The sequence below is a fragment of the Aethalodelphis obliquidens genome, unplaced genomic scaffold (genome assembly GCF_003676395.1).
Source record: "Aethalodelphis obliquidens isolate GAN/ISIS:26980383/991018 unplaced genomic scaffold, ASM367639v1 scaffold136, whole genome shotgun sequence".
Lineage (NCBI taxonomy): Eukaryota > Metazoa > Chordata > Mammalia > Artiodactyla > Delphinidae > Aethalodelphis > Aethalodelphis obliquidens.
Genome location: NW_020838080.1, coordinates 458,649 through 530,505, shown reverse-complemented (window position 1 = coordinate 530,505; position 71,857 = coordinate 458,649). Strand labels below are relative to the sequence as shown.

The 71,857-nt window shown below is 39.9% G+C and overlaps 4 protein-coding genes across 5 annotated transcripts; 3 read left to right on the top strand and 1 right to left on the bottom strand.

Moving 5' to 3' along the window:
* Positions 1 to 9,964: 9,964 nt before the first annotated feature.
* Positions 9,965 to 10,433, bottom strand: LOC113616401 (histone H2A-Bbd type 2/3-like). Its single transcript, XM_027099674.1, has 2 exons — positions 10,123 to 10,433; positions 9,965 to 10,019 (listed from the first exon to the last, which is right to left on the bottom strand). The coding sequence occupies exons 1-2, from the start codon at positions 10,431 to 10,433 to the stop codon at positions 9,965 to 9,967; spliced, it is 366 nt and encodes a 121-aa protein (XP_026955475.1).
* Positions 10,434 to 13,158: 2,725 nt separating this feature from the next.
* On the top strand, positions 13,159 to 36,283 carry CLIC2 (CLIC family member 2). Of its 2 annotated transcripts, none has more exons than XM_027099667.1 (6): positions 13,159 to 13,493; positions 19,801 to 19,910; positions 20,036 to 20,161; positions 34,035 to 34,141; positions 34,866 to 34,981; positions 35,739 to 36,283. In XM_027099667.1, exons 1-6 carry the CDS (start codon positions 13,437 to 13,439, stop codon positions 35,898 to 35,900), a joined length of 678 nt encoding a protein of 225 aa, XP_026955468.1. In that variant the 5' UTR covers positions 13,159 to 13,436; the 3' UTR covers positions 35,901 to 36,283. The 2 variants fall into 2 exon arrangements, with proteins under 2 accessions (XP_026955468.1, XP_026955466.1); XM_027099665.1 differs by having other exon boundaries at positions 13,162 to 13,493; positions 34,800 to 34,981.
* A 7,041-nt stretch (positions 36,284 to 43,324) lies between these two features.
* On the top strand, positions 43,325 to 44,641 carry LOC113616397 (factor VIII intron 22 protein). The gene has a single exon (XM_027099670.1). It carries the CDS (start codon positions 43,412 to 43,414, stop codon positions 44,552 to 44,554), a length of 1,143 nt encoding a protein of 380 aa, XP_026955471.1. The 5' UTR covers positions 43,325 to 43,411; the 3' UTR covers positions 44,555 to 44,641.
* Positions 44,642 to 56,296: 11,655 nt separating this feature from the next.
* RAB39B (RAB39B, member RAS oncogene family) lies at positions 56,297 to 61,336 on the top strand. Its single transcript, XM_027099669.1, has 2 exons — positions 56,297 to 57,045; positions 59,860 to 61,336. Exons 1-2 carry the CDS (start codon positions 56,831 to 56,833, stop codon positions 60,284 to 60,286), a joined length of 642 nt encoding a protein of 213 aa, XP_026955470.1. The 5' UTR covers positions 56,297 to 56,830; the 3' UTR covers positions 60,287 to 61,336.
* Positions 61,337 to 71,857: the final 10,521 nt, after the last annotated feature.

Below are 71,857 nucleotides of genomic sequence, written 5' to 3'. Positions count from 1 at the left end.
TCCCTCCCACCCTCCCTATCCCACCCTTCTAGCTGGTCACAAAGCACCGAGCTGATCTCCCTATGCTATGCGGCTGCTTCCCACTAGCTATCTACCTTATGTTTGGTAATGTATATATGTCCATGCCACTCTCTCACTTTGTCACAGCTCACCCTTCCCCCTCCCCATATCCTCAAGTCCATTCTCTAGTAGGTCTGTGTCTTTATTCCTGTCTTACCCCTAGGTTCTTCATGACACTTTTTCCCTTAAATTCCATATATATGTGTTAGCATACGGTATTTGTCTTTCTCTTTCTGACTTACTTCACTCTGTATGACAGACTCTAGGTCCATTAACCTCATTACAAATAGCTCAATTTCGGTTTTTTTATGGCTGAGTAATATTCCATTGTATATATGTGTCACATCTTCTTTATCCATTCATCCGATGATGGACACTTAGGTTGTTTCCATCTCCGGGCTATTGTAAATAGAGCTTCAATGAACATTGTGGTACATGACTCTTTTTCAATTATGGTTTTCTCAGGGTATATGCCCAGTAGTGGGATTGCTGGGTCATATGGTAGTTCTATTTGTAGTTTTTTAAGGAACCTCCATACTGTTCTCCATAGTGGCCGTACCAATTCACATTCCCACCAGCAGTGCAAGAGGGTTCCCTTTTCTCCACACCCTCTGCAGCATTTATTGTTTCTAGATTTTTTGATGATGGCCATTCTGACTGGTGTGAGATGATACCTCATTGTAGTTTTGATTTGCATTTCTCTAATGATTAATGATGTCGAGCATTCTTTCATGTGTTTGTTGGCAATCTGTATATCTTCTTTGGAGAAATGTCTATTTAGGTCTTCTACCCATTTTTGAATTGCGCTGTTTGTTTTTTTTTTGTTGTTATTGAGCTGCATGAGCTGCTTGTAAATTTTGTAGATTAATCCTTTGTCAGTTGCTTCATTTGAAAACATTTTCTCCAATTCTGAGGGTTGTCTTTTGGTCTTGTTTATGGTTTCCTTTGCTGTGCAAAAGCTTGAAGTTTCATTAGGTCCCATTTGTTTATTTTTGTTTTTATTTCCAATTCTCTGGGGGGTGGGTCAAAAAGGATCTTGCTGATTTATATCATAGAGTGTTCTGCCTATGTTTTACTCTAAGAGTTTGATCGTTTCTGGCCTTACATTTAGATCTTTAATCCATTTTGAGCTTATTTTTATGTGTGGTGTTAGGGAGTGATCTAATCTCATACTTTTACATGTACCTGTCCAGTTTTCCCAGCACCACTTATTGAAGAGGCTGTCCTTTCTCCAGTGTACATTCCTGCCTCCTTTATCAAAGATAAGGTGACCATATGTGCATGGATTTATCTCTGGGCTTTCTATCCTCTTCCATTGATCTATATTTCTGTTTTTGTGCCAGTACCATACTGTCTTGATTACTGTATCTTTGTAGTATAGTCTGAAGTCAGGGAGCCTGATTCCTCCAGCTTCATTTTTCGTTCTCAAGATTGCTTTGGCTATTCGGGGTCTTTTGTGTTTCCATACAAATTGTGAAATTTTTTGTTCTAGTTCTATGAAAAATGCCATTGGTAGTTTGATAGGGATTGCATTGAATCTGTAGATTGCTTTGGGGAGTAGAGTCATTTTCACAATGTTGATTCTTCCAATTCAAGAACATGGTATTTCCCTCCATCTATTTGTATCATCTTTAATTTCTTTCATCAGTGTGATAATTTTCTGCATACAGGTCTTTTGTCTCCTTAGGTAGGTTTATTCCTAGATATTTTATTCTTTTTGTTGCAGTGGTAAATGAGAGTGTTTTCTTGATTTCAATTTCAGATTTTTCATCATTAGTGTATAGGAATGCCAGAGATTTCTGTGCATTAATTTTGTATCCTGCTACTTTACCAAATTCATTGATTAGCTCTAGTGGTTTTCTGGTAGCATCTTTAGGATTCTCTATGTATAGTGTCATGTCATCTGCAAACAGTGACAGCTTTACTTCTTCTTTTCTGATTTAGATTCCTTTTATTTCCTTTTCTTCTCTGATTGCTGTGGCTAAAACTTCCAAAACTATGTTGGATAAGAGTGGTGAGAGTGGGCAACCTTGTCTTGTTCCTTATCTTAGTGGAAATGCTTTCAGTTTTTCAGTATTGAGGACGATGTTGGCTGTGGGTTTGTCATATATGGCCTTTATTGTGTTGAGGAAAGTTCCCTCTATGCCTACTTTCTGGAGGGTTTTTATCATAAATGGGTGTTGAATTTTGTTGAAAGCTTTCTCTGCATCTATTGAGATGATCATATGGTTTTCCTCCTTCAGTTTGTTAATATGGTGTATCACATTGATTGATTTGCATATATTGAAGAATCCTTGCATTCCTGGAATAAACCCCACTTGATCATGGTGTATGATCCTTTTAATGTGCTGTTGGATTCTGTTTGCTAGTATTTTATTGAGGATTTTTGCATCTATGTTCATCAGTGATATTGGCCTGTTGTTTTCTTTCTTTGTGACATCTTTGTCTAGTTTTGGTATCAGAGTGGTTGTGGCCTCGTAGAAGGAGTTTGGAAGTGTTCCTCCCTCTGCTATATTTTGGAAGAGTTTGAGAAGTATAGGTGTTAGCTCTTCTCTAAACGTTTGATAGAATTCGCCTGTGAAGCCATCTGGTCCTGGGCTTTTGTTTGTTTGAAGATTTTTAATCACAGTTTCAATTTCAGTGCTTGTGATTGGTCTGTTTATATTTTCTATTTCTTCCTGATTCAGTCTTGGCAGGCTGTGCATTTCTAAGAATTTGTCCATTTCTTCCAGGTTGTCCATTTTATTGTCATAGAGTTGCTTGTAGTAATTTCTCATGATCTTTTGTATTTCTGCAGTGTCAGTTGTTACTTCTCCTTTTTCATTTCTAGTTCTATTGATTTGAGTCTTCTCCCTTTTTTTCTTGATGAATCTGACTAATGGTTTATCAATTTTGTTTATCTTCTCAAAGAACCAGCTTTTAGTTTTATTGATCTTTGCTATCGTTTCCTTCATTTCTTTTTCATTTATTTCTGATCTGATTTTTATGATTTCTTTCCTTCTGCTAACTTTGGGGTTTTTTGTTCTTCTTTCTCTAATTGCTTTAGGTGCAAGGTTAGGTTGTTTATTCGAGATGTTTCCTGTTTCTTAAGGTAGGATTGTATTGCTATAAACTTCCCTCTTAGAACTGCTTTTGCTGCATCCCATAGGTTTTGGGTTGTCGTGTGTCCATTGTCATTTGTTTCTAGGTATTTTTTGATTTCCTCTTTGATTTCTTCAGTGATCACTTCGTTATTAAGTAGTGTATTGTTTAGTCTCCATGTGTTTGTAATTTTTACAGATCTTTTCCTGTAATTGATATCTAGTCTCATAGCGTTGTGGTCGGAAAAGATACTTGAAACAATTTCAATTTTCTTAAATTTACCAAGGCTTGATTTTCGACCCAAGATATGATCTATCCTAGAGAATGTTCCACGAGCACTTGAGAAAAATGTCTATTCTGTTGTTTTCAGATGGAATGTCCTATAAATATCAATTAAGTCTATTTTGTTTAATGTATCATTTAAAGCTTGTTTTTCCTTATTTATTTTCATTTTGGATGATCTGTCCATTGGTGAAAGTGGGGTGTTAAATTCCCCTACTATGAATGTGTTACTGTCGATTTCCCGTTTTATGGCTGTTAGTATTTGCCTTATGTATTGAAGTGCTCCTATGTTGGGTGCATAAATATTTACAATTGTTATATCCTCTTCTTGGATCAATCCCTTGATCATTATGTAGTGTCCTTCTTTGTCTCTTCTAATAGTCTTTATTTTAAAGTCTATTTTGTCTGATATGAGAATTGCTACTCCAGCTTTCTTTTGGTTTCCAGTTGCATGGAATATCTTTTCCCATCCCCTTACTTTCAGTCTGTATGTGTCTCTAGGTCTGAAGTGGGTCTCTTGTAGACAGCAAATATATGGGTCTTGTTTTTGTATCCATTCAGCCAATCTGCGTCTTTTGGTGGGAGCATTTAGTCCATTTACATTTAAGGTAATTATCGATATGTATGTTCCTATTCCCATTTTCTTAATTGTTTTGGGTTTGTTATTATAGGTCTTTTCCTTCTCTTGTGTTTCTTGCCTAGAGAAGTTCCTTTAGCATTTGTTGTATTGGTGGTTTGGTGTTGCTGAACTCTCTCAGCTTTTGCTTGTCTGTAAAGGTTTTAATTTCTCCATCAAATCTGAATGAGATCCTTGCTGGGTAGAGTAATCTTGGTTGCAGGTTTTTCTCCTTCATCACTTTAAATATGTCCTGCCACTCCCTTCTGGTTTGCAGAGTTTCTGCTGAAAGATCAGCTGTTAACCTTATGGGGATTCCCTTGTGTGTTATTTGTTGGTTTTCCCTTGCTGCTTTTAATATGTTTTCTTTGTATTTAATTTTGACAGTTTGATTAATATATGTCTTGGCATATTTCTCCTAGGACTTATCCTGTATGGGACTCTCTGTGCTTCCTGGACTTGATTAACTATTTCCTTTCCCATATTAGGGAAGTTTTCAACTATAATCTCTTCAAATATTTTCTCAGCCCCTTTCTTTTTCTCTTCTTCTTCTGGAACCCCTATAATTCGAATGTTGGTGTGTTTAATGTTGTCCCAGAGGTCTCTGAGACTGTTCTCAGTTCTTTTCATTCTTTTTTCTGTATTCTGCTCTGCAGTAGTTATTCCCACTATTTTATCTTCCAGGTCACTTATCTGTTCTTCTGCCTCAGTTATTCTGCTATTGATCCCATCTAGAGTATTTTTAATTTCATTTATTGTGTTGTTCATCGTTGCTTGTTTCATCTTTAGTTCTTCTAGGTCCTTGTTAAACGTTTCTTGCATTTTGTCTATTCTACTTCCAAGATTTTGGATCATCTTTACTATCATTATTCTGAATTCTTTTTCAGGTAGACTGCCTATTTCCTCTTCATTTGTTAGGTCTGGTGGGTTTTTATCTTGCTCCTTCATCTGCTGTGTGTTTTTCTGTCTTCTCATTTTGCTTATCTTACTGTGTTTGGGGTCTCCTTTTTGCAGGCTGCAGGTTTGTAGTTCCCGTTGTTTTTGGTGTCTGTCCCCAGTGGCTAAAGTTGGTTCAGTGGGCTGTGTAGGCTTCCTGGTGGAGGGGACTAGTGCCTGTGTGCTGGTGGATGAGGCTGGATCTTGTCTTTCTGGTGGGCAGGTCCACGTCTGGTGGTGTGTTTTGGCGTGTCTGTGGCCTTATTATGATTTTAGGCAGCCCCTCTGCTAATGGGTGGGGTTGTGTTCCTGTCTTGCTAGTTGTTTGGCATAGTGTGTCCAGCACTGTAGCTTGCTGGTCGTTGAGTGAAGCTGTTTGCTGGTGTTGAGATGGAGATCTCTGGGAGATTTTCGCCATTTGATATTATGTGGAGCTGGGAGGTCTCTTGTGGACCAGTGTCCTGAAGTTGGCTCTCCCACCTCAGAGGCAGAGCACTGACTCCTGGCTGCAGCACCAAGAGCCTTTCATCCACACGGCTCAGAATAAAAGGGAGAAAAAGCAGAAAGAAAGAAAGAAAGAAAGGACGGAAGGAAGGAAGGAAAAAGAAGGAAAAAAAGGAAGGAAGGAAGGAAGAAAGAAAGAAAGAAAGAAAGAAAGAAAAAGAAAGAAAGGAAAAAGAAAGAAAGAAAGGAAGGAAGGAAGAAAGGAAAGAAAGAAAGAAGGGAGGGAGGGAGGGGTAGGGTGGAGGAAGGAAGTAAGGAAGGAGGGTAGGAAGGAAAGAAAGAAAGAAAGAAGGAAAGAAAGAAGATAAAATAAAATAAAGTAAGATAAAATAAATTAAAGTTATTAAAATAAAAAATGATTATTAAGAAAAAAAATTTTTTTAAAGAAAAGCAAAAACAGAAAACGGATGGATAGAACCCTAGGACAAATGGGGAAAGCAAAGCTATACAGACAAAATCTCACGCAGAAGCATACACATACACACTCACAAAAAGAGGAAAAGGGGAAAAAATCATAAATCTTGCTCTCAAAGTCCACCTCCTCAATTTGGGATGATTCGTTGTCTATTCAGGTATTCCACAGATGCAGGTACATCAAGTTGATTGTGGAGCTTTAATCTGCTGCTCCTGAGGCTGCTGGGAGAGATTTCCCTTTCTCTTCTTTGTTCGCACAGCTCCCGGGGCTCAGCTTTGGATATGGCCCCGCCTCTGCATGTAGGTCGCTGGAGGGCGTCTGTTCTTTGCTCAGACAGGACGGGGTTAAGGGAGCCGCTGCTTCGGGGGCTCTGGCTCACTCAGGCCGGGGCGGGGAGGGCGGGGCACGGAGTGCGGGGCGAGCCTGCGGCGGCGGAGGCCGGTGTGACGTTGCACCAGCCTGAGGCGCGCCGTGCGTTCTCCCGGGTAAGTTGTCCCTGGATCCCAGGACCCTGGCAGTGGCGGGCTGCACAGGCTACCTGGAATGGGGGTGCGGATAGTGACCCGTGCTCGCACACAGGCTTCTTGGTGGCTGCAGCAGCAGCCTTGGCGTCTCATGCCTGTCTCTGGGGTCCGCGCTTTTAGCCGCGGCTTGGTCCCGTCTCTGGAGCTCCTTAAAGCAGCGCTCTTAATCCCCTCTCCTCGCGCACCAGGAAACAGAGAGGTAAGAAAAAGTCTCTTGCCTCTTCGGCAGGTCCAGACTTTTCCCTGGACTCCCTCCCGGCTAGCCGTGGCGCGCTAACCCCCTGCAGGCTGTGTTCACGCCGCCAACCCCAGTCCTCTGCCTGTGCTCCGACCGAAGCCCGAGCCTCAGCTCGCAGCCCCGCCCGCCCCGGCGGGTGAGCAGACAAGCCTCTCGGGCTGGTGAGTGCCGGTCAGCACCGATCCTCTGTGCGGGAATCTCTCCGCTTTGCCCTCCGCACCCCTGTGGCTGCGCTCACCTCCGCGGCTCTGAAGCTTCCCTCCCCGCCACCCGCAGCCTCTGCCCGCGAAGGGGCTTCTAGGAAACCTTTCCTCCACGGCTCCCTCCCAGTGGTGCAGGTGCCGTCCCTATTCTTTTGTCTCTGTTTATTCTTTTTTATTTTGCCCTACCCAGGTACGTGGGGGGTTTCTTGCCTTTTGGGAGGTCTGAGGTCTTCTGCCAGCCTTCAGTAAGTGTTCTGTCGGAGCTGTTCCACGTGTAGATGTATTTCTGGTGTATCTGTGGGGAGGAAGGTGATCTCCGTGTCTTACTCTTCCGCCATCTTCCCCTCTAGTATCTTTATCAGTTTTTCATAAAGCTAGATATACACCTAACCTATTACACAAACACTTTCACTTTTAGGAATTACCCAAGGAAAATGAAAAGATAAGTGTACACAGTAACATGAACACAGATGCTTATAGCAGCTTCTTTCATAATAATAAAGAACTGAAAACAGGCCAGATGTCCATCAACTGTTGAACGTATAAATCATGTGTAGTTTACCAATATAGCTAAATAAGACTAGGTGATAAAAAGGAATGAATCATTGATGCGCACGCCCAACATAGTGGATCTCAAAAGAGGCTTCATTGAAAGTATTTACATGTATGATTCCATTATTTGAAGTTCTAAAACAGACAAAAGTAATATGTGGTGGAAAAAATAAGAACAGTGGTTGCCCCTAGGGGATGAGGATGAGGCTAATTGGGAAGAGACCTGAGGAACCTTTTCATATGACCCAGCAGTCCAGCTCCTGGGTATTTACCTAAGAGAAATGAAAATTTAAGTTCATACAAAAACTTATCCATGAGTGTTCATATCAGCTTTATTAAAAATTTGCAAAACCTGGAAACAACCAAAATGTCCTACAATAGGCCAACGGGTAAACAAACTGTGGTACATGCACACAATGGAATACTACTCAACAATAGAACATAACTACTGATACACATAACAATCTAGATGAACCTCAAAAGCAGTATGTTTAGTGATAGGAGCCAACCTCAATAGCTGACACACTTTATGAATCCACTTGCAAGACATATGGGAAAGGCAGTTCTTAGAGATGGAGAACAGAGCAGTGGTTGTCAAGGGTTAGGTCTGAAGAAAGAGTTTGACAACTGTTGAGAGTTTAGTTAAACTACTCCATAATATTGCAGCCTCTGCATTCTTTTTGTATGGCTAAGGGGCCTGCAGGGGCCTTGGGTGGACTGAAACCTAACCTCAAGGGCATGCCCTGGATGGCAGCCAGCTAAGTCACAAGAAAGTGTAACTGATATGAGTTCCCCAAAGCCCCTGGTGATAAAACAGTCTCTTCCGCCTCCCAGCTCCTTCCCCTTGTGGGTCCCTTAGATAGGACTCCAACAGAGCTTATGAAAACCCTGCTCTTTTTATGGTTTTGAATTGCCAGTCTGGCCTTATCCAGGGAACCTCAGAAACACATCACCTATGGACCCTAATAAAGGCATAAGCTGCAGGTCCTGCTGCTTGCCCTCTGCCTGTACCCTGCCTTGACCTCCTGTGTGGCCCTCCAGGTGTGCTGTGTACCTCATCCAGGACCTGTGAGTACAGTAATAAACTTCTCTACTTCACTTTCCCTTGTGGTCTTTGTTGAATCTTGGCTCACCATCCAACTCCCCACACAGGACTCTACGTAACAAACGTTATTTTAGCAAAAATCAAGCACTTAAACGGGGCCAGCAGACCAGGGACTTTCCTGGGTTGCTGGAGCTGTTCCATATCCTGAATGTGGTGGTGGATACACACATATGTACATGTGCTAAATTCGTAGAACTGGGCTCCAAAAGAGGGTGATTTTATTGCATAATATTAAAAAAAAAGAAATAACAGAGTGCCATGGACTGCATGCAGTACTATCCCCACTACTTGGTAAATTCTTCTTTTAGCACAACTATATTTTTATATATTTTAAAAATATATTTTATGTTATATATTATATATCAGGTTTATATATCGAATATATGTAATTTCTCTCTAACTCTTCTAACCACTATTCTGAAATGGTGCGCAGGTATTACACTCTCATTATTAAAAATGAAGAAATTAAATTTCATTAAAAGGCTAGTACCCTATCAGGGAAGCAGTAGGCATAAAGTTTCTCACTAATCAAAAATACGTAAGGCATAAACATATAGAATTAATTTTAAAACGTGTGTCTCACACGTGGTTACTACTCTAGCTTTCTATGCTAAACCGCCATTTCCACGGTGACATGCAAATTGAGTGATCGGAGGCAGAGCCCGGTCCAGCGAAAGTCACATATGCAAATTGAGGGTTTGGGAGAAAAGCCTTTCCAGTGTCAAGATTCATATGCAGGAATCTTGAGGGTAGGGGCTGTGCCTGGTGCAAGCTTCGTATGCAAACCAGGGGTGCTGGGGTGGGGCCTGGCCGGGCGCCCGCCCACTGTTGCTAGGTTACAGCTTGTTCACGCAGGTTGCCAAGCAGGGCATCTCTTGGCATCTCTAGGGGAACACAACCAAAAACTCTTGACCCCGCGTGACCCTAATTCTGACTTTGCCTATGTGTTGATTGTGTCCCGCCCACCCCAATCCCGATCACGCCTCAATCTTCCCGTCAAAGCCCCTGCCCCATGGGAGTCCATGCCAAGCGCTCTGTCCGCCCACCCCTGCCTCCCGCACCCAGGGCGGTCAGTCGCCTTGGCACCCTCACCCTATCACGACGCCGCCCTCGCGGTGTCGAGCGCCACCGCAAGGAACCCCGTCCCTCTGGGGACTTTGGCCTGGCTCCGACTTGCTCAGAGCCAACGGGGCAGCCTTCTGTTGTCCGGCCTCACCCCAGGCCCCAGTCCGCCCCCAGCCCCGCCGCAGCCAGCCTCTCCCACCCAGGGCCACCCCATGCACTGTCACCGTGGGAGACCGCTCCTCTCTGTGACCCCCGACTCCACGCCCCCCACCCCCCAACTCCGGCCAGACCCCCGCCCCCATCCCTCCGACGAGGGGTGTCCCACCACCACCACCTCCCACTCCAAGTGAGTGAAGCATGCGCAGGGGGTCTCTTGAAACACTTTATCGACTCGCAGTGACTGTGCCCAAGGCGGCGGGCAGGCCGGGGCCGCCCGGGCTGTGCGGTCGGTCGGTGAGCGGGCCTGGCGCCTGACGGCCGCGCCCCCCCGGGGGCCGGGAACCCAGGTGTCGTTGGGCAGCTAGGGCTGGGCCAGGGCCACCTGGGAGATGGTGCTATAGTCCTGAACAAGTCGCTGAGCAGCACGTTGCTGCGGGCCGCCACGTCCACCGGCTCCGGAGTGAGGTGCCTCCTGCTGCTGTTCTGGGCCTCATGGCGCGCCAGCTCCAGGACCCTGGCCGCCAGGTACTGGGTGATGGCCACTAGGTAGACGGGTGCGGACGAGCTCAGGCGCTGGGCGTAGTGGCCCTCCCGCAGGAGGCGCTCCATGTGGCTCACGGAGAAGGACAGCTCGGCTCCGGCGGTGTGGGAGCGGCGACCGGGTGACTCTCGATGGCCCCTCTTCCCCAGCATTCTGGCCGTTGGGCGCGCTTTCTGCGACGGCCTCGCTCTGCGGTGCACTGGGATGAGGTGCGGCGGAATGAGGGTCGGTCGGGTTGTGCCTGCTGGTCCCAACATCTCAAGACAACCGGTGTTCTCAGGCCCCTCCTCCGTATCCTAGCGACCATAGGCCGGGCCCTCATTGGTCGGGGAGCACCCTGTGAGGTCACTGCTTTCCCATAACCCCTCCCCCACCCCACCTCACCCCACCCCCACCCCCTCCGCCGGGGTCCTGGGCCTGCAAAGAAATAGCGCTGGCAGGATCCTGCTCGCTGTGCTCGCTGGACCCTCTCTTTGGTGGAACTCTCACTGTCCACCAGACGGGAACTTTGTACAGAGAAGGCAGCTAATGGCGGACCATCCAGGGGCACCAAGTATACACTGGCGGTGCTGGGCCACCATCACGACTATATATCTGCTTCCAAATGAATAATATTCCTGGCTGAATAATATTCAGCAGGCTGAATAACATTGCAATGCATGGCTAGACCACACATGTTGTGTATCCGCTCAGCAGCTGATGTACATTTGGGTGACTTCCGCCTTGTGCCTGTCGGGCATAGTGCTCTGGTGAACATTCCTGTGCAGGGTTCTGTTTGAACACCTGTTTTCAACTCATTTGGGTTTACAACCCATGGGATAGATCTATGGGTTTATTTCTGGACTCCACTGATCTATGTGTCTATCCTTATGCTAGTACCACATAGTTTTGATAACTGTAGCTTTGGACTAAGTTTTGAAATAGGGAAGTGTGAGTCCTCCAACTTTTTTCTTCTTTTCCAAGATTATTTTGGCTATTCAAGGTCACTTGAAATTCCGTATGCATTTAGGATTGGCTTTTACATTTCTGTAAAACAGAGCATTGTGATTTCCATAGGGATTTCATTAAATCTCTAGACAACTTTGGGTGGGATTGCCATCTTAAAAGTATTAAGTCTTCCCGTCCACAAAATCTGCTGTCTTTCCCCTTTTCTTTTTAAGGTCATCATTCATTTCTTTCAGCAGTGCTTTGTAGTTTTCAGTGCACAAGCCTTGCACCTCCTTGGCTAAATTTATCTCTGTGTGTTTTATTCCTTTTGATGTTGTGTGAAATAGAACTGTTGTCAATTTCATTTTGGATTATTTTTTCATTGCTAGGATATGGAAACACAACAGATTTTTGTGTGTTGATCTTGTATACTGCAACTTGGTTGAATTCGTTTGTTAACTCTAATAGTGTTTTGTGGATTCTTTAGGGTTTCCTGTACAGAAGAGCATGTCATCTGAGAATAGAAGTAGTTTAACTTCCTTTCCAACTTCGATGCTTTTCATTTCTTTTTCTTGCCTCATTGCTCTGACTAGGACTTCCGTTACAGTCTTGAGTAGAAGCACTGAAAGCAAGGATTCTTCTCTTGTTCCTGATGTTAGGGAAAATGCTTCCAGTCTTCCACCATTGAGTATGACATTAGCTAGGGTATTTCATAAAAGCCTTTTATTTTGTTGAGGAATTTCCCTTCTACTCTTAGTTTGCTGGGTGTTTTTTGTTTGTTTTTTAATCATGAAAGTTGTTAGATTTTGTTGAATGCTTTTTCTGCATCAACTAAGATGATCATGAGGGTGTTTTCCCCCTTCATTTTATCAATGTGGTTTTGATTAATCAGTTTTCTTATGTTGAGCCATCCTTGCATTCCTGGGATAATTCCTATTTGGACATGGAATTTAATATTTATAATATGCTGCTGGATTCAACTTGCTAGAATTCTTCCGAGGATTTTTGCATCGATATTCATAAAAGCTATTGGTCTGTAATTTTTCGTATATCTAAGAGTGGAATTGCAGTGTCATATGGTAATTCTATGTTTAACTTATTGAGGAACCACCACCCTACTGATTTCCACAGCAGCTCTACCATTTTTTCATTCCCAACAAGCAGTGTATGTGTGTCCCAATTTCTCCACATCTTCTCCAAAACTTGTTATTTTCTGGGGTTTTTTTTGCTTCGTTTTGCTTGTATTAGCTATCCTAGTGGGTGTGAAGTGGTATCTCATGGTGATTTTGATTTGCATTTCTCTAATGACTAAATACGTTGAGCATCCTTTCCTGTGCCTCTTCGGCATTTGTACATCTGCTTTGGAGGAATGCCTATTCAAGTCCTTTGCCCATTGTTTAACTGGGTTGCTTATCTTTTTGTTGTTGACTTGTAAGGTTTCTTTATGCATTCTGGAAAATAGACCTTTCTCAGATATATGATTTGCAAATGTTTCTGCCATCCTATGGGTTGGGCTTCAAAGTGGCTCAGTAGTTGTGGTGCACGGGCTTAGTTGCTCCGTGGCATGTGGGATCTTCCCGGACCCGGACCAGGGCTTGAACCCGTGTCTCCTCTGCATTTGCAGGCGGATTCTTAACCACTGTGCCACCAGGGAAGCCCACTTCTTTTTAAACCAACGTTTAGACAGTGTCATTAAATAAACATCCTTTTCAATGCTAAAACCCGAGTCACTTGTGGCCTTTTCCTGGAAGAGATTTTTGCTGCTGTCAGGTTACAAGAACAGCATAAGAGGCCATTTTCTGGGCATGGAGCCCAGGTTTCAAAGGGAAGCTCTAGAGAACATCTGGTCTGCTTGATATATCGAAACTGCATGTGTGTGTTTGTGTGTATGTGTTTCTCTCTGCTGACTCATAGCATTGAAGCGTCTTTGGAAACTCCCCCACCCTTCTAGCCAGCCAGTTTATACACACGCCATCGGCTCCTCCTTGATTCAAATGTTAGGTCAAGAGGAAGAAAGAGAACAAATTCAAGAGTTACTCTCAAGCATCTAGAATTTTCTGCACCTCTTGAAGAGAGACTAGCCCAGCTCTGACTATTACAAGCTGGACTTTCCTCTTAAAGCACAACCTTCATTTAAGCCTTTGGATAAAACTGGAAGAAAAGAATCTGTGAGTACTGTGGACTGCACAGAAGGCAGGGGGCTGAAAACTGGCAATAAAAACAGAAAGATGGCAGACCCGAGGCCCAGCAGTGAAACAGACCCTGAAATTGAGCTTTTTGTGAAGGTAAGTTTTCTAGCTATAATGAGAGCATACAGAATGTATTATTCCTTGACACTGGACCTCAGCTTTTTTTTTTAAGTCAACATTTCAGCTAGAGATAGGAAATAATTTTGTAATTTTATACCTACTCTGAGTCCTAGAAGAATACCTGGGTGTTTGGCTGCTCTTATATAACAATAGAAAAACACCCCATCTGGAAAAAGCAAGAAGATATGGTAGAAAGACAACTAGACTGGCTGGTAGTTAGAACAAGTTAATTGTATTATTAGTGACTTCCTATGTAACCTTGGACAAATCCCTCCCTCCCTCTTTGTTTTTCCATCTGTACAATAAAGGAGCCTGACAAAATGATCCTTAAGGGCTTTCCAGTTCTCATAATCTGTGTTTTATGAGATATGTTTTGGAAGGCCTGAATGTGGGGAGGAGAGGGCCAAGAATGGCCTGAGAGCCTCATTGCCACACATGGTCCAAATAGAGCTTTCAAAAATTCTCCCACAATGGATGAACATCACAGCAGGGTCAAACGGACACTAGAGGAGAAAAAAGCCAGGAGTCTGTGTGCCTGTTATATGAGTAGGAGTTTTTTTGCCTTGGCTTTTTTTTTTTTTAATGTCTTAACATTTCAGAAAAGCCCTTTGGAAAACCCCTAAAGCAGGAGAAAGGAACATGTGTTTCTAAATTAGCTCATCAAGAAAAAGAAAAATTTTGCACGGGTTATTCCAAGTAGAAATTACATAGTTTCCTAAATCCTTGCTTATATTAACTATTTTTCTCTATATTTTCATTGACTATTGGAAGTATTGAGGATGGTAATAATAAAAACAAACTCTTATATCATGCTTAACCCTTTTGTAACACTTTATGTATATTATCTCATTTAGTCCTAACATCTTAGAAGATAGGTTAATAGTAGTAAAGTAGTATCATCAGTAGCAGTGGTGGTAATAGTACTCAAAACTTTAGTAATATTGTCCTCATGATTTCTAGGTAAGTAAGCTAAGGAAATAAGGTTTAAGTAACTTGCCTCTAAAAACTACATCGCCTCTTGATGGCCTACAAAGGCATAAAATAAGGTGTGCTTACCAAATTTTAGGTTAAACATCTGTTGGCCAAAGTAATACTTTTACAATAATTTTAAAATATTTGACAACTGGTCACATATATACATCAAGGACATAATTAACCAGCCTTTACAAAATTATAGGAGACTCTTGAATTCCTGCATAGCAAAACAATCCAAGTAAGTGTTTGCTTGACTGTGGGGCATAAGAGCTACTTCTCCTATCTCTGGATTCTAGCAAAACATGTCACTGCTCAGACGCAACGTAAGTAAGCCTTAACTTCCTAACTGACTTCTTATAACTACCAATTCCAAACCAGAGGTAATAAGTCTCTTCATAGGGTAACTAGTTTCTTTTGTCTAAACTTGTTTATTCAATCCAATCAAACTCCTCTAACCAGTTGTTGGCATTGATCTGTGTGTTTATCTTCATAGACTTCCCGTAATTTGGATGGTAATCGAGACAGGGGAAGTTAGGAAATCACACGTTGGATGAGCAAATGTTAAATTAAATAATAACTTTCAGGTTAAAAACCTAATCATTTATTGAGTACTTATGGCAGGGGCTGTGCTAAGTGGTTTATTATTAACTCTATTTTATGGTTACAGAAACTAAAGCAAAAAGTAGCTAAGTAGCTTTGCATAAGGTCACATAGCTAGTAAATGGCAGGGTCAAGATTCCAGTCCCTTAAAATAGCTGTGCATAATTTTAATTCATTGTTTTCAACTTGGCACACTTTTTAGTAACATTTCCCAGGATTTCATTAGATGAAATCCTCTAGATGTTAGCTTATCTAATGACATTGATACAAGCCACAGATTTTCTGGAAGAACCTTTAGTATCATCTGATCTGGGTTTTTGTTTTGCTTTGCTTTGAGATGGATTCCAAAGATCTCTAGAAGTTTCATAGAAGAGGGGGAATAGGGGCTGAGAGGGGTGAAAATGTTAATGAGAAAATTTAAAAAGCACTACTGTTTACCAGTTGTATCTCCCTTATAATGTGGTATCTTTCTAAAGATTAAATGAGTCTGTAATTTCCCCAGCTATGTCTGGGGACCCTACCACAATTTCCCAATGCCACTGATGGGATCCCTACAAGAAAGTAAGTCCTTTCCTGACACAATTAAGAATTTATATCACACCCCCCATGTGTTCCATGGAGTGAGTGAAAACATTGCCTTTCAACTCTGAATGATTTCGGCAAGATTTATATCCAGGAACTAAGAACAAAGGATTTTCTAAAAGAACACATTTTGTTTTCTCTAAATGCAGAGTTTACCTTATTGGTTTGTTGTTCATTGATAGATGGAGTTTTTGTGTTCTCTACCAGTCTAAAATTAAGTTTTCATAGATTTGTACATAACATTATAGACTCTAACATTTGGGCCAAAATCCTGAATGTAATATTTTTGTCTTTATTGATAAATGTAAAATAGAAAAAGAGATGATACTCTTCTCTGAATGTTCAGACTATTTTCAAATTATCTTAGAACTATCATAAAGACTATTATAAAGACTGATTAATAAAAAATCCAATAAAACTATTAGATGGGATAAAGCAGTGTTTAAGGAGTGTGGATTGTGGAGTAGACAGTCCTGGATTAGCTACATGAGAAGAGTGTATGGGTCATCAACTCTTGTCTAGCTGAGTGTACTTGAGCAAGTCAGCTTCTCTGAACTTCAATTTCCTCATCTGTAAAACAAGAGTAATGACAGAACCTACCTCACAGGATCATCTTCATTATAAGCATTAAATAAAATAAATTTTTAAGACACAGTAGTTGTTAACATAGCAAACATTCAATAAATGTCAGATGTTCCAGCCATTACTATTTTTCATGTTTAGAAACATAGATCACAAACGCAAAGAGAAAAAGTTGTTTCGGTGAATGACCACATCGTGGTAGTTTTCACATCCATTTCTCCAGGAGGTGGGTCAAAAAGATCTTGCTGTGATTTTTGTCATAGAGTGTTCTGCCTATGTTTTCCTCTAAGAGTTTTATAGTGTCTGGCCTTACATTTAGGTCTTTAATCCATTTTGAGTTTATTTTTGTGTATGGTGTTAGGGAGTGTTCTAATTTCATTCTTTTACGTGTAGCTGTCCAGTTTTCCCAGCACCACTTATGGAAGAGCCTGTCTTTTTTCCATTGTATATTCATACATTTTGTGTAGTTGCACTTTAAATCAGCATTATTATAAACAGAAAAAAATTCAGTTTTCCTGTAAAATTGTGCTACATTTCCCCCACACCTCACTGTTTTGCCTTTCCTTTTGCCAAAGGCAACCCACCCTTCCTGCTGTATCTATTATCAGACTTCGTTCTTCTTCCTGCCTAATCAAGTTTCCATTCACTAACCCCAGTTATGATTGGATCTTTAGCCTGACTTCTGTTACAAAAGAAATTCAGCTGCCAAGGTGGTTGCCTCTTCCCATACCTCTTCACTCCCTGACGCCACAAAAGAGCAACAATAAACATTATTTCCTCTGTTGTACTCACTGCCAGGAAAAGGAAAATTTACCAAAAAATAAGAATTATGCCCAAGATCAAGGTGTCAGTATGGTCAGTTTCTGGTGAGAACTCTCTTCCTGGTTTATTATAGATAGGTGCCTTCTTGCTATGACCTTATATGCATAGTTGTTGGGGGAGATGAAGAAAGAGAGAAAGAAAAAGAGAGAGAGCGCTCTGGTTTCTTCTTATAAGGGCATTAATCGCATCGTAAGGGTTCTACCCTCATGACCTCATCTAAACCAATCACTTCCCAAACACCTCACCTCCAACTACCATCACGTTGGGGGACAGGGATTCAACATTTTAATTTGGGGGGAACACAATTCACAAATCCAAAGTAGATAGCAGTGCACTTCACAGGATTAGGAACTCTAAAGAGTAGGTAAGTGTGTGGAGTAAAGAAAAGGGAAAGAATTCACTTTGGGACATGTTGAGATTGAGGTGTCTATAACTTGGATCTCCCCTCAGGAGACAACATCAGCTATAGCCTTCTCAAGGAGAGGCTCCCCTTTCTTCCTCATTTCTATTACCACTGAGGGTGGCGATGAGGTAGATGTCTTTAGATGTCCTTGCTCCTCATTCTTGTTTCCAGACCATTCTATCTCTCCCATCCAGAGAAATATCTCGGTTGTCTCATAAAATCAGACTAAACCAACCACTACCCCTCCTTGTTATAGTAGTCTTCCCAATCCCAGGTCACTTTCCCTTACTTCTTAAGGATTTTATTTCCTGGATCATTGTCACACTCTTCAACACTATGCCTATCATAATTCTTGGTGATTTTAATATCTACACAAATGACCCTTCCAACACTCTGTCCTCTCACATCCTTGGCTTTCTGTCCTCCAGTGACCTTGTTCTTCATAATCTCTCAGGCACTCCCTTCCATGGTTATACCCTTACCTTTGTCATTGCAATGTCTGCAATCGCTGCATAATATCATTTATTTGAGGGGTTTTTTGTTCTTCTTTTTGAAATTTTCCATTTTAATACACTTTATTGAGGTATAATTTACATAAAGTAAGATGTGCTCATTTTTCACTGAAGTGTCTCTGATTTACAATGTGGTGTTAATTTCTGCTGTACAGCAAAGTGATTCAATTACATATATATATACACACATCCTTTTTCATATTCTTTTCCATTATGGTTTATCACAGGATATTGAATATAGTTTCCTGTGCTATACAGTAGGACCTTGTTGTTTATCCATTCTATATATAATAGTTTTCATCTACTAATCCCAAACTCCCAATCCATGCCTCTCCCATCCCCTGCCCCTCTTGGCAACCACAGTCTGCTCTCAATGTCTATGAGTCTGTTTCTATTTCATAGATAAGTTCATTTGTGTCATATTTTAGATTCCACATATAAGCCACATCTATATTTGTCTTTCTCTGTGTGGTTTATTTCCCTCAGTATGATAATCTCTAGGTACATCCATGTTGCTGCAAATGGCATTATTTCATTTTTTATGGCTGAGTAGTGTTCCATCATATATATATATATGGTATATATTATATATATACCATTCCATTATATATGTATATTATATATACCATTCCATTATATATATAATGGATATATATATATATCATATCTTCTTAATCCATTCATCTGTCAATGGACACTTAAGTTGCTTCCATGTCTTGGCTATTCTAAATAGTGCTGCTATGAGCATACAGGTGCATTTTCAAATTATAGTTTTGTCTGGATACATGCCCAGGAGTAGGATTGCTGTATCATATGGTAACTCTGTTTAAATTTTTTAAGGAACCTCCGTACTGTTCTCCATAGTGACTGCACCAATTTACGTTCCCACCAGCAGTGTAGGAGGGTTCCCTTTTCTCCACACCCTCTCCAGCATTTATTATTTGTAGACTTTTAATGATGGCCATTCTGACCAGTATGAGGTGGTACCTCATTGTAGTTTTGATTTGCCTTTCTCTAATAATTTGCTATGTTGAGCAAAAGATGAATTTTTAAATGAGTGGTGTTAAGACAACTATTAACTATTTGTAAAATAATAAAATAAAAATAATAAATCTGGAGTCCCAATACATTCCTTATGCCAAAATAAATTCTAAATAGATGAAACAAATGCAAAAATGAAACCGTAAAGTTACTAGAAGAAAACATGAGGGAACATCTTTATAGTAAAACAAAATAAGAAAGTAATTTTTTTCTTTGCAATCTTGATGTACATAACAGCTGTGTAAGCAGATCAGGAAAACCAGATTTCATAAAGGAAAACAATATAAGATTTTATGTAAAATTTTAATTTTACATAAGGCATTGTTTAAAAATTACATGTAACTTTATCAAAAAGAGTTAGTGTCTTTAGTATACAAGTAATTTTTCCAAAGTAATAAGGAAAAGGTCATCACCTTAATAGATAAATATAAAATTGTCATGAACAAACAAGTCACAGAATAAGGAAATCAAAGTTCCAATGAAAATACTGAATATACCTTTCAAGAAGGAAATTTGGCAGGATCTATGAAAATGGAAAATGAACATAGTCTTTAGTCAGCATTCTGTTGTTATGTACTCATCACTCTGGTAATTTTACATACAATGAAATTATTTGCTTCATTATCTCTCTCTGCCCACAGATGGTAGAATTCATGAGATTAAGGACTACCAACTTTGTCTCTAGCAACTAGCTTATTTCCCAGCAGGCACTCAATACATACTTATTGAGCAAATGAATGAATGAAGCCTTTCTTTATCTTAATAGGCTGGAAGTGATGGGGAGAGTATTGGAAACTGTCCCTTTTGCCAACGCCTTTTTATGATCCTCTGGCTTAAAGGAGTTAAATTCAATGTGACTACCGTTGACATGACCAGGTAAGACAAATCAGGACATGTTTCATTCTGGGGATTAAAATCAGTAGACACCAATACAATGTTGGTGTTTGCATAATGTGTACTTTATCTAGAGGCCTAACTCTGCTTATTTTCAATAATCATAGAAAGCCTGAAGAGCTGAAGGACTTAGCCCCAGGCACAAATCCTCCCTTCCTGATATATAACAAGGAGTTGAAAACAGACTTCATTAAAATTGAGGAGTTCCTAGAGCACACACTGGCTCCTCCAAGGTACAACATTTTTACAGGATATTATTGTTCTTGAGATAATCTATTTTATTGGCTTATTTATTGCAGATTGAGGATTCTTCTAAACATCTAACTCTTTTTCAATTTCAGACTTCTCTTTTGCTATCTTTCTAGAAAAGTTTGCAAAGATCCCCCGATCACTCCATGTATGATTAGAAAACTTTACTACATAATTATTTATTTAACATATGTAAAGCTATTAAAACTTTATGTGATGCAAGTAGTATATTAGGAATGGGCAAAGGATAGACTTGGAAATTTAGGGAGGACAAGTAAATTTAGGCCACATTTAATTTTATCCATGTTATCTGATCCATAATGAAGTTTGGGGACATTTATACTGACAGAAGTCAGACTTATTTTATTGTAGAGCCCTCAGAAGATCTACAATTTTGAAATAGCCTTTAATTCAGTCTGATCTCTTAGCTCTACAGGTTGAGAAATATTATGTCTATCACACATAAACTTCCCCCCTTCAACTTCAAATACACAAAGACAGTCAATATAATATTTCAAATTATTTTTAAAATGCATAGCTTGCTTAAAATAAGAAAGTAAATTCTCTGTAGTCTAGAAATAGAGAAGAAACCTATGGTGGGTTAGGAGCGAGGGCATGGGGTAATAGCACTGTATAGTCCATGAGGACTGGTCAGGACTAGTCCATTATACCACTGATGGCATGAAGATAGAACATACCCAACACAAGAAAACCAAGAAACAGGTCTCTCACAGTTAGCCAGAGGCCATAACTCCACTGTCTACACTTGAATGACAGCTGTATGTCTCTGCCCACCCAGGATAGTATCTGGAAACAATAAGCCTACTGTATTCATTTTTTATTTCTGTGCAACAAACTCAGTGTCTTAAAACGTCACTCACTTATTATCCCACAGTTTTCACTGGTCAGAAGTCTGGCTGTAAACTTAAAACTGCTCTAAAAAATAATGTCTTAATCATTACACATACATATGATAAATAAAAGGTTCTATCGGTCCAAAATTCTTCCTACCTAAGAAATTAGGGATACTATTTTAGATTCTTTTCTGTGTACCTATACTATGTCTCTTTCATCCATTATTGGTGGCTTCTTATATTTTAAGCACCGGCTCCAAGTGTTGAGTCTTATTTTGTTCTTTTCTCCTCATCTATCCTCCTCTACTACTGCCTCCCCTCAAACCATCTCTCCAACCTTTTCTTGCTCCCAAAGGTTAACTAGTGAAAAAATCTATTGTGTTATCTTTCCATACCCGTTTTTATGTTCATATAAGCACAATAACAAATTCCCTTTCCTTCCAGTTTTTTACCACTACAAACAGTGCTATAAATAACATCCTTGCTCATATGTCCTTATGTACTGGTGTATTTATTCCCGTGGAATAGATTTCCAGGAGTAAAATTCAAATGGTACATATCTTTTAAAATTTTTACTGCTTTATCCATCAGTGTATAAGTATACACTTTTCCCACATATCTGTAGTACTATGCGTTATCACTCTTTTAAAATTCATGGCAACCTGACGGGTGTAGTGATAGCTCACTGATACTTTAGTTTGCATTTCCCTGAATAATAGGTGAATTAGAACATCTTTACACATGTTGGTTGAGCATTTGGTTTTGTTCTGTGAATTACCTTGTCAAATTCTTCTGATTTTCTCTTAGCTTATGTATCATTTAGGGATTGCATTCAACTCTAACTAGAGGCCCAAAAAGTAGTGGTTTAGATAAATATGGGTTTTATTTTTCTTACATAATAAGACACCAAGAATGAGGCATTGTAGGGGTAGAATGACAGCTCCATAATTTCACTGGCGACCCAGGCTCTATCTAATATTTCTTTTCTGCCATTCTTCAGGTGAGTTTTCCAGTCTTAAGTTTAATTCACGGTGACAATATGTCTGCTGGAATTCCAGGCAACAGATCTAACTCCCACACAGGAAGAAGGAGAAGGGCAAAGGGCAAAAGATGCAAGTCAGCTTTAAGGAGGTTTCACAGAAGCCACATTCAACAATTTCCATTAACATCTCATTATTCAGAAGTAATTCACATAGTCATACCTAAATACAAAGGGAAGCTAGGAAACATAGTTTTCATCCATGTTTATTGCCATCCCTAATAAAATAAGATTCAGTTAATGAGAGACAGAGAGAGAGGGAGAGAGAGAGAGGGAGAAAGTGGTACATAACTGTGTTATCTTCCATATTCTGCCCCTCTGACCATCCAAATAAATGTGTGTATCCTTATTCCCATACATGGAACACACTTACTCCCAAGAGAGATAACTCCCAAGTCCCCTACAGTTACTGCATCCAGTTCAAAGTCCAGGATCTTTGAGTGATGCGCAACATCTCTCTTAGATATTAATGGTCGAACAGTCAGATAAATTAAAAGACAAGTTCTTTCCACCTTCTGCTTGACACATGCAATAGTCAGTGGTGGAGCAGGAATTGGATAACTGGAATAAAATTTTCCATTTTTAAAAGGAAATATAGGATAACACATCCCTGGTTCATAATAGTTACCATTGTTGGAGAAAACAGCTGGAAGATATATTCCAAGTTTTGGTGTTACAAACAATGCTAAAATGAACTTTCTTTTGACAAGGTCCTCCAGAGTGGTTATTTAGTCTGCCACATTGCTGAATACCAGAGCTCTTCCATATAATCTTTGTTTCATCTAAAATTTTAAAACCTGTTAGATACCCACATCAATGAAAATGGTGGAGTAGGGAACTCCAAAATGTCATCCCTCCATAATAACAATTAATAGCCCAGCAAAAGCTGTCAGAATCAACTTTGCCAGAACTCTGGAATCTAACCAAAAGTTTACAAGCAGCCTGGGGTTTCTTAATGAAGAATAAAGAAGCAAAATTTCAGTAAGAGAGCCCTGTGGCATTTTAGGTTACCCTGTTACCATCCTCAACTACTCAGTTCTTTAGAAGCCTTAAAGAGAGCAGTCCACATTGCAGAAACAGGTTGCTCGTACCAGAGGACAGGATATGGACCTTATTCTCAAATAACTGTGGTTGTGTGGTTTGACCTGGTGGCACCTCGAGGGATTGACTCAAGGGGTTGCCTTTTTTTTCACCTACTTTGGAGCTTCCTCAGGGCTGAGGCAGCTTCCCTGTTGGCACTCATGGAAGGCGTTTAGAAGCAAATGTATTAGCCACTGCCACATGGGACAAGGAATAAAACTTGGAGAAAGCAATAGACAAACTGAAAAGTCTGCAAATAAAAGAGGCTGAGATGGGACTTCCCTGGTGGTGCAGTGGTTAAGAATCTGCCTGCCAATGTAGGGGCCACAGGTTCAAGCCCTGGTCCAGGAAGATCCCACATGCCATGGAGCAACTAAGCCCATGTGCCACAACTACTGAGCCCACGTGCCAAAACTACTGAGCTCGCGAGCCACAACTACTGAAGTCCACGCACCTAGAGCCCATGCTCCGCAACAAGAGAAGCCACTACAATGAGAACCCCATGCACCGCAATGAAGAGTAGCCCCCGCTCGCTGCAACTAGAGAAAGCCTGCGTGCAGAAATGAAGACCCAACGCAGCCAAAAATAAATAAATAAATTTATTTTTTAAAAAATAAAGAGGCTGAGACACTTGGGAGATAGTGGAATAAGGGCTTTAAATTAATGTATTCCAGGGAATCTAGAAGTCCAAGCACATGCCCAAGTCTCGACCTATGCGCAGAAAAAACAACCTGAGAAGACTTTAAGCTTTCACTTCTGGCTAAATTCAGGCACCACACAAGTAGAAAGTGAAGGCTAAGGCAGAATTATAAACTGCATACCTAAGCATTGAAGGAGTACCCAAACACAGAGCCAGCTCACAAACACCAGGAGAGCTTTTTATCCCTTGGTTTGTTGTTTGTGTGTTTGTATCTTTGTTTGTTTTGCTTCCAGGAGTTTAAGGAAATTTCTGTCAAATCAATAACTGACCAAAGATAATGAGAAAAAGATTTCAGTGGCCACACACAAGAAAGAATAGACTTTACAAAAATACTTCAGAAAATTCACTAAACAAATAAACAACAACACTCAAAAAAAGCAACAACAAACCCTATTTGTTGGAAGGGAAGGGAAGAATCTGTTTTCCAGAGTTTCCACATTATAATATTAAAGTGTCCTATTTTCAAAATATATATATAAGGTATGTCAAAAAAAAAAAACAAGGGGCTTCCCTGGGGGCACAGTGGTTGAGAATCTGCCTGCTAATTCAGGGGACACGGGTTCGAGCCCTGGTCTGGGAGGATCCTACATGCCGCGGATCAACTAGGCCCATGAGCCACAACTACAGAGCCTGTGCGTCTGGAGCCTGTGCTCTGCAACAAGAGAGGCCGTGATAGTGAGAGGCCCACACACCACGATGAAGAGTGGCCCCCGCTTGCCACAACTAGAGATAGCCCTCGCACAGAAACGAAGACCCAACACAGCAAAAATAAATTAATTAATTGATAAACTCCTACCCCCAACATCTTCTTAAAAAAAAAAAACAAGAATGTGTGGCCCATTCACAGAAAAAAAGTAATTAATAGAAATTGTCCCTGAGGAAACAGGGACAAGGAAGAGAAAGACTTGTACATGAAGACTACAAACAATTGCTAAAATAACATCCTAGCTTCTCATGGTTTTCCAGCAATCATTACCTTATATATACATAACTCCAACCTTCCATCTTCACATAGCATTCTCCCTGTGTCTCTGTCTCTTCATAAAGTGTTCTTTTTTAAGGACACCAGTCATATTGGATTAATGGGCCCACCTTACTCCATATGGCCTCATCTTAACTATTACAGCTGTAACAATCCTATTTCAAAATAAGGTTACATTATGAAGTATTGGAGTTTATGACTTCAACATACCTTTTTGGGGGGACACAATTCAACCTATACAAATATCCCATGTTCATGGATTAGAAGACCTAATATATTAATGTAGAAATATTCCCCAAAGTGATCTATTAATTCAATGCAATACCAACCAAAATTCCAATGGTGTTTTTACAGAAATGAAAAAGCCAATCCTCAAATCCATATGGAATTGCAAGAGATCACAAATAGCTAAAATAAAGACAAAAAATTGGAGGACTCATGCTTCCTGATTTCAAAACTTACTACACAGCTACAGTAATCAAAACAATCAGTACTTGCATAATAATATACCATTGGAATAGAATTGAAAGTCCAAAAATAAACCCATACATCGGTGGTCAATTGATTTTCAAGAGTGCCAAAACCATTCCAGGGTGAAAGAATAGTCTCTCCAACAAGTGGTGCTGGGACAGCTAGATATTCACATTGGCATGCCAAAGAATAAAGTTATACCCTTACCTCACATCATATACCAAAATCAACTTAAAATATATCAGACCTAATGTGTGGATTAAAACTATAAAACATTTAGAAGAAAATATAGAGGTAACTCTTCAAGACCTTGTATTCGGCAATGGATTCTTAGATATAACACCAAAAGCACATACAGCAAAAGAAGAAAATAGAAAATAGAAAAGTTAGATGATCTGGAAGATAGAATAATGGAAATAACCCAATCAGAACAGTAGAAAGAAATTTTTTTTAATGAGGAACGTTTAAGAGACCTCTGAGACAACATCAAGTGTACTAATATTCACATTATAGGGATCCCCAAAGGAGAAAAGAGAGAAAGGGATAGAAAGGTATTTGATGAAATCATGGCTGAAAATTTCCTAAAGCTGATGAAGGAAAAAGATTTCCAGGTACAGGAAGCACAGAGACTCCCAAACAAGATAAACCCAAAGAGACCCACACCAACACATATCATAGTTAAAATGGCAAATTTTAAAGATAAAGAGAGAATTCTAAAGGCAGCAAGAGAAAAAGAATATTTTTTTTCCACTTAGAGAAGACGCTTTAACACTTCTTTTAGGGTTGGTTTAGTATTGGTGAGCTTTTTTAGTTTTTTCTTGTCTGAGAAGTTCTTTACCTCTCCTTCAATTCTGAATGATAACTTTGCTGGGTAGAGTATCCTAGGTTGTAGGTTTTCCCTTTCAGAACTTTAAATATATCATGTCACTCCCTTCTGGCCTGCAAAGTTTCTGCAGAAAAATAAGCTGATAGCCTTATGGCAGTTCCCTTGTATGTGACTAGTATCCAAAATATATAAAAGAACGCTTACAACTCACTAACAGAAAGCAAACAACCTAATTTTAAAATGGAAAGAGGATTTGAGTAGACAATTCTCCAGAGAATATATACAAGTGGCTAATAAGTACTTGCAAAGATACTTAATGTCATTAGTCATTATAGAAATGAAAATCAAAACCACAATGCCCATTTTTTCACACACACACTGTATTTTATTTTTACAAGAGATAAATAAACTGACACCAAGCATTGTAAATGGATGACCACAGCAATGATTGCAATTACCAAACACAAAACACACTCATACTATGTCATAATATTGACATTCAGTCCAGTAATCCTCCACTGTAACAACTCCTTTACTTTGCAGTGAAAATTGATTGTTATATTTTTTGCCTCTGAGCCCTTGTGGGATTTTTTTAAATTCAAACAGAAAGTCACAAAAATTATAATCATCCTCATCAGTTCACTCAGTCCCATGTAATTAATTTTTTTTCATCTTGATCTTTTGTTAGCACTTTTATGAATTCATTAGTTTTCCATTAGAGTTCTGAAAATGCTTATTCATTCAGTTCAGCAGTATAGTCAGTTACCAGAAATCTGTACTTGTCAGAGTCTTTTCCATGAATGCCTTGAAGATGAAACCCTTTTATAGGAACATTTCTGCATTTACAGAGAGTACACCCAGAACTGTCTGCAAATGACAAAAGACTTAAAAATGACCACAGTTAAAGATTTGATGATGGACTTCCCTGGTGGCGCAGTGGTTGAGAGTCTGCCTCCTGATGCAGGGAACACGGGTTCGTGCACCGGTCTGGAAAGATCCCACATGCCACGGAGCGGCTGGGCCCATGAGCCATGGCCGCTGAGCCTGCACATCCAGAGCCTGTGCTCCGCAACGGGAGAGGCCACAACAGTGAGAGGCCCACATACCACAAAAAAAAAAAAAAAAAAGATTTGATGAAAGTTCACAATAATTCAATTGACAAGGACAGTTAATTATTTCTGAGATATACATTTTAAAGTCATAACTAGAATTATGACTTATAACATTATACCAGAACATATAAGATTTTTAGAAATTTCATGAAATGTCTAAAATATTTATATTAACATATTTCCATACAAATAACCCAAAGGAAGTTTAGTATTAGTTGTTTTGTTTGTTTGTTTGTTATTTTTTGTACTGCAGGTTCTTATCAGCCATCAATTTTATACACATCAGTGTATACATGTCAATCCCAATCGCCCAATTCAGCACACCACCATCCCCACCCCACCGCGGTTTTCCCCCCTTGGTGTCCATATGTTTGTTCTCTACATCTGTGTCTCAACTTCTGCCCTGCAAACTGGTTCATCTGTACCATTTTTCTAGGTTCCACATACATGCATTACTATACGATATTTCTTTTTCTCTTTCTGACTTACTTCACTCTGTATGACAGTCTCTAGATCCATCCACGTCTCAACAGATGACTCAGTTTTGTTCCTTTTTATGGCTAATATTCCATTGTACATATGTACCACAACTTCTTTATCCATTCATCTGTTGATGGGCATTTAGGTTGCTTCCATGACCTGGCTATTGTAAGTAGTGCTGCAATGAACATTGGGGTGCATGTATCTTTTGGAATTATGGTTTTCTCTGGGTAGATGCCCAGTAGTTGGATTGCTGGATCATATGGTAAATCTATTTTTAGTTTTTTAAGGAACCTCCATACTGTTCTCCATAGTGGCTGTATCAATTTACATCCCAACCAACAAGTGCAAGAGGGTTCCCTTTTGTCCACACCCTCTCCAGCATTTGTTGTTTCTAGATTTTCTGATGATGCCCATTCTAACTGGTGTGAGGCGATACCTCATTGTAGTTTTGATTTGCATTTCTCTAATAATTAGTGATGTTGAGCAGCTTTTCATGTGCTTCTTGGCCATCTGTATGTCTTCTTTGGAGAAATGTCTATTTAGGTCTTCTGCCCATTTTTGGATTGGGTTGTTTGTTTCTTTAATATTGAGCTGCATGAGCTGTTTATATATTTTGGAGATTAATCCTTTGTCCATTGATCCATTTGCAAATATTTTCTCCCATTCTGAGGGTTGTCTTTTCATCTTGTTTACGGTTTCATTTGCTGTGCAAAAGCTTTGAAGTTTCCTTAGGTCCCATTTGTTTATTTTTGTTTTTATTTCCATTACTCTAGGAGGTGGATCCAAAAAGATCTTGCTGTGATTTATGTCGAAGAGTGTTCTTCCTATGTTTTCCTCTAAGAGTTTTATAGTGTCTGGTCTTACATTTAGGTCTCTAATCCATTTTGAGTTTATTGTTGTGTATGCTGTCAGGGAGTGTTCTAATTTCATTCTTTTACATATAGCTGTCCAGTTTCCCAGCACCACTTATTGAAGAGACTGTCTTTTCTCCATTGTGTATCTTTGCATCCTTTGTCATAGATTAGTTGACCATAGGTGCGTGGGTTTACCTCTGGGCTTTCTATCTTGTTCCATTGATCTATGTTTCTGTTTTTATGCCAGTACCATATTACCTTGATTACTGTAGCTTTGTAGTATAGTCTGAAGTCAGGGAGTCTGATTACTCCAGCTCCGTTTTTTTCCCTTAAGACTGCTTTGGCTATTCGGAGTCTTTTGTGTCTCCATACAAATTTTAAGATGATTTGTTCTAGTTCTGTAAAAAAAATGCCATTGGTAATTTGATAGGGATTGCATTGAATCTGTAGATTGCTTTGGGTAGTATAGTCATTTTCACAATATTGATTCTTCCAATCCAAGAACATGGTATATCTCTGCATCTATTTGTATCATCTTTAATTTCTTTCATCAGTGTCTTATAATTTTCTGCATACAGGTCTTTTGTCTCCTTAGGTAGGTTTATTCCTAGGTATTTTATTCTTTTTGTTGCAATGGTAAATGGGAGTGTTTTCTTGATTTCACTTTCAGATTTTTCAACATTAGTGAATAGGAATGCCAGAGATTTCTGTGCATTAATTTTGTATCCTGCTACTTTACCAAATTTGTTGATTAGCTCTAGTAGTTTTCTGGTAGCATCTTTAGGATTCTCTATGTATAGTATCTTGTCATCTGCAAACAGTGACAGCTTTACTTCTTCTTTTCTGATTTGGATTCCTTTTATTTCTTTTTCTTCTCTGATTTCTGTGGCTAAGACTTCCAAAACTATGTTGAATAATAGTGGTGAGAGTGGGCAACCTTGTCTTGTTCCTGATCTTAGTGGAAATGGTTTCAGTTTTTCACCATTGAGGATGATGTTAGCTGTAAGTTTGTCATATATGGCCTTTATCATGTTGAGATAATTTCCTTCTATGTCTACTTTCTGGAGGGTTTTTTATCATAAATGGGTATTGAATTTTGTCAAAAGCTTTCTCTGCATCTATTGAGGTGATCATATGGTTTTTCTTCTTCAATTTGTTAATATGGTGTATCACATTGATTGATTTGTGTGTATTGAAGAATCCTTGCATTCCTGGGATAAACCCCACTTGATCATGGTGTATGATCCTTTTAATGTGCTGTTGGATTCTGTTTGCTAGTATTTTATTGAGGATTTTTGCATCTATGTTCATCAGTGACATTGGCCTGTAGTTTTCTTTCTTTGTGACCACTTATTGAAGACACTGTCTTTTCTCTATTGTATATTTTTGTCTCCTTTGTTGTAGATTATTTGACCATATGTGTGTGGGTTTATTTCTTGGTTCTCTATTCTATTCCACTGATTTATGTCTGTTTTTGTTCCAGTACCACACTGTTTTGATTACTGTAGCTTTGTAGTATAGTCTGATGTCAGAGACTGTGATACCTCCAGCTTTGTTCTTTTCTTTCTCAAGATTGTTTTGGTATTTGGGGGTCTTTTGTGGTTCCATGTAAATTTTAGGATTATTTGTTCTTAGTTCTGTGGAAAATGTCAGGGTATTTTGATAGGGATTGCATTAAAACTGTAGATTGCTTGGGTAGTGTGGACATTTTAACAATAGTAATTCTTCCAATCCAAGAACACAAGATGTTTTTCCATTTCTTTGTATCATTTTCAAATTCCCTCATCAATGTTTATAGTTTTTAGAGTATAGGTGTTTCACCTCCTTGGTTAATTTTTTCTGAGGTATTTTATTCTTTTTGACATACTTGTAAGTTGGATTGTTTCCTTAATTTCTCTTTCTAATAGTTCTTTATTAGAGTATAGAAAAGCAACAGATTTCTGTATATTAATCATGTATCCTGCAACTTTAGTGTATTCATTTCTTAGTTCTAATACATATTCAAACAGAAACACGTGCACAAATGTTCATAGCAACAGTATTTACACTAGATAAAAGCTGAAAACAACACAAATGTCCATCAACTGATTACCAGATAAACAAAATGTGGTATATCCATACAATGAAATATTATTCATCCATAAAAAGGAATGAAGTGCTGATACATACTAGAATAAGGATGAGCCTTGAAGCATTATACTAAGTGAAAGAAGCCAAACACAAAAGGCCATGCATTTTATGATTCCATTTACATGAAATGTCCAGTATAAACAAGTCCATAGAGACAGAAAGATTAGTGATTCTAGGAGTGAATGGGGAGTAACTGCTTAATGGGAACACAGCTTCCTTTTTGAGTGATGAAAATGTTCTGGAACTAGATAGGGGTGATGGGTGCACAACACTGTGAATGTACTAAAAATCTCAATGAATTGTACACTTTAAAATGGTTTAAATGGTGAGTTTCATATTATGTGAATTTTACCTCAATTTACAAAATACTATTGGGTTTTAATTGAAATCACATTTAATTTGTATTACTATTTATACAAATTTCATTTTTATGATGTGACTTCTTCCCATCAGAGGACATGATTTGAGTATTTGTTTGGGTATCATCTTATGTTCTTTTTTAAAAATCGAGGTATAGGGCTTCCCTGGTGGCACAGTGGTTGAGAGTCCACCTGCCGATGCAGGGGACACGGGTTCGCGCCCCGGTCCGGGAAGATCCCACGTGCCACGGAGTGGCTGGGCCCGTGAGCCATGGCCGCTGAGCCTGCGCGTCCGGAGCCTGTGCTCCGTGAAGGGAGAGGCCACATCAGTGAGAGGCCCGCGTATCAAAAAAAAAAAAAAAATTGAGGTATAACTGTCATATAACATTGTGTAAGTTTAAGGTATACAACAAATTGATTCGATACATTTATATAGTGCAAAATGATCACCACCATAGCATCAGCTAACACCTCTATTCCATAATTATCATTTATTTTTAGTCATGATAATGGTTAAGATCTAGTCTATTAGCAACTTTGAAGTTTATAATATAGTATTGTTGACTATAATCACTATGCAGCGGATTCGACTTCTTGGATTTATTTACTAGTTGAAAGTTTTTACTCTTAAATAACATCTCCCCAATTCCTCCAGCCCCCAGCATTCTACTCTCTATATTTATGAGTTTGGCTTTTTTAGAGTGTACATATAAGTGATTCATACAGTATTTGTCTTTCTCTGTCCGACTTCACTTACTATAGTGCTCTCAAGATCCATTCATGTTGGCATAAATGGCAGGATTTCCTTCTTTCTCATGGCTAATATTCCATTTTGTGTGTGTGTGTGTGTGTGTGTGTGTAAAACCACATCTTCTTTATCTATTCATCCACTGATGGACACTTAGGTTATGAACCTAAATGTCTGTCTTATGTTCTTTGATGAGATTTTGTAGTGTTTTTTTTATATTGATTCTATACCTTTTGCATTAAATTATTTCTAAATATTTTAGACTTTTGTCACTATTGTAAGTGGAATATGCTACTAATATCCATTTCGTTCTGGTTATTGCTAACGTAGAAAAGCTATTTCTTTAATGTTTGATTTGTATTTAGCCATCTTACCAAAATAGCTCATTAATTCTAGTAATTGTTTTTCTATACTTTCTTGGTTTTTCTAAGTATACAATTATATTGTTACTTCTCTTACAATAATTATACTGATTGCTTTATGTTGTTGTCTTCCTCCACTTGCTAAATCCTCAAAAAAATGTCAACTATAATAGTAATTGTAGGCATTTCTGTCTTGTTCCTAAACTTAATGTAAAAACTGTAGAGTCACCGTTTAGAATGATGTTTTTTCTCGTCTTACTGATCAGTACATTCAGCACAATGTTGAAGTGCAGTAGTGATCATGATTATCTTCATCATTTACTGATTTTAAAGGAAATAGGGCTAACATTTCACCATTTAAAATGATGCTTGCTGAAAATTTTTGATGGATACTTTTGACCAAGTTAAAGAAATTAATAAATTCATTTAACAAATATTTACTGAATACTTAATAAGTGTCAGGTACTATTCTAGGCACTTGGGACACATCAGTGAATAAAATGGGCAAAAGCTCTCTGCCCTAGATGAGCTTACATTTTAGTTAAGGAAGACAGCAAATAAGCAAGATAAAAAGCAAAATATAAACTATTTTAGATGATGATAAATACTAAGAAAAAGTAAAGCAAGGGAGGGAAGTAGTGAGTGTTAGGGCCAGGGGAGAGGTTGCAATGTCCGATAAGGTGGCCAGAGAAAGTCCTCACTTAGGAGGATATATCAGATTAAAATACCTGAAAGAAGAGGGGGAGAGGGCCATGTGCATAAATGAGGGAAAGCACTTTATTTAGGGGCAGACCAAGTGAAAAGGACCTGGGGTGGGAGCTTGTCAGGCCTATTTGAAGAAGAGCAAGGAGGTCAGTGTGAAGTGAAGTAAGGAAGAGAGCAAGAAGAGATGAGAGCAGAAGGTAAGCTTGGGTCAGATCACACTGGCCCTTGTAGACCACTGTGAAGACTTGGGCTCTGAGTGAATGATATGGAGACATTGCAAGGTAATGAGTAGGAAAGAGAAATGATATGACTTAAGTTTTAACATGACTGCTCTGGCAGCAGGTGGAGAATATCCTGGGAGTGTGAGGGATAAGCATGGGAGAGGGGGGATAATCAAAAAGTGTTGCAGTAATATAGGCTTTGGACCAGGCAGGGAGCAGTGGAGGTGGTGAGTAGTGGACAGATTCTGGATACATTTTGAAAGGTAGTCTGGCTGGAGTTGCTAATGGATCAAATGTGGGCATGGAGAGAAAGAGGGATCAAAGAAGATGGCTAAGTGTTTGGCTCAACCATTTCTAGTTGCTAGTGTGGGGTTTTATGAATAGGAATTGATTTTCACTGAACACTTTTGGGGCATCTATTCATGACCATACGGTTTTCCTTATTTAATTTGTTAATGTGGTAAATTACATTATTACATTACTTTAATTTATTATGCTAAATTAACTTTGTATTACTAAGAGGAGGACATCTTGGCTACTTTTCCCCCATCCTCTCCATCCTCTTTATTCTTTTATGTATTTTGTTATTTGAAGCCATGTTTTTTCCTACTACTTATCTTTGAAAATGTATTACCACCATATCTTCTGCCAAACAGGCTTTTAGGAGCAAGTATGGGGACCCAACAGCCATTTGAAACATTGTTTCTATAGATAAATGAGCTTTGAATTCCAAACAGCTGGTTTCCCTGTGAACTTTAGAAGCTAAAGTATTCTCAGAGTGGGAAAAAAACATATTTCCAGTGAAAGGTTTCTCAGCACCTTCAGTTTCCAGCACAATTTTCCAAAACTTCTCTCAGTAGAGTGCAACAAAGACACCAGGTCTACGTCTTGTTATGGGTGAATGTTATGTGCAGTGATGTTTCTTTTTAAGGTATCCTCACCTGAGTCCCAAGAACAAGGAGTCTTTTGATGTGGGCTGTAACCTCTTTGCCAAGTTTTCTGCATACATTAAGAACGCACAAAAGGAGGCAAATAAGAGTAAGATACCTTTCTTTAAGTCTTTTCGTTTTTATCACTCACATGCTCACTCTCATATTCTGACTCAACTAAAATAGGACTTTCCTGAATATATAGTATATATTGGGGAATACTCTTCATCTCACTCTCTGTTCTCTCTTCTGAAATTCCTTGCATGAAGTTTTATTGGATTTAGAATCTAATATTCAATATAGGAATCACCAACTTAGCTCTATTAGAACATTGACATGCCAGGGGTGAACTAACTGCTGAACTGTATTTCTTAACCCCCCCAACTTTCCCAGTCTTGTGTACCTTTAAGGTTTCTTAAACCATAGCACCTACCATTTCTCACAAACACTCTCGAATAGGTTTACTATTCTCTGAATCATGAGAGCTATTAGTCTCTGATTCCACTTTCTGACTCTTCTTGAGTGATAATATATATTACCTTTCTTTTTCTTTGACTCTCCTCCCAATTTACCTCCTCAAGAAGAGTCCAAAAATATGTCTACTCACCATTTGATTAAACATCTGATTCTGTCTTATCAGTGGGTAGTTGAGCATTCTAGTTAAGTATATAGAGATGTCTAAATGTGTGAAAAGCATATTGGGAATGTATTTAGTCATGAAGACTGCACATTTATATATAAGCAACCCTTTGACTTCATTGCCTCAGATTTTGAAAAATCTCTGCTCAAAGAATTTAAGCGTCTGGATGACTACTTGAACACCCCACTTCTAGATGAAATTGATCCAGACAGTGCTGAGGAGCTCACAGTTTCCAGAAGATTGTTCTTGGATGGGGATCAGCTGACACTGGCTGACTGCAGTTTGTTACCCAAACTGAACATTATTAAAGTAAGTCTTCATAGGGCAGGCTGAATGATTGAGAGGAGTTCGGGAGTTGCCAACAGGAAGCACAGTGACCATTCAGTGTGAGTTTTTATATGAGGGCTTTGTCATCATCATTATGCATAGGGTATGTCTCCTTTTTCTCCTCAGAGGAAAAATCCATAATGATCTTCTCTGGGAAGCATAAAAACTTCTTGTTTCTTTCTTCCTAAATCAGAAGGTGTTTTCCACTGTCTTGTCTATAAAACAAGGGTAATAGTACCCATTTCACAGAACTGTTGAGAAAATTAAATTAAGGCATATGGAATATTAGAAAAGTGTCTGGATCATAACAAGTGATAATAAAGTGAGCTATTAATATTATTATTAACTAATTGTTCATTTAACAAGTTTTTATTGAACAGACCTTATTTTATCTCAGGTCCTATGCCAGACACAAAGAATACATAAAGAAGTAAGACACTGTCGAACCCTAAACAGTGAAAAGATCTGTGCTCTTTTTCTGTGCTTCCTTCTTCTAAACATTCATAATTAAATACACCATAAATATAATAAAAATGATTACAAGCATGGAGTTTTGTCTACATTTGTAGACAAAACATTAAAATAGTAAATCCAAGATTCTTTAAGTTTATTTTGTAGTACTTTTTGTGTAGGTAACACGTCCTCAATGATCCTAATTTTTGACATATGTTTTTACACACTAGGCATTTTACTGATGCCCCTACCAATTGCTTTTTCCTCTTTTTTTCCAAAACCTTAGGTTGCTGCAAAGAAATACCGTGATTTCGACATTCCAGGAGAATTCTCAGGAGTCTGGCGCTATCTCCACAATGCCTATGCCCGTGAAGAATTTACCCACACGTGTCCTGAAGACAAAGAAATTGAAAATACCTATGCAAGTGTGGCTAAGCAAAAGAGTTAGGACAGCTCTTTCAGTAGAAAAACCTCTCTTTTCACTTGTTATCATATTAGAAAATCTTTTGGAAATAAGAATATGGAAAATATGGTTTCCTCTATCCAACTTTCTTATGAAAAAGAATGCTATATTTTCTGTATCTAGTTAATCCAAACTATCTGCTCACTGTGTATTCTAAAGGTCTTCATATTTTCATTTTGCCTTTTAATTCCCATGGCACAACCACTGCGATCTTAAATGATATGGAAAGTATCAATATCTTTCGCTGGAATGCATCATGTGTGCAAGCTCAACAGATGGCTGAAGTTACAAATGACATACAGTCACAGTCTCAAACTGTTCCTTAGAAATATTTACATCTAAATCATTAAAACAATTTTACTAAGAAATTTGACTGACCAAAAGTTCTTGTTGCTGTCCATTAAAGGGTAAAGTAAACCATTCTTAAAGGATAATCACAAATCTTTCTACAGAATTTAAAATGTTCCATTACTATATGTACTCAAATATACATGTTAAAATACAATCAAATCACTCAAATCTGAAAACAAAAACTGAACTTTACTTTTGCTCCTTCAAAAGAGAAACAAAGTTCAGCCTCAAAAAAGAGAGATAGGTGTTTTTAGAGGTCTTGGTGGGATTTACATAAAATTTATTTATTTATTTTTTTGGCCATGCTGTGGGGCATGTGGGTTTTAGTTCCCCAACCAGGGATGGAACCCATGCCCCCTGCAGTGGAAGCTCAGAGTCTTAACCACTGGACCACCAGGGAAGTCCCTAGATAAAATTTAAATAAAGCAGTGTTTTCATAGGTTCAAAGAAAAGTAAGGCAATGAGTAAAGAGTTAACAGGCCTGGAACAGGCTCACGAAAAAATGCTCATCATCGCTAATTATTAGAGAAATGCAAATCGAAACTACAATGAGGTACCAGCTCACACTGGTCAGAATGGCCATCATTAAAAAGTCTACAAATAATAAATGCTGGAGAGGGTGTGGAGGAAAGGGAACTCTCCTACACTGTTGGTGGGAATATAAGTTGGTACAGCTACTATGGAAAACAGTATGGAGGTTCCTCAAAAAAACTAAAAACAGAGTTGCCATATGATCCAGCAATCCCACTCCTGGGCATGTACCCAGACAGAACTTTAATTTGAAAAGATACATGCGCCCCTATTTTCATAGCAACACTATTCACAATAGCCAAGACATGGAAACAACCTAAATGTCCATCAACAGATGAATGGATAAAGAAGATGTGGTGTGTGTGTGTATATAGGTATAGATATAGATAGATATAGTGGAATATTACTCAGCCATAAAAAAGAATGAACTAATGTCACTTGCAGCAATGTGGATGGACCTAGAGATTGTCATACTAAGCAAAGTAAGTCAGAAAGAGAAAGACAAATATCATATGATATCACTTATATGTGGAATCTAAAATACGACATAAATCAACATATCTACGAAACAGACTCACAGACATAGACAACAGACTTGTGGTTGCCAAAGGGGGGCTTGGGAGGGAATGATTGGGAGTGTGAGATTAGCAGAGGCAAACTATTATATATCGGATGGATGGATAAACAACAAGGTCCTACTGTATATAGCTCAGGGAAGTATATTCAATATCCTTTGATAAACCATAATGCAAAAGAATATGTATATACATGTATGTATAACTGAGTCACTATGCTGTACAGCAGAAACTAGCACAGCATTGTAAATCAACTATACTTCAATAAAATTAAAAAACAAAAAGAGTTAACAGGCCTGGGTATAGAAAGGGCTCAATGCACTGTCCTTGGAGCCAGAGTTAAGATAAATACATAATGTTGTGTCCCCTCTTTGATGGAAGACCCTGATCTGAGACAATTGTACCTGGACGAGATGGCAAGGTTGTGACTTCTCTGAACATCTCAGATCCTTTTATTCTCACTGATAGGATTTCAAAGAGTCAAGTTTTTTAAGATCTATGATTTTAAAGAACAAAGTTTCTCGGGACTTCCCTGGCGGTTCAGTGGTTAAGACTCCCTGCTTCCACTGCAGGGGGCACAGGTTCAACCCTGCTTGGGGAACTAAGATCCCACATGCCCCCCAGTGTGGAAAAAGAAAGAAACAAAGAAAGAAACAAAGAAAGAACAGAGTTTCTCAGTACCATGCCCTTAAACTCATTAATAGAAGCAGTCTTTTACAGATTACACCATACTTAAAAGTGTCTTCATGTCATTGCAAAGCTGCAAGTAAGTCTTATCCAACTTCATAGGTACTGATACAGCTCAGAATTACCCTCCTAGACGAAAGGATTATTATCTTCTTAGATGACATTAGTACAATTCAATTCAGTAACTACTTCTTGAATACTTACTATGTTATTATTATTTAGCTATTTAATCTTCACAACAACTTCATGCCAAAGGAACAGTCCCTATTCTCATGAAACACGCACTTCAATAATGGAGACAGGCAATTAGACGCGCAATTACAATACGTATGTGTTATGAAAAGAGTAAGCACAAGGCTACATAACAGAAGTACATCCTTATGTGTTCCCCCAGCCTGACCTCAAACAAGTTCCACTTGGTCATATAGCCTTTGCATAGCACAACCTCTGTGAAAATTCTTAGAGATGTGTTTTTATGAGAAGTTAAACTTTTTTCCCACTTGGGCAGACACATGACTCCAAAGCATGGTCCTGGATGAACGTAGCATCAGCAACCTGTTCCCCTACTGATGTAAATTACCCAATATGAGAAAAGGAATTTTTACTCATTAGTGTCAAATTTTAAAAAATAAAAAGGAAAATTTTTTCTAATTGTGAAAGCATCACATGTTGGTGCAAACATAGATAGTAGTGGAATAGAGATTCTAAACATAGATGTATGAAAACTTACTAGCTGATAATGTGGCATTTCTGATCAGTGGCGAAACACTAGAACACAATTCAGCTGTGTTTTTCGACACTTTATGAAAAGGATGGCCTTTCCTCCAGTGTCCCATAACATGTTCCTCATTTCTTTGTGAGAGCTCACCAGAAGCACCTTTAGCATTCACATTTCTAGTGACATTCTTGTCACGATGATATGTGTATTCTCCAAGATGACAGAATATTTCTCTACTGCTCTTCTCTCTTCTTTCTGAGCCCAGCCCTCGCCAGAATCACCTATAATGTCCATATTTCTAGCATGCACCTCAAAACTCTTCCAGCCTCTATACATTGCCCACTTACAAAGTTGCTTCCACATGCTTAGCTATTTGTTAGGGCAGCACCCCACTTCTCAGTACCAAAATTTGTCTTAGTCTGCTCAGGCTGCCATAACAAAATACCATAAACTGGCTGGCTTAAATAACAGACATTTATTTTTCATAATTCTGGAGGCAGAAGTCTGAGATCAGAGTGCCAACATGGTCAGATTCTGGCAAGAACTCTCACCCTGGTTTGCAGACAGCTGCCTTCTCACTGTATCCTCACATGGTGGAGAAAGAGAGGAAGCAAGCTCTCTGTTGTCTCCACCTTCATGACCTCATCTAACCCTAATTATCTCCCAAAGGCCCCATCTCCAGACACAGTCACATTGGGGGGTTAGTGTTTCAACATGTGAGTTCTGGTGGAGGGGGCACAATTTTAAAACAAGGCTGCCATTTATAATAAAGAAGTAGGTAAGTGTAGAGCAGCCAAGTGTCTGGGGATAGGCTTTCTTTTATACAAGTTACAAACCTAAGATCACCTCCAAGATATGCTTTGTGATCAACACAGCTGGAAGGGCCTTGAGGTAAGGAACAAAATACCTTGTGAATTCAGCAGAGTAGGGGATGGTAGATTTGGTTTTCATAAGTTAGGAAACTTCAAAAAGACTATTCAATAAGACTTCCAGTTGCTGAAGGCAATGGTGGTTGCCTTGGTCTATGTCTCCCAATATTTCCTCCAAAAACAATACAGAATAACAAGAACACATTTTAAAAGGCACTAAAACCACATGGTAAACATAACTTGAAGACAGAAAAATACCCAAACCTCAATATAACTCTAAGTTAAAAAAAAAAAAAGAAAAAAAAAACAAATCCCAGCAAGGACTTGATTCAGACTTTCAAAAAATTGACTAAAAAATGGAGAAAATTACTCAAACTATGAAAATAAATGGAAGAAAAAGATAAAATTATCTCAGAACTGAGGATAAATTAAAAGGTTCCCAAGCAAAAATGGACTCAAGAAAATTTAATAACATGCATGGAAAAAGGCAGAAAAATAACTGAGAGAATGAAAATGACATTTAGAACGAAGTAAAAAGGATCAGAAAGACAAGCAAAAAAGGAATAGCAGTTGTAAAATTGGAATCACTGGGAAAGAAAAGCAAAACAATGGAACAGAATTAATATTTAAAAGATTTAAACCTATAATCCAAGAAAATTTTCCAAAATTAAAGACCTCAGTCCACACATTGAAAGGTCTCACTGGGTTCCTAGGAAAATTAACCAAACTGATCAATCCAAGGCATATCCTAGTAAAACTATTAGACATGAAAGATAAAGAAAATATATCCTCAAGACCTCTAAGCAAAAAGATCAAATAACCTGTGAAGGTAAATTAATTAACCTGGTGCCAGGCTTTCCAAAACAACATACAAAGCAAGGAAGCCAACAATGAAGTAGCATTTTCAAGAAACTTAGGAAAGAGAGTGTGAGCCAAGAATTTTATATCCAGTGAAACTAGTCTTTAAATATCAAGGTTACGGAAAAAGAAAAAGTTTTAAACAAACCAGGACTTAGATAATTCTGTGTCAATGTGCCCATAAGCAATTTTTAAAAGGTATAGGTACTAACATTATGCAAACATTACTGTTTGGGGAAGTTATGTGATGGGTAAAATACTGTACTGTTTTTGAAACTTCTTTTGATTCTGTAATTACTTCAAAATAAAAAGTTTCAAAAAGGTATAAGTACAAAGGTACTTGTAGAAAAAATACAAACCTCTTTGAATGCTAAAATAAATAAGTAAATTTAAAAAGTAAGCAGAGAAAGCCCATCTTGTAGAGAAGGAAACATAAAATATAACATTGTATACATAATTGTAAGATATAACTAAATTGAGGCAAGCATGTCAGTTAGATCAATAAATGTGAATGGGCTTAATTTATCCATTAAAAGAAGAAACTTTTCAATTTGACTCACAAAGCAAGAACCAATCATATGCTGCAGGCAACAGACCACAGAGAGCAAAATGATTGAAAAAAGCCAAAAATAAAAGAAGGGATAAAGACTTACAAGGCAAATGGAAACAATAAGAAATCGGGAGAGGGGTAGTGTTTCTTATATCAGACAAAGCAGAATTCAAGCCAAACACTGAATGTGACAAACAAGGGTGCTTTTTGACACTAAAATCTGCAATTCAATATGAATCATATAACACAGTAACTAGTTTTATGAAGCAAAAAATATAGAAGATGTATAGAATCAGAGATAAAAGCACACTAAAGATAGGAGACTTGAATATACCACTCTAAGACAGCTCAAGTAGGCAAAAATTAAGTAATAACATAGAGGACCTAGACAACATAAAAATGTGGATCTTATGCATTGCACAGTAGTATTAAAGAATACATCTTCTCAGGTGTCCACATCACAGAAATTGATTATATGTTAGGTCACAAAGATCAATAATTTCATAAAGTACAAATATTGCAAACAACACTGATTGATCACAATAAAATAAAACTAGAAAGTATTAAAACATTTTTAAAAGGGCCTTCTGCCTGGGAATTTTATTTATTTATTTATTTTGATGTGGACCTTTTTAAAAATTTATTTATTTATTTATTTATGGTTGCGTTGGGTCTTCATTGCTGTGCACAGACTTTCTCTAGTTGTGGTGCACATGCTTCACATTGCGGTGGCTTCTCTTGTTGCAGAGCATGGGCTCTAGGCATGCGGGCTTCAGTAGGTGTGGCACACGGGCTCAATAGCTGTGGCTCGCAGGCTCTAGAGCGCAGGCTCAGTAGTTGTGGCGCACGGGTTTGGTTGCTCCGTGGCATGTGGGATCTTCCCAGACCAGGGCTCGAACCTGTGTCCCTTGCATTGGCAGGCGGATTCTTAACCACTGCACCACCAGGGAAGTCCCTGGGAATTATTTTTAAGACCTTTAGTTAAACAACTCTTGGTTGAAAGAAAACATGCAAATTAAAATTACAGCATTTCTAAAACAAATGATGATATAAACATATCAGAATCTATGGGATGCATTTAAAGCAGTGATCAGAGGAAATGTTATAGCACTAGTCACTGTTATCAGTAAAAAATGAAAGATTGAAAATAAATTATCAGTTCAACCCCCCCCAAAATTTGCATAACAATGTGAGTATACTTAATAGCCCTGAACTGTACATTTAAAGATAGTCAAAATGGGGCGTTTTGGGCTTCCCTGGTGGCGCAGTGGTTGAGAGTCCGCCTGCAGATGCAGGGGACACGGGTTCGTGACCCGGTCCGGGAAGATCTCACATGCCGCGGAATGGCTGGGCCTGTGAGCCATGGCCGCTGAGCCTGCGCGTCCGGAGCCTGTTCTCCGCAGCAGGAGAGGCCACAACAGTGAGAGGCCCGCATACCGCAAAGAAAAAAAAAAATGGCACGTGAGGGCAGCGTCGTGATAGGGTGAGGGTGCCAAGGTGACCGACCGCCCTGGGTTCGGGAGGCAGGGGTAGGTGGACAGAGCATGGACTCCCATGGGGCAGGGGCTTTGACGGGAAGATTGAGGCTTGATCCGGATTGGGGTGGGCAGGACACAATCAACACATAGGCAAAGTCGGAATTAGGGTCACACAGGGTCAAGAGTTTTTGGTTGTGTTCCCCTAGAGATGCCAAGAGATGCCCTTCTTGGCAACCTGCGTAAACAAGCTGTCACCTACCGGTTGGAGCCCTGGTCTGGGAAGATCCCACATGCCGCGGAGCAAGGAAGGCCGTGCGCCACAACTACTGAGCCTGTGCTCTAGAGCCCGAGAGCCACAACTACTGAGCCCGTGTGCCACAACTACTGACGCCCGCGCGCCTAGAAGCCATGCTCCACAACAAGAGAAGCCACCGCAATGAGAAGCCCGCGCACCGCAAGGAAGAGTAGCCCCCGCTCGCCGAAACTAGAGAAAGCCCCTGCACAGCACAAAGACCCAACACTGCCAAAAATAAATAAATTAAATAAATAAATTTGTTTTAAAAAGCTGTCACCTAGCAACAGGGGGCGCCCAGCCGGGCCCCGCCCCAGCACCATTGGTCCGCTCACAGAACCCCGGACAGCGGGCCCCGCCCCGCCCCAGGGCCCCCGATTTGCATACACCACCCGCAGCCTGTCCCGGCCGGGCCTCCGTGCTTGCTATTTTGCATATCACCAGGGCGACGAGAGCTCCGGGCGGCCGAGCCGGCGCGGTCGCGTGGTGGGCCGGAGCCCGTCGCAGGACACGTCTCAGCCCGCCGCCGTCGCCCAGCACGTGCGCCCACTTGCGTCAGCGCGCCCGGAAGTGCCTAAGCGGCGATCATGGCGGCTTCCGCGGCCGGCCTGGGTGGCGGTGCGGGCCCCGGGCCTGAGGCCGGGGACTTCCTGGCGCGCTACCGCCAGGTGTGCAACAAGCTGAAGAAGCGGTTCCTGCGGAAGCCTAACGTGGCGGAGGCCGGCGAGCAGTTCGGCCAGCTGGGTCGCGAGCTGCGCGCACAGGAGTGCCTGCCGTACGCGGCCTGGTGCCAGCTGGCCGTGGCCCGCTGCCAGCAGGCGCTCTTCCACGGGCCCGGGGAGGCGCTGGCGCTGACCGAGGCCGCGCGCCTCTTCCTGCGGCAGGAGCGCGACGCGCGCCAGCGCTTGGCCTGCCCCGCCGCCTACGGGGAGCCGCTGCAGGCCGCTGCCGCCGCCCTGGGCGCCGCCGTGCGCCTGCACCTGGAGCTAGGCCAGCCGGCTGCCGCCGCCGCGCTCTGCCTCGAGCTGGCGGCCGCCCTGCGCGACCTGGGCCAGCCGGCCGCCGCCGCCGGCCACTTCCAACGCGCCGCGCAGCTGCAGCTGCCCCAGCTGCCCCTGGCCGCCCTGCAGGCGCTCGGCGACGCCGCGTCCTGCCAGCTGCTGGCGCGCGACTACAGCAGCGCCCTGGCGCTCTTCACGCGCATGCAGCTCCTGGCGCGGGAGTACGGCAGCCACCCGGTGCCGCCGCCGGGGCCGCAGCCCCCGCCGCAGCCGCAGCCCAAGCCGCCGGCGCCGCAGCCCGGGGCCGGCGCGGCCTCCGCCCCACCGCTCGCGCTGCTCCTGCCCGGCGCGGGGGCCGCGGCCGCGGCCGCGCCCTCCCCCGCCGCGCTGGGCGCCTTCGCCGACGTGCTGGTCCGCTGCGAGGTGTCCCGCGTGCTGCTGCTGCTGCTCCTGCAGCCGCCGCCCGCCAAGCTCCTGCCGGAGCACGCGCACACCCTGGAGAAGTACTCCTGGGAGGCCTTCGACGGCCACGGGCAGGACAGCAGCGGCCCGCTTCCCGAGGAGCTCTTCCTGCTGCTGCAGTCCTTGGTCATGGCCACCCACGAGAAGGACACGGAAGCCGTCAAGTCGCTGCAGGTGGAGATGTGGCCCCTGTTGAGCGCCGAGCAGAACCACCTCCTGCACCTCGTTCTGCAGGAAACCATCTCCCCGTCGGGCCAGGGGATCTGACGAGTCCCTCCCAGCGACTCTGTGCCTGTCCCCGAGCCTCACGCACCCGCCTGCGCGTTTACGGGGACACAAGAGGCGTTGACCCGGCGCTTCTGCCTTTGCAGTGTATCTTACCCATGTTGCCACCAGAGGAATGTGGTTGACTACAAGTTATGTTGTTTCCACAATAGTGGCAGAAAAAAAACCATATGGTAGAATCGGAGTAGTCTCCCATTCTCTTCCCCAGAAACTGCAACAGAACCATGAGAGTCCCTTCCGCCCCCTTTCCTCTTCTGTTTTCACCCAACTGTCCCCACCCACCCCTCTTCCCCCGCAAGGCTCCCCTCCCCCCGCGTCCTTCTTTCCGACTGAGGGTTAATTTGCACAGCTCTGGCTCGCTACTTAAGCCGCATGATTTTTTCACGATGACTCTGATTAGCGTATTTCGATGTCCGCCTGCATGATCGCCCAGTTCCCCCTGTGTTTCATGCGCCCCGTACGTGTTCGTGGGAATCATTGGATTCAGTACTACGCTGTTGTCGCTACAGCCCCCAGTCCGTGATAAAGCCATTCTGACCCTCCTAGCTTGTGGTTCGTATTTACCTTATCTGTAAAGTGGGAATAGCTTATCTACCTGGCAGGAGGCGGCAAGCAGAAGCAGATAGCTCCCTTTTAGCTCCAAGATGGATTCGTTCATTCGAAATGGACAGTGTGCCTGTGAATCTACAGAGATCATTTGCGATGTGGTCCTTTCTCAGCTGCAGTGCGAATGTGTTCGGTGCAGAGCGGGGTGGGGGTGGGGGTGGGGGTGAGGGCGGGGTGGGCTCCAGAGCAGAGGTGTCAGACGTGCACTGGAGTTTGCATTTCTGGCTCCATTTCGAGAGGTACGGGTAATCCACGTGGCAGCTTTTATTTGTAGTGCGGATCCTTCTACCAATCTTAGTTAACTCCAATATGTAAAATCGGCATGCTGCTTTGGTATCGTGTGATCGTGTGTATGCCAGACTGTGCCCTTGTTCCCCAAAAGCAGGATGGCGTTCCATTTTTAAACACTAAATTTCCGAGGCTTTTTGGTCCAACCGTTGCATGCAAACCGACTTAGCTGTTTTCTCAAATTCAATTTTATTTCCTTTAGTGTTGAGAGTGATGGTAGGAACTCTTCAGAATATAATCTCATTCATTCGGCTTGGGAAAACGCATCCTTTGGGCTGAAGTTGTAGACGGCACTAATCTTTTGAGGTGAGATTTAAGGACACAGTTTGGGAACAGATCTTGGTTTTGCGTATTTGGGGGGGAGGGGGAATATGTGGAGTGTCGTCACTATGAGTTAAGTGTCCCAAAGTGGATGGGGCTTTTAGGGTATTCCTTTCTCCTTCTATTTCAGCAGTGTGGAAGCAGTGGCTGAGGAAATGTAGGGGAGGCCCATGTGAGACAGATTCAGCCCCCCTTCCTGTGCTCTCGCTTGGCTGCCCGAAGGGTCTTTCCGAGCCCTGAAAGCCTAGTCCAGCTTGTTGCCACAGTGGTAAGGGTGCGTGCTCCCCTGTGCTCTTGCTTTTGCTGGTACACTCTTGTCAGCCTGGGCTGCAGCTCTGGCCTCCTTCCTATTGTCCTTATGACAAGAATGCTTAGGAATTATGGGCCGTGACTGGTGACAGCATTTGGGTTTGGGCGCAAGGAGAAGCCTCCTTAGACCTCTGGTCTAAACTCCTTGCTTTGAGGAGGTGGGGGGAGGGATTACCAGAGAGCCTGGTATTGGATATACAAGCAGTATTAGAGTTCTCCAGAGAAACAAAAACAACAGAATCAATCTCTTTCTCTCTCTTTCTCTCCTCCTTCCTTCCTTCTCTCTCTCTCTCTCTCTCTCTCTTTCTCTCTCTCTCCATATATATATATAATTATTCCATGATGTCAGTGTTTAACAGTACCTATCTGTTTTAAAAGGTATATTTAAAAAATGAAGTATATGGAATCTCATTACAGATCAGCATTAACAGATGAACATTTGGATTGATTTTAATGGTAGGGAACACTAACTTTGAACCACAGTTAAGTAAAATGTCCCCCCAAAATAACTGTAATCTTCACATGAATAGACCTGTATTACAAAAACATTATTATTATATTTTGAATTTCATCAATTTGTGGAAATTTTTAAATTCTCTTTTTGTATAGATACCTACATGATATTCTCAATTTTTCCTCTTGGCCCATCAAGTTTTAAATATTTACTTCTTACCTCTTTGCAGAAGATTGCCAACCCTGACAGAATTGGCAACCCCTAGAGAGTGAATACTAAAAATACCTCCAGAAAATCCCAGAATTCAGTAAAGTTACAGGATATAAATCTAACAGAAATCAGTAGCCTTCATATATATACACAATAACCAGTTAGAGGACGTGATGGTAGAGAAAATGACCATTTACAATAGCAGCAAGGAAGATGAAATATTTAGGAATAAACAACAAGAAATGTTCAAACCTGTACTAGAAAAAGCTTAAACACTCCTGAAAGACACAAATGAAAACTTCAACGTACAGAAAGGCCTCCCTTGTTCTTGTTTAGGATGACTCAACACCATAAACATGTTAGTTCTCCATAAAGTAACTTATAAGTATATTGCAATTCCAGTAAAAGTTCCAACAAGCTTTTTTAGGGACCTAGACATATTGATACTAAGTTCATATGAAAAAGCAAACAAGAAAGAATAGCCAGGAAAACACTAAAAAGGAAAAACTATGAGGGAAGAGTAGACTGACAAGATATTAAAGTATATAATAAAGCATCCTTAAGTAAAACAGTGGGGTAGTGGCGCAGGAATAGGCAAACAGACCTGTGAAGTGAATAAAATGTCCTAAAATAGAGCCAGATAAATATGAAAATTTAGTGTAAGGTAAAGATAGCATCTCAAGTATCTAGAGAAAAGATGGACATTTTAATAAATGGTTCTGGGGGGCTTCCCTGGTGGCGCAATGGTTGAGAGTCCACCTGCCGATGCAGGGGACACGGGTTCGTTCCCCGGTCCGGGAAGATCCCACATGCCGCGGAGCGGCTGGCCCCATGAGCCATGGCCGCTGAGCCTGCGCGTCCGGAGCCTGTGCTCCGCAACGGGAGAGGCCAAAAAAGAGAGAGGCCCGCGAACCGCAAAAAAAAAAAAAAAAAAAAAAAAAACCAATAAATGGTTCTGGGACAACTGGAAAGCTGTTGAGAAAAAAAGATCCATATCTCACACCATACACAAAAATAAACTAGATATATAGGGGTCTAAATATTTAAAAATATACCGTACAAGTATCAGAAGGAAATATTACAAAATTTTTCTTTAGCCTTAGTGAAGGGAAATACTTTCTAACTATGACTTAAAATCAGATGCAGCAAAATTAAAAATTGGTAAATTTGACTTCATAAAATTTTTTTTTATGAAAAGCCTTTACATGGTTAAAAAAACAAAGAAAGACAAACTGGGAAAAATATTTACAGCATATATTACAAATTAATAGCTAATATTTCTACTTTATGAATATATATTCATTTATATCTTTTACACATTTTTCCATTAAGATTTTGATCCTTTGTCCCATATATGTATATATGTGTGTGTGTGTGTGTGTGCGTGTGTGTGTGTGTGTGTGTATCTATGTATATACACACACACATATATATGCTTATCTCTATAGAAGAAACACAGAAAGGTAAACAAGAAGCAAATAAAATTGGTTAGCTACAAGGGGTGAAAAGAAATTTTTTATAGTGTTGACTTTTGTAATCAAGTTAATGTTCTACATAGTAAAAAGATAAAGTAAAATCAACAATGATAGGAGAACAATAATCGTAAAACAAACCAAAAAGATGAACTCAACTATACTTCAAATAATTAACAAACACTTTCAAGGAAAAAAGAAAAAAACTCACGCCAGTATTTTTTTAATGCAATTCTTTGCCTATATAGTCTCAACCTGAAAAGAACTCAGAACATCAGTAATATCGTGAACCATTCTTAGCAGGCTTGCTTTTTGAAGGGATATGGGAATAGCAATTTTGAAACATTCGTGGTTTTTTTTAAATTGTGAAGAAAAAAAGACTGTACTGATGAACGTATTTGAAGTTGGGCACAGTAGTTGCCAAGGGAAAAAAGTGAAAGTCTATAAACAAGTCACAGTATATTTTTCAAGAGTAATACATTAAAATTTCTTAGTGAGATTTTAAACTTTTAGAATATGTGAAATGAATGTCTACTGCAAACAGCAAACAGAGAAACACCTATCAGGAAAATTATAAAAATGTTACAAAGCAGAAATCTGTAGTATTTGAACCAAGACCACTCCCTCCCTTCCCACCCACCCCCCACCCCACTCATCGCTCCACTCCAGACTCCTGTAGCTTTCTCTTCCCTCCAGAGGGCTTTCTTCCTGGGAGGAGCAGTATATCAACATTTCTCATCCTGACCCCAACTAGGTGTTGCTGAGGCTGAGTCCCAGGCAAGTGTGGTTGAGAAGTGGCAGTTCTCCTCTTCCACTCAGCCCCCACTTACCAGACTGAGGCTCTACATTGGGTGCAGTGTGTTGAGAAGACTGGGGTCCTGATCATCTTGCTCTCTCCCTGGCTTATGAGTTGGTGGTTCCACTTCAGGCTGATGCCCCCTTCCGAATGTTCAACTCCTAGAGCAGGAGTGTCACTCAGAAAGAAGCTGGCCATTGTCCCCAATCCCAGTTCCAGAGCCCTGGCTCAGAGATTTTGCCCAAAGGGAGGAGCAGACCATAAAACAGCTAGCTCCTAATGTCTTCCCAAAGGAACTGATTTTATTTACAAGAGAGCATGGAGAAGTTCAAACCTAAGGGCACCCTCAAGAACAGTGGAGGTTGTAGTGAAAGGCACTGGGTAGAAACTTGTGGATTCAATGAAAATACAGACTCTCAGCCAGGTAGGAACCTTCCTGGGGTCGGAACAAATATCAAGCATGAACCTCAAAAAATATTCTTCAGAGAAGCTGCAATGTGATGATTGAATTAGTTTGAAGACCAATTTATGCTCGCAAGGCTTTGATGAAAACAATATATTATCAGCTGGCAATTTGTGGAGTTTAACAGCTGGATGTGGTCAGGCAAAGGAAGTCCTGCCCAAATCACTGTCATTCCAGGGTAAAACATCATGGGGGCGAGGGGACAGACTTCACTAATAATATAGTCCAGCTAGTCACTAAAGAAGAAGAATTAACAATAAAACCCTGGGGTGGGGAGTGGACCAACAGTCAGAATTACTACAATATATTGTCTAAAATATCTAGTTTCCAACAAAAAAATTATGAGACATGCAAAGAAACAAAGTATGATTCATACACTGGGGGTGGGGAAGTAGGCAACAGAAACTGCCTGTGATAGCAAGTAGCTGTCAGATTTAACAGAAAAAGACTTCAAAGTAGTCATTACAAATATGTTCACAGAACTAAAGGAAAGCATGGTTAAAAAAGTAAAGGTCCATACGATGGCAATGTCACATCAAATATAGAATATCAATACAGAGATAGAAAAAAGAACCAAAAGGAAATTCTGGAGTTGAAAAGTACAATAACTGAAATAAATAATTCACTAGAGGGGTTCAACAGATTTCAACTAGCAGAAGAAAGAATTAGCAAATTTGAAGACAGTTCAATAGAGAGTATTGCAAGCTGAAAATGAGACAGAAAAAGAATGAAGAAAAATGAACAGAGTCTCAGAGAAATGTGGGACACCATCAAGTGCACCGACATAGGCGTAATGAGAATACCAGAAGAGAGAGAAGAGTAGAAAAAATGTCCAAAAAATATCAGAAAACGTCCTAAATTTATTGAAAAACAATAACCCACACATCCCAAGAAACTCAATGAACTTCTAGTAGGATAAAGATAATGAGATTCACAAATAGATACATCATAGTAAAAATTCTGAAAATCAAAGAAATGATTAAAGTCAAAGAGAAAATCTTGAATGTAACAAGAAAAAAAATGACTCATCACTTAAAGGGGAACACCAATAAGATTAACAGTCAAGGACTTCCCTGGTGGTGCAGTGGTTAAGAATCTGCCTGCCAATGCAGGGGACATGGGTTCGATCCCTGGTCCGGGAAGATCCCACATGCCACAGAGCAACTAAGCCCATGTGCCACAACTACTGAGCCTGCGCTCTAGAGCCTGCAAGCCACAACTACTAAAGCCCACGAGCTCTAGGGCCCGCATGCCACAAGAGAAGCCAACGCAATGAGAAGCCCACGCACCACAACAAAGAGTAGGCCCCGCTCGCCGCAACTAGAGAAAGCCCGTGCACAGCAACGAAGACCCAAAGCAGCCAAAAAATAATAAAATTAATTAATTAATTTTTAAAAAGATTAACAGTCAACTTCTCAAAAGAAATAATGCAGGGGAGGGGCAAGATAGGAGTAGGGGATTAAGAGGTACAAACTACCATGTATAAAATAAGTAAGCTACAAGGATATATTATACAACACAGGGAATATAGCCAAAATTTTATGATAACTATAAATAGAATATAATCTTTAAAAATTGTGAATCACTATGTTGTACACCTGGAACTTATATAATACTGTACATCAACTATACCTCAATAAAATAAAGAACAAAAATGGTAAAAGAAGAAAATGCATTGGGATAACATATTCAAAGTGATAAAGAAAAACCATAAACCAAGAATCCTATATTCAGCAAATCTTTCAAAAAAGGAAAGGAGATAAAGACATTACAAGATAAACAAACAAGCAGTGACTGAATTTGTTGCAGACCTGCCTTACAAGAAATACTGAAGGAAGTTCTTCGAGCTGAAAGCGACTGCAGATGGCAATTCAAACAAACACACACACACAGACACACACAAAAAAACAGCACCAGTAAAGTGTTTATGTAATTATAAAAGACTTCATAAATGTATATTTTTCTCCTTTTTTTTGAACTGACTTTTTTTAATGTATAAAATAATATGTATATGGTGTGCTGTTGGGCCTATAACATAAAATGTAATATACTTGCCAAAAGCGGTGCAAAAGAAGTGACTGGGAGTCAAGCTATATTGGGCTAAGGAAATGACTACAGATGGCAAAGCAATAATTATAACAATGTATTGTTGGATTTGTAATATTAATGGACATAATAGGTATAATAGTAATATTAAAAGGGAGAAAAGGGAATGGAGCTCTATAGGAGTAATGTTTCTATATATTATATAGAATATATATATATATGGAATAAGGTAGTATACATCTGAAGGTGATTCTGATAAATTAAGAAATATTTGGTAAACCCTAGAGCAACCACCAAAAAAACCCCTCAAAAATATAACTTAAAAAATCATTTAAGAACTTCAAATGCTGCATTATAAAATATTCACTTAATGCAAAAAAAAGGTAATAAAGAAGAAATAGAGGAACAAAAAACCCCATAAGTTATATAAAAAAGAAAGAAAGAAAATGGCAGATGTAAATCAACTATAGCAATGATAACAATAATACCAGGAAAAAAGCAGAGATTCTGAGATTGGATAAAATAACATGATAAACCAAATGCAGTCTACACGAGACATACTTAATATTCCACAATACAAATTGATTGAAAGTAAAAATATGGAAATATATTATGCAAACAGCAAGCACAAGAAAGCTGAAGTGGCTATACTAATACCAGACAAAATAGACTTCAAAACAAGAAAAGTTACTGGAGACAAAGAAGAACATTTCATAATGATAAAAGGGTCAATTCATTCTTATTACAAATATATATGCATTGAAAAACAGAAATCCAAAATATACAGGGCAAAAACTGGTAGAATTGAAGTGAGAAATAGTTGTACAATAACAGTTGAAGACTTTATACTACACTTTCATTAATGGATAGGACAACTATACAGAAGATCAACAAGAAAATAGGAGACTTGGACCACACTAAAAACCAGTTAGACCTAATACATATATAGAGAACACTCCACCCAAAAGCAGAATATACATTTTTCTCAAGTGCACATGGAGCATTCTCCGAAATAGACTATATACTATGCCATAAAGCAAACCTTAAGAATTTTAAAAAGGTACAAATGATACAAAGAATGCTCTCTGACCACAAGAAATACAATTACAAGTAAATAGCAGGAAAAATGTGGAAAACTCACAAATATATAGAAATTAAACAAAACACTCCTAAGTAACAAATGGGTCAAAGGAGAAATCATAAAATAATTTGAGATAAATGAAAATGAAGATACCAATATCAAAACTTATGGGATGCAGATAAAGCAGTGCTCAACGTAAATGCCTATATTTAGAGAAAAGGAAGATATCAAATTGATAACCTAACTTTACACCTTAAGGAAGTGGAAAAAGATGAACAAACTAAATCACACAGAAGGAATGAAATACTTAAGATTAGAGCAGAGATAAATGGAGAGCAAATAAAAAAATAGAATAAACAAAACCAAAAGTTGGTTCTTTGAAAACAAAATTGACAAATCTTTAGCTAGATTGACCAAGAAGAAAAATAGAGAAGACTCAAATCACTAGAATCATAAATGAAAGAAGGGACATTACTACTGACCTTACAAAATTTAAAAGGAATACATAGTATTCCTTTATAAGGAATACTGTGAACAATTGTATGCCAACAAATTGGATAACTTAGATGAAATGGAGACATTTCTACCAAGATACAAACTACTGAAACTGACTCAAGAAGAAATAGACAATTTGAATAGAGCTATAACAAGTGAAGAAAGTGAATTAGTAATCAAAACACTACCCACAGAGAAAACCCCAGACCCAGATGGCTTCACTGCTAAATTCTAGCAGACATTTAAAGAAGAATTAATACCAGTTCTTCACAAACTCTTCCAAAAAGCAGAAAAGGAAGGAATGCTTCTCAGCTCATTTTATGAGGCCAACATTACCCTGATACTAAAACCGGAAGAGGACATTGCAATAAAAGAAAACTATAGACCAATAAATGTCATGCATATGAATGAAAATATCCTCAAAAATACTAGAAATCAAATCCAAAAACATATTTTTAAAATTATACACCATGATCCAGTAGGATTTATACCAGGAATGCAAGGTTAACTCAATATCCAAAAATCAATTAATGTAATTAATTAATTATACCAAATAGAATAAAAACAAATCACATGATCATCTCGAAGATGCAGAAAAACCATTTGACCAAACCATAAAGAATACACTAAAAAGATTGGGAATTCCCTGGCGGTTCAGTGGTTAGGACTCAGCACTTTCACTTCCAGGGCCCGGGTTTGACCCTGGTTGGGGAACTAAGATCCTGCAAAGCTGCATGGTGCGGCCAAAAAAAAAAAAAGTTGAAAAATATAAAATCAATTATATTTTTATACACTTGCAATGAACAATCTGAAAATGAAATTAAGAAAACAATTCACTCAAAATAGCATCAAAAATAATAAAATACTTAGGAGTAACTTAGCTAAAGAAGTGTAAGACTTGTAAACTGAAAACTACAAAGCATTGTTGAAAGAAATTTTAAAAGACCTAAATATATGGAAAGATATTCTATGTTCAAGGATTTGAAGACTTAATTTTGTTCAGATGGCAGTATTCCCCACATTGATCTACAGATTTAATGAAATCTCAATCAATATCATAGCTGCCTTATATGCAGAAATTAACAAGCAGATCTTAAAATTCATATGAAATTGAAAGGGGCCCCAAGTAGCCAAAAACAATCTTGGAAAAAGAGAGCACAGTGGGAGGACTCATGCTTCCCGACTTCTAAACTTACTACAAAGCTACAACAGTCAAGAAAATGTGGTACTGGCAGAAGACTAGACATAGACCAATGGAATAAAATTGAGTCCAGAATTAAACCAGTCTATGGTCAACTGATTTTCAACAAGGGTGCCAAAATCATTCAATGGGGAAAGAGGGACTTCCCTGGTGGTCCAGTTGTTAAGAATCCGCCTTCCAATGCAGGGGATGAAGGTTCGATCCCTGGTCAGGGAACTAAGATCCCACATGCCACGGGGCAACTAAGCCCACCCACCGCAACTACTGAGCACATGGGTCACAACTAGAGAGAAGCCTGCGTGCAGCAAGGAGGAGCCTGCAGGCCGCAACGAAGACCCCGAGTGCCACAACTAAGACCCGACGCAGCCAAAAATAAGATAAATAAATATATTTTTTTAATGGGAAAAGAATAGTCTCTCCAACAAATGGTGCTTGAACAAGTAGATATCCACATGCAAAAGAAGGCAGCTGGACCCCTACCTCACAGCATATATAAAAATTAACATAAAATGAATCACAGACCTAAATGTATGAGCTAAAACTACAAAACTCTTAGAAGAATGCTTAGGAGTAAATCTTCATGAACTTGAATTTGGCAAAGTATTCTTAGACATGACACCAGAAGCACAAGCAACAAAAGCAAAAACAGACAATCTTTACTTCATCAAAATTTAAAACGTTACACTTCAAAGGACACCCTTAAGAAAGTTCAAAAAGGACACACAGAATGGGAGGAGATATTTACAAGTCACATAACTGATAAGAGACTTGCACCTACAATATGTAAAGAACTCTTACAACTCAATAATAAAAGGACAAATAATCCAGTTTTTAAATGGACAAAGGGGGAATTCCCTGGTGATCCAGTGGTTAGAACTCCGAGCTCTCACTGCCAGGGGCCCAGGTTCAATCAATCCCTGGTCGGGGAACTAAGATCCCAAAAGCTGCTCGGCGGCCAAACAAAAAAAAAAAGGCAAAGGATCTGAGCCTACCTTTCTCCAAGGAAAATATGCAAATGGCCAATAAGAATGTGAAAATATGCACATTGTCATTAGTCATCAGGGAAATGCAAATCAAAACCACAATGAGATACCACTTCATACCCACTAGGATGTCTAGAATCAAAAAGTCAGAAAATAACAAGTGTTGGAAAAGATATGGAGAAATCAGAACCCTCATACGCTGCTGGTAGGAATGTAAAATGGTGCAGTCACTGTGGGAAACAGTCTAGAATTTCTTCAAAGGATGTAACATATAGTTACCATAGGTCACAGGAATTCTACTCCTAGGTTTAAACCCAAAAGAGCTTGAACACAAACAAAAACTTGTTCAAACAAAACTTGTACAAACAAAAACTTGTACATGAATGTTCATAGCAGCATTATTCGTAATAGCCAAAAGACGGAAACAACCCAAATGTCCATCAACAGATAAATGGATAAACAAAATGTGTTATGTCACCCAATGGAATAGTATTCAGTTATATAAAGGAATGAAGTCCTGATACATGTTACAATGTGGATGAACTCTAAAACATCATGGTAAGTGAAAGAAGCCAGTTACAAAAGTCTACATATTCTATGATTCCATTTATTTTTAATGACATCAGATTGGCAAGATTTAAGAAAGAATATCATATATGATGCTTGAAGTAATGCCAAAAAATGGTCTTTTCACACCTTGCTGACTAGAATTTAAATTGCTCAGTATGTTTGCAAAGTATAATGCCCATATATATAACATTTAAAATATTCATACTCTTTGACTTCCTGGTCTTTCTTATTAAGACTCTATTTCATAGAAATAATGTACGTGTGACTATACTTAAGAGAATATTGCAGCATTGTTATGGCACAAGGAAAATAGTTGGAAATGGAGAGATGCCAATGATTCTTTATTAATTGCAAAAAGCAAGTGTCAGAGTAATGGTCCAGTTCGATCAAATTTTTGTAAAATCAAACAGCAATAAATATGTATATGTATATATATTTTCATAGAAATACACGTGGAAGAATATATAACAAACTTAATATCTTGGGGAAGTAGGGGGCAGATAATTATAGACTCCCTTTTTGTGTATTTTTGTATTGTTTCGTTAGTTTTAATGAAGAGGTGTTACTTTTGCAATTTGAGAGATAGAGAAAATTTTTAATTAAGAAGAGGAATTAGAAAGGAAGGGAACGAGCTCTTTTCCCGGCCATTTCTGTGTGCGCTCCTCTTACAGACAGTGCGGTCCTGGGCGTCGCCGCTACGTGGAGGATTACAGTAACCCTGTAGTCAGTGATGAGTCAGAGTGCGTGGTGCTGATGCTGCTGCCATTTCATCACCTCTGCGAGCGCAGCATCCATCCCTCCTCTCTCCCTGCGCCTGGGCCTACCTCGCCTCAGGCTGCCAGGCCAACGATGCGCTCGTGGCCGATCTAGATCAGGACCGAGTCGCGCTCTCTGAGGTCTCGGCCGGGCGCCCCCATCTCGCCGCCCACGGCCTGGGCCAAGGAGACCTGCCGAGCCCCGGCCATGGAGGCCATCTGGCTGTACCAGTTCCGGCTCATTGTCATCGGGGATTCCACGGTGGGCAAGTCCTGTCTGATCCGCCGCTTCACCGAGGGCCGCTTTGCCCAGGTTTCGGACCCCACGGTGGGGGTGGATTTTTTCTCCCGTCTGGTGGAGATCGAGCCAGGAAAACGCATCAAGCTCCAGATCTGGGATACCGCGGGTCAAGAGAGGTTCAGGTGGGAGCGCAGCCCGGGCCCGCGAGCAGTGGGAGGGTCTTTGGGGCTTGCACCGTCCCTGGGGAAAGAGGACTTCCTGGTCCTGGTCGCCGCCCTTAGGGAAGGTAGCGAGGGTCTGAGAGTTTCTGCTCAAGCCCACCTTCAGGTAGCTGGGAGTTCAGTGCAGGGAAAGATGCACCCTGGCTGGGAAGGCCAGCCAATGATACATACTGCTCGCACCACAACTGCACCAACCTGCCCCTTGGTGGCTAATAAACTAGAGGGAGTTGATCACTGTAATTCATCAATTTCAGTCCCTATACTACATTTCGAAAATGTTCCCAGGTCATCCTAATGTAACTGACAGATATAGATAGATGATGTAGAGATAGAGAGAAAGATAGCTAGATATAGATATAAACATAGATACTATATAGAAATATATATATATATATATATATATATATATGAAATAGACACTGATGATTGATGCCTTCTTGCAACCAGCAGACATTGAATGATCAGCCACTATATGCCAGACACTGCACTGTTTCTGGGAAAACAGCCTGAGGAAACTCCTGCAAGGGGATGCCATGTAAACAAAACAGACATAGGCATTTCCCTCTTAGAATGTCTGTGCTAGCATACTGGGGGCAAAATAGACCAGCAATTACACAAAAAAGTGCCTTGTTCATATTTGTATGCCACTGCCTACCAGAACGCTTAGCACATATTGAGTACTCAATGAACAGGTTTAATTTTCTCTTACAACCCTTTGGTGGCCCTTGTAGTATGTATCGTTTGTAATTATATGTATGAACACAGATGAGGGAAGGCTAAGTGGAGAAGATGAGGCCTGATGAGTGTGATACCCAAGCAAAACAGGAAAAGCCCAGGGCAAGGAAGCAGCGTGTGTGAAGACAGAAGTGAGAGAGAGCAGTGTACACGGAAAACTTTGAGCTACAGTCATGCCGAGCAGCAGGAACTAGATTAAGAGGGCTCAATAGCTCATGTTTAGGATCGTTTCTTCATTTAGCTATATCGAACACTAATCAGGCGTAGAAGATGCTGCTTAGGTGGTTGAAGAGGGGTGGGGAGAAGAGAAAATTTCAAATATCCTTGTTCGGGTTCACTTTGAACTTGTGATTGCATTTCTCATATTATAATAGAAGAAAGGTATCTTTTATGCTTATTGGAATTTCGTTCTGTATGAACATCCTTTTCCTATCCACTGATTATTATTTATTGGGTGATAGTGATTTCTAACAGCTCTTTATATATTAAGAACATTTATCCTTTTCTGTCATGGATATTGTAAACTATTTTCCCAGTTTTTCATTTGTCTTTTAACTTTCTTTAAGAACATTTTTTGATGTATGTGAGGTTTTAATTTTTATGTAGCCTTGTGTTGTATTTATAAAGAAAGGGCTTTGCTACTTTCTAAATAGTCACAAAACATTAATGTAATAATGTATTTTAGAGCTTTGACTACAGCTTGCCTATTGATTTCTTGAACCAAGCCGTTCACGAATCACGATCTTTGTTCACGTTGAATTTTCTGGTACACCTACCATTCTCCATGAATCTTCAAACATAAGGGAATTAGAAATGCTTTCAGTCCTTATGGCTGATTTGCCTGCTTCTGGAGGCAAACTCAATTTGTAAGCTTTGTCCTTACCATCCTCTAGCTTGGGCTTTAATTCCCTGGAAATTGTTTATTCTGTTACCACTGGGCCATTTGTCCTAAGCCTTAAGCTATTGAGTCCCTCATTGTTTACCTTCATCCGAGGAGACAGAAAAACTAAAAATAAACATAGATCGAAAAGCACAGTAGTAAAAAGAACAAAAGCACAGTAGTCTAAAGCAAGTGACTGTTCCAGCAGGTAGCTCTACAATGTCGAATATGCTCTGAGAGAAGTGCCATAATGCATATTGAAAATGAAGCTCCTCAAATCAAGAAGCGAAAATGCATGCGGTCTCTTCTGCTTAAGAAGTAGAGAAAATGGATAATAGGTTTTAGAAGCATTCTAAAGCATTCTACAGTGCTTTAAATAAATCATATTATTTTAAGGGGAAGCTTTGGCTATTTGGGCAGTTTTTCCCAGCTTGTGGCTCCCGAGTGAGTCTCTTCAAAATGTGTCAGGAAGTGGGGCCAGCAGACACTTGGCTCAAGGCCTTTGCAGACCATCCCTCTTTTTCCTATTCCCACATGGCCTGGAAAATAAAAAACAAAATTATGCTCCTCCTCACAGAAGAGATTGAGGACCCCTGTTAGATTAAAATAAAAATATAATAATAGACAAACGTGGTAATGATAAATGGGAAAAAATGGAGTATATTGTAATATACCTATATACTTATAAGCATTTTCTGTCAGCTATCGTAAATTCACTCTTATTTTTTAGAGAATCCTTTTCCAACTACTATAATTTGTAATGAGTTCTCCAGGTCACAGAATACTTTAACATCCATTATTTCATTTGCCTCATGATAACCTGTTACTTAAGCATCCCACTGAACAGAAGAGGAAGTCTCATTCAGCTATTCAGATGTGGGCGTGGAGAGTTAACTGTGGCTCTTGCCTAAATCGAGGGAAAATGCCTGTATGTCCATGAGCGTTCGTTTCTAGAAGATTCCATCTCAAAGTTTTGTTCAATTGAGAATTCATATATCATTATTATTATGGAATGACATTTGTATTGCTTTGTCTAAAAAAGAAAACAATTTTCACCAAAGGACTGTGTCACTAACCAGAGACAACAGAATACACTGAGTTCGTTGAAGTGCGGGAGTTTGGGCGTGGCCTTCATTCTTTGCTTCTTTCTTGTGTTGCAGATCCATCACTCGTGCCTACTACAGGAACTCAGTAGGTGGTCTGCTCTTATTTGACATTACCAACCGCAGGTCCTTCCAGAATGTCCATGAGTGGTTAGAAGAGACCAAAGTACACGTTCAGCCCTACCAAATTGTATTTGTTCTCGTGGGTCACAAGTGTGACCTGGATACACAGAGGCAAGTGACTCGCCACGAGGCAGAGAAACTGGCTGCTGCATACGGCATGAAGTACATTGAAACGTCAGCCCGAGATGCCATTAATGTGGAGAAAGCCTTCACAGACCTGACAAGAGACATATACGAGCTGGTTAAAAGGGGGGATATTACCATCCAGGAGGGCTGGGAAGGGGTGAAGAGTGGATTTGTACCAAACGTGGTTCACTCTTCAGAAGAGGTTGTCAAATCAGAGAGAAGATGTTTGTGCTAGTCAGCCCTTTTATCTCCAAAACATGCTCTCCCACCTGAACTTAAAAGTGATCAAAATGAATAGAATCATCGTGTGACTGAAGAGAACTTAACCTCCATATTGGATCCCAAGTGAGCCTCCTCCCCAAGGGGCCCTTGGACAGGTGATGGGCGGGCGGGCGGGCGGGTGGGTGGGTGGGTGGGGGAGCCTGGGTGCTGGGACTGGCACTTTTTTGTGGTCCATGCTGGGCAGTGGCCGCTCTGTGTGCCCTTTGTGGACCGCATGTCAAGGAGCTGAGGTCTGGGGAGCTAGGCCCCAGAAAAGTACACCCACAGTCAGGACAACTATTTCTTGGTATTTCAGCTCATTCATAGGTCACGATCATAAAGAAATACGTAAAGGGGAGAAAAGTATCACATTGGGAACAATTAGCCAACCTAAAAAAGAGTATGAGATCCGCTTAATCAGTGAGAATATCCTGCACTAAACATATGTGCTGGGTTTGGTTAAAAGGTACCAGTTAGCTTCTAAACAGCTCATCTGTAAAATGAGGGGTGTGGACCAGCCTTTTACTAAGACCCTTTCAAGGCCTGGAGTTCTAGTGAAAATGGTGTGAATGTGAAAAAGGGAGGCTATTTACACACTGTTACTGTCACACTTGAAAACATGTACAGCCTTGTGAAAGAATAACCAGCTGTGTGTAAGAAATTGTCCCACGCAAATTATCGTGTAAGTAGAAGAGAGAAATACTGTAACTCCAATGCCCTCTTTCCCCTCTGACCACGCCTGGGGTTCACTGCATCGGCGACTGCAATCTGAAGGTAAACACCTGCTCAACAGGAGGTGCTGTAAGCCTTACAGACATGTTACAGTTCGTTGACTTACTTATTTGATCATCGTAACAAGCCGTTAGGGTTTCTTCCCCCGTTTACGAAAAAATTAACTGAGGGGCAGGAGAGTCACTTGACCCCTGGTTCTTGTTTCACTGCATCATCCTGCTGTCAGATGAATAAACTGTTATTGTTTGCTTTGGAAGAGACATGACTGTAAATAAATATTCTCTACATGTTAGGATATGTTTCCTTATTGATTACAACTCAGCTATAATCCTGAGGGAACCCGGGCATGAGTCGAAGGTAAAGCCCATTCAGGTATTATTGACAAGAGGATTTTACACAAGTGAATAACTGCACAGTGAAAACACGTTAGAACTGTTCGGGCTGTAAATGTTCTTATCACTAAAACACAGTGGATGTATTATTGAAAGGAACCAAATACAGCAATGGGGAGTGGGATGGGGATAAAATACTCACCTCACAATGACCTTGGCCACTTGTTTGCCTTATGCCTACCCTGGGTTCCTGTCTACCCTAGAAAGTCAGCTCTCAGTTCTCAGGTGAACAGACAGCTAACTGCATCAGAAACTTGGAATGGTTGACTTGAGGTTCCATTATCTTCTTGCAGAGACGTGATGCTTTAAATGATGTTTTTGAATTGTAGCCAGTTCAGCTAGGCAAAAGCCATACTTCTCACAGTAAGAAAATAATTCTGATTAGACTCGCCTTTCTCATATCCATTGTGATAGGAAAGCCTGAGGATGGTAAATTGCTTTGAAATATGGTACTGAACTTCAGGATGGATGTAACCAAATCTGAAATTTGGGGGATTTACTTCAGCCGGAATAAAGAAGTCAAATCATGAAAATCATGGAAACAAACCACCTTGGACCTACGTGCAGCATCAACCCCAAGTGACCCAATCATCATCTCTTCCTTCGTTTAGCATGACCTGGCTTGGGTGGAGTAATTAAGTTGCCAGCTTTGTGGTTGTAGAAGACAAACAAAAGATAGTAAATTGGGTTAACACAAAGTTTCATCAACTACTATACTTAATTATGTTTAGAAGATTCTGAAAGCAAGATTATCCAGTGGATAGATGAGAGTTGACTGTATTCTGTCAGTTCAAAAAAAAAGGTACAAACAAAACTCTACCGTTTTCTTGACTTAAATACATCATATGTATACTTTTCCCATTCCTTTCATTTTTTAGGCAGGTTTAAAAACTCTCAGCATAGATCCAGCAGAAGTGGCTGAGCTTAATTGCTTAAACAAGTTCTCGAACTTTAAAAATCCTTTTAGTAGAATTCAGTGCTGTTGTCACTGCAATAACTGGGTTTTAGAAAATGTGTGAAAAAATCAGGTGTTAACACAATATTAAGGCTAAAGCTTTAGAAGCTATTTCATTACATAGGTGAAGACAAGATAAACTAACTTGTAACAAAGACCACAACTGCATGTTGGATTAGATTGTCTCATATTCCAGAATAAAATGTACTGTATACTTTTCTTCACTTTGTTGTGCACTGTAATGAAATGTGAAAAAGATGTTTTCTTTAGCTGTATGTGAATGAAAATATGCTTGTATTTAGTAAAATGGTTGATTATGTGACTGTGAGATTCTAAGTGTGTGTTGTAGCTGTTTCCAGAGGAGTCTGTCACTCGTGTAGCAACCACTACAAAGAACATCAGTTAGCTGTGACATACGCTATGCACGACAGTATCTTAAAGCCAGAAAGTTATATGATCATCATGTTGAAAGTCACAGAGACCTCACTAAAGCCTGGAAATCCCATACCACTTTTGGAAACATCAGTTCTGTCAAGCCTAAATCTGAATCATTGCAATTTTTAGTCAAGGATCTTTTTGTTTAAATTTTAACCATTTTAAAAATTAAATTTATGTATTTATTTATTTTTATTATTATTTTAAATTTTTGGCAGCGTTGGGTCTTCGTTGCTGCGCACAGGCTTTCTCTAGTTGCAGTGAGCGGGAGCTACTCTTCGTTGTGGTGCGTGGGCTTCTCACTGCGGTGGCTTCTCTTGTTGCAGAGCATGGGCTCTAGGCACGTGGGCTTCAATAGTTGTGGCTCACGGGCTCAGTAGTTGTGGCACGTGGGCTCAGTAGTTGTGGCTCACGGGCTCTAGGCGCACAGGCTTCAGTAGTTGTGGCACGTGGGCCTAGTAGTTGTGGGTCGTGGCTCTAGAGCACAGGCTCAGTAGTTGTGGCGCACGGGCTTAGTTGCTCCGCGGCATGTGGGATCTTCCTGGACCAGGGCTCGAACCTGTGTCCCTTGCACTGGCAGGCAGATTCTTAACCACTGTGCCACCTGGGAAGCCCTTAACCATTTTTATTAAATAGCTCCTAAATTTTTTTGTTGTTTTTTAATTGAAGTATAGTTAATTTACAATATACTCATTTCAGATGTACAAAATAGTGATTCAGTATTTTTATAAATTATACTCCATTTAAAGTTATTCCAAAATATTGGCTGTATTCCCTGTGCTGTACAATATATCCTTGTACCTACTTTATTTTATACATAGTAGTTTGTACCTCTTAATCCTCTACCTCTATCTTGCCCCTCCCCCTTCCCTGTCCTCATTGCTAACCACTGGTTTGTTCTCCACATCTGTGAGTCTGCTTCTGTTTTGTTATATTCAGCAGTTTATTGTATTTCTTAGATTCCATATATAGGTGATGTAATATTTGTCTTTCTCTGTCTGACTTACTTCACTTAGTATGATAATCTCTAGGTCCATCCATGCTCCTGCAAATGACAATATTTCATTTTTACGGCCAAGTAATATTCCATTATATATATACATATATACATATATATACATTATGTATATACATATATATTCCATTATATATATACATTTTATATATATATATATATATATATATATACACACACACACACACCCCATTATATATACACACACACACACACGCACACACGCACGCACACGCACGCACCACATCTTTATCCATTCATCCGTTGATGGACTTTTAGGTTGCTTCCACGTTTGACTATTGTAAATAGTGCTGCTGTGAACACTGGGTGCATGTATATTTTTGAATTAGAGTTTTTGTTTTCTTCAGACAGAGGCCAGGTAGCTTATTACAATTGTTGTCTTCCCTGGAAAGTCTTCTTTTCTCCAGGCTAAATTGCCTCAGTCTTTTCAAGTCCTCCTAAGGTGTGCTCTTTGTGTCAGGATGACTTGGAGCATATAGACACTGCCTGGGGTTTATAGCACATGTTTGGGGGAGGGTAATCAAGGGGAAGATGTTTGATTCTGAGTCTGGGCACAGGTACGCTGAGTTCTGTGCAGCTTTATCACTTTTATAATCATGAGTGAAGGAGGGAGAGAGGGAGGGAGGGAGGGAGGAAGGGAAGGGGGGAAAGAGGGAGGGAAGGAAGGAAGGACCAACAATGCAACAGCGTTTAACATAGTTTATCACTCTGCAGGGCTTGATTATCTTTTCTTCAGTTATATTAAGTCCCTTGGTGACCTCATTCAGTTCCATGGCTGTAACTACCAAGGAATCCTGAATTTCTATCTCCAGCTCGTATCTTTCCCATGGACTCTGGACCTTTAGAAGCAACTGTGTAGCCAATATCTCCATTTGAGAGTCTATTAGGATCAGAAATGTAACATGTCACACCGTCATTTGTTGCCTGAGTTACTGTGAGAGCTGATTTCACTGCTTCCACTCTTTGCCCCACACTCTATTCTCCACACAGAAGGAGACTAAATAGTCAGACTCTATGTTGAGCTGTCAGGAACAACTTCTGCAGTCACATCTTCTCTAGGATCAGGAAGCTGCTTGCAGATTTTGGAAGCCATTGGTTTCAGAACTTGATGGAGGTGAGGGAGAAATCCATGCAGACATCTTAAGGCAGAGAATTCCAGATTGAGTGAAGGGCAAGTACAAAGGCCCTGAGGTGTGAAGGTGCTGGGTGCGTTTGATGAACAGGAAAGAAAACTGTGCAGCTGGAGTAGAATGATCAACAGGTCAGAAGTAAGAAACAAGGTTACACGGGTGATGGGATGGGGATGGACTTCACTTTTAAGGGTTCTTCTGAAGGCCATTGGAAGGACTTTGGGTTTTCAGCTGACTAAAATGGATAACCACTGGGGAATTATGAGTAGATGATTATTCCCTGGGGAACAACAAACTTTAGGGAAAGGGAACTTAGAAGGAGAGAATGGAAAACCTGGAGAGCACAGTGTCACAGGAAGGAGTAGACAATAGTATCACCATGCAGCGTCTTTCTGGGCTCAGAAAGACGAGGACTAAAATATATCCATAGCATTTGAGGAAGTCATGCACGACCTTTGCCGGCATAGTGCTGGTGGAATGATTTCTGCCTGCACCAAGCCTCTCAGGAAGTCAGTGTTCTTAGTTCTGTGGGAGGCCCAATTCTTTCCTGGTTCTCCATTCTCTCTTCTCCCTAGACAATCTTACCTACTCTCATGACTTCAGTTATTGTCTTTGCATTGAAGACTCCCAAATGAAGGACTTCAGCCCACTGAGCATTGTACCAATACAACCAACTTGCCTACTAAACACATCCACAAATTCCTCAAGCTTCACCTATCCAGTATGAGATCAACATTTATCAAAACGTGCTCCTTCAACCCCAGTCTTTCTTATCTCTATAAATGACACCACCATCTACCCCCTTGTTCAACACAGAAACTCAAGAGTTATTCTTAATTCCTCACTTCCCCTCACCTCCCATATTAAATTAATCATCAAGCCCTATCAGCTCTACCTTCAAAATATATCCAAGTCTGCCATTTTCTCCGTCTCCATTGCTATCACGTTTGTCTAAGCCACTATCAACTCTTTGCTGAACTACTTAATATCTTAATATCTACTTCTGCTCTTATTCCCATGACACATTCTCAACATAACAGCTAGAATGATCTTTTCAAAATGCAAGTCAGACCAAGTCATTCACCTGCTTAAAACCCACCAGTGGTTTCTCATCACACTTAGAACAAAATCCAAGCAAACCTTACGTTTCTTAACATGGCTACAAGGCCTTGCATGATCTGGCCTCTTGACTACTCTAAATATAAGGTCCATGAAAGTAAGAAGCTTATTCATCTTGTTCACCAGTATTTTCACAACCTGTACCATAGATATAGGCTTGAATCATCAATAAATATTTGAATGAATGATATTTTTCTTGCCCTACTTCAATCCAATGACCTTGACTGTTACTTCACTTCCATAAAATACACACATGGCCCCATCCTAAAGCATTACAAAATTTTATACAACCTCTGGAATTCCTCTCCGATTACAAGCTCTGGTTGTCCACTCTATCCCTTGAATCCTGTTTTAAACTTCTTTAGAACCTTCAGGCAATCAGTCACTGCCCATTGCCAGTCTATCAATCAAGGTACCCCTTGACTTTGTTTCTCTCCCTCTGTTTTCTGGCTCTTCTGGTCAACTGCATTCAAGTCATCAGTTCCTAAAGAAAATGGCTGTTAAAAGTTTGATCTGGGCATCCCTGGTGGCGCAGTGGTTGAGAGTCCGCCTGCCGATGCAGGGGACACGGGTTCGTGCCCCGGTCTGGGAAGATCCCACGTGCCACGGAACGGCTGGGCCCGTGAGCCATGGCCACTGAGCCTGCGCGTCCGGAGCCTGTGCTCCGCAACGGGAGAGGCCACAGCAGTGAGGCCCGCGTACCGCAAAAAAAAAAAAAAACAAAACAAACAAAAAAAAAAGTTTGATCTATTTCCTTCTAGATTTTTTTCATTTTACTTTTCAAAAGGTTATTTAACAGAGTGGTTAAAAGTGTGGATTTTGGAGTAAGACAAACATGGGTTCAAATTCTGACTCTACAAGTCTCGATTTTCACATATATTAAATTGGATAATAATAGTATTTAATCTATAAGGTTGTTGTGAGGATGAAATGAAATGATCTACATAAAATACTTAGCAAAAGCCCTGGCACTTGCTGAACGTCACACAGTAAACATACTCAGTTTATGTATTATGTTTGCACCTAAATGAATCTTTTTCATAAATGGTATCATGCAACACATACTGTGCTGTTACCTTTTTCACATACAGTATATTTTCTGTGAATGCATGATGGCAGTAGCTATTTTTGCTCATATGATAATATTTCTACAGTCAATCAGTGCCTAGTACATTTTTTTTTTTTTTTTTTGGCTGTGCTGAGCGGCTTGTGGGATCTTAGTTCCCCGACCAGGGATTGAACCCGGGCACGTGGCAGTGAAAGCATCGAGTCCTAACCACTGGACTGCCAGGGAATTCCCCATATTTGTTGAATGTGATCAGAAGGAATTAGCTGACATATTGAAGATGACGAAGCAGACATAGAAGAAAGCTGGGTCCTTCATGACGCCACTGAGCTACAGATTTAACTATCCTGAAGCCACTCTATATTAAGACGTCTTATTACAAGAGACAGTAAATCCCCTTTTAGTTTATGCCACTTTTTTCCACTTGTAGCTGAAAGACTCCTAACTAATACAACAGAATTCTATTATACGTATGTACATACAATAAGTTACTTAATCAATTCTCTTTGGTGAACATTAGGTTATGTACAATGTTTTGCTATTATAAACCAATTCCTCAATACATACATATCTTTGTGCATCTGACCAATTATGTCCTCAAGTCAAAGGCATAAATGTGACCAATTTATGAATCAAATAATATACACATTTAAAATTTTGATATAATTAACCAGATTGCTCTCCAGAAAGGCTTAACTGAATGCCCATGAACAGTGTATAATAATGCCTATACTGAGTATTATTGTGAATCTTTTAACTCTTTGCAAATCTGAGAGGTGAATATATATAAATATTTTAAAATTTGCATACCTTTGGTTAGTGGTTTTCTGTTCCTTGCTGCTGAAAATAGTCCTAACTAATAAAAAACGTGCTTTGGGGCTTCCCTGGTGGCGCAGCGGTTGAGAGTCTGCCTGCCGATGCAGGGGACACGGGTTCGTGCCCCGGTCCGGGAAGATCCCACATGCTGCAGAGCGGCTGGGCCCGTGAGCCATGGCCGCTGAGCCTGCGCGTCCACAGCCTGTGCTCCGCAATGGGAGAGGCCACAACAGTGAGAGGCCCGCGTACCGCAAAAAAATAAAATAAAAAAAAAAAGGTGCTGGCTTTTATCTTATTAATTAGTAAGATCTTATATATGGAAAACAATTGTTTTTTTTTAGAGGTTTAAATGTTTTTATATAAATTTATTTATTTTTGGCTGCTTTGGGTCTTTGCTGCTGTGCACGGGCTTTCTCTAGTTGTGGCAAGCGGGGGCCACTCTCCTTTGCGGTGCATGGGCTTCTCATTGCAGTGGCTTCTTGTTGCGGAGCACAGGCTCTAGGTGTACGGGCTTCAGTAGTTGTGGCTCACGGGCTCTAGAGCGCAAGCTCAGTAGTTGTGGTGCACGGGCTTAGTTGCTCCGCGGCATGTGGGATCTTCCCGGACCGGGGCTCAAACCCGTGTTCCCTGCATTGGCAGGCGGATTCTTAACCACTACACCACCAGGGAAGTCCTGGAAAACAATTCTTTATCCATCACATATGTTACAATATTTTTTCATGTTTTTCTGACTTTTTATTTATGGTGTTTGGTAATACAGAAGTCTTTAATATCTAATAATAAATAATATCACTTATTATTACTAAATAAGTTAATACTAAATAATATTTGGTATTTATTATTTAATAGTTATTTAATATGTTGTCTCCAAGAAACTGGAAACAGCTGTCTCAGAGTTGGGGAACTGGGTGGCTGGGGGGCAGTTGTGATTTCTGTACCATGTACCTTGTTATTTTTCTTATATGGCCTCTTTTGTTAATGCTTTCTGGCAGTAATGGTAGATTTAGATAGACCTTCTCCACCCAAATACTAGAAAAACATTTTGCTATGATTTCCTATAATGGATTTAGGGTTCCTTTAGGAATTGACTTATGTATAGAATGTGGAGGTAGGGATAACTATTTTTCCCAAATGCCTAGTTTTTTAACCCATACCATCCACAGAATACTCCATTCTATATTTTACCCCTTTCGAACATTAAATTTGAATATCAAACATATATACATGAGGGGGGTCTGTTTTTGGACTCCTGTATTATAGTTCATTAATCTGCCTATTCCTGTCCTAATACTACATTGTTTTAGTTATGATAATTCCATAATATGTATTTATGATCTCTTTTGCCTTCAAAATTTTCTGATATTCTCATGCAGTATATTAGAACTTAAGAATAAATGTGTCAGTTTCTTTATCTATTCATATGTTGAAAAAGCCAGACACAGAAAGAAAACAAGTACATGATCTCACTTGTATGTGGAATCTGAAAACCTCAAATACATAGAAGCAGGCACAGGGGGGCGGGGAAAATGGGGAGATGCTGGTAAAAGGGTACAAAGTTGTAGTTATGTAAGATGAATAGGTTCTGGACATCTACTGTACTGAACACTGGAAATCTGCTAAGAGACTAGGTTTCAGGTGCTCTCACCACACACACAAAAAACAGTAACTATGTGAGGAGATGGATGTGTTAATTAGCTTGACTGCAGTAATCATTTCACTATGCATATGTATATCAAACCATCACATTGTACACCTTAAATGTATACAATTTTATTTTAAAAGTAAAATAAGTATAAATGTGTCATGACTCCCCTCAGGTAGGATTAGGATTTTGATAGCATTAATTTACTGACACTGATAGAATATGTCATTCCATTCATTTAATCCTTAATTTAATATTTATATATCATAGATAGGTTTTTTTCTCATTACCTGTTCTAGTTGGTTATTTCTACTGTGTAGGAAATCTGTGGATTTGTGTATGCTTACATCTTGTAAACAGACACATTACTAAATTCTCATTAGTTTTTCAATTGATCTCTTCTGTTTTCTAGGTAGACATTATAGTCTACAAATAATGATCATTTTCTCTCTTCCCTTCTAATGTTTACTATTATTATTATTATTTTGGTCTTCTTTCACTGGCCAGAGCAAAATGATGAATAACAACAGGGATGGTGTGCATCTTTGTCTTGCTCCTGCTAGAAGAATTTTAACTTTAAATTATCTTTATTAGGTTATAGAACTTTTCAAGAGTGTATGTTGAGTTTTTCAAATGTCTTTCTTGTACCCATTGAAATAATCAAATGGTTTTCTTCCCTCAGCCTATAATTAGTTGTATTAGTAAATCTGTTAATGTTTAACAATACTGCTTAACATTCTTAGCATAAACTCTACTTGTTCATGGTGTTATGTTTTAAACACTGCTTGATTTAATTTACTAATATTTTATTAGCATCTTTGCATCTATATTCATGTTTGAGATTGGTTCATAAGAGTATTTCCAAAAAAGTAGTCCGCAGGGATTAAGAGGAATTGGGTTGGGGTGGGGGGAGGAACATACAGTCAAATAAATTTGGAAAATTGTGGATTAAACAAAGCAAAATAGTATTCTGTAGGACTACACTATTACATATAGGGGCTCTCCTCAACCCATATGACAAAAAAATTCACTTTCTCAAGGATTTTAAAGAATTACTATTCAGTGAGAAACACATTGGAAAATGTTGATCTTTGGTGCTGTCAGGTGTGGCATCATGGTTATTCTGGCCTTATGAATTCATGAAATGGTTGGGAATCTGTCTTTTTATATACCTTAGAATAGTTTAATCCATCAGCCTGGATTCCAGAGTGAAGTGGCCCCAGGGATTGGGATTGACTAACGTAGCATTGCACAGCCTGTCCAGATTAACACATGCATCCTTGTGGGTAAATGTTGGTAATTTATATTTTCCTTGAAAGTTATATTTTCTATCTAGAATTTCAAATGCACTGGCATACAGTTGTGCTTGGTATAATTTTAAAATATCTGTATTGGTGGTTAGAAACCTTTCATTTATAATGTTCTATGTTTCTGTGTTTTATTATTCAGAGGAGTTATTAGAGGTTTGTCTATTTTTATCGGTATTTTCAAAGAACCAGTTCTGTTCTTGGTTTTATCAATTTGATCTTTTCTGCATTGTAATATATTAATTTCTATGTTATCTACATAAATTTATACTTTTTGTTTTTTCGGGTGAGTGGATACTTCTCTGGTTCTTGAATGTTATGTGACTCTGGGTCTTGTTTAAATTCTATGGCGAACATAGATATTTTTGTTTTAGCAGACAATTTATCTGGATGGGTTAAGGTCTCACATTCCAAACTGGTCTCTGCGGGCTGTTTTTCCAATGCCAGTTGTTCTCAAAACTTTTGCTGAGCCACTGAGTTCTTTCCTGTGTTCGTGCAGCACTCAGTGGACCGTCCAGAAACTGGGCAGTGAACTATCCTTTTGCTCAGTTTTGGAAGTCTTTGGTGTGTTGATTAGGAATACCTACGGAACTCACAGGTTCGCTTTTCCTAAGCTCCTCCCTATGTTTCTCACTCCAGTACAATCCAGTTCCCTGGGCCTTCCCTTTTCTGTGCTCCAGTCAGAAATCACAACCAAGCTGAGACAGTATTCAAAGTAGAAGGGGGAGCTAAAAACAGGGTGTTAACTGACTGCTCTACAATAGGTATAAACCAGGGCTGTCCCTAGTAAGCCATGGCATACACACTAGACTTAAGTACTAATGGGGAAATAGCAAAGAAGAGGGATAAGGACACACTTTTACGTGTTTTGCGGGGGCTACTCATTTCAAATGTGTATATGGTGGCAACATGAAG

Bases quoted from the DNA above. Each gene is read 5' to 3' on its own strand.
- LOC113616401 (XM_027099674.1), bottom strand. From the start codon at position 10,433: ATGCTGGGGAAGAGGGGCCATCGAGAGTCACCCGGTCGCCGCTCCCAC. The intron at 10,020-10,122 runs GTGGCCCTGGCC...CCGACCGCACAG, and splicing joins ACTATAGCACCATCTCCCAG to CCCGGGCGGCCCCGGCCTGC.
- CLIC2 (XM_027099665.1), top strand. From the start codon at position 13,437: ATGGCAGACCCGAGGCCCAGCAGTGAAACAGACCCTGAAATTGAGCTT. The intron at 20,162-34,034 runs GTACAACATTTT...TTTCTTTTTAAG, and splicing joins CACACACTGGCTCCTCCAAG to GTATCCTCACCTGAGTCCCA. The intron at 34,982-35,738 runs GTAAGTCTTCAT...CCAAAACCTTAG, and splicing joins CCAAACTGAACATTATTAAA to GTTGCTGCAAAGAAATACCG.
- LOC113616397 (XM_027099670.1), top strand. From the start codon at position 43,412: ATGGCGGCTTCCGCGGCCGGCCTGGGTGGCGGTGCGGGCCCCGGGCCT.
- RAB39B (XM_027099669.1), top strand. From the start codon at position 56,831: ATGGAGGCCATCTGGCTGTACCAGTTCCGGCTCATTGTCATCGGGGAT. The intron at 57,046-59,859 runs GTGGGAGCGCAG...CTTGTGTTGCAG, and splicing joins GCGGGTCAAGAGAGGTTCAG to ATCCATCACTCGTGCCTACT.